We start from the raw sequence: 65,000 nt of genomic DNA on the forward strand, positions 1-65,000 counted from the left end.
GTTAAAGAGTGAAGGGGCACAGTGAGAAAGATAAGATCACACTTTAATCCATGGACCAAAGACACACCAACATTAGCATAGTGTGTGTGTGTGCGTGCGTGCGTGCGTGCGTGCGTGCGTGCGTGCGTGCGTGCGTGCGTGCGTGCGTGCGTGTGTGTTGGAATTTGTCAAATATGTCTTGTCTTCCTGTCTCTTTCGTGTGGCACAGATAGATCACAAACATGTCTGCTACAATCTTCTCTTCCACCTCCAACTCTTGTTTCTACATGAACTCTCTCTCCTTCCCTCTTCTCCACCCTCTCCTACAGACTTGACCTTTGACCCCTGCCTGGAGCCCATGTCAGAAGGGGAGTGTTCAGAGTACGTCTTGCTGTGGTACTACCATCCTCACTCCGGGGAGTGTAGACCGTTTGTGTACGGGGGCTGCGGGGGCAACCGCAACCGCTTCGCAACCAAACACAAGTGCCAGAGGTGGTGTGGGAGGGAGAGGAGAGGTAAGGAACCAATCGAAGAGGCTAAATTAGGTTAGAGAGGGAGAGGAAAGGAACCAATCTGAAAGATTATAGAACGTTAGGGAAGTAGGGAAGATGTAGGGAATCAGAATGATCAGATGTTTGACCTCACTGAGATAGTGGTCCCAAAGTGGTCCCACTGAGATATCACTCCCCATCATGGAATGAATTGGTGTAAGGAGCACGGTGGAAACTCCTGTTAGTACAAGGTAACATTAATTCATGCTGGCGGTGAATGAGTGCACACTTGGGGGACAAGGGTAGAGAATGGGAACATAGCCCCAATAAAAAAGAATGTCAAGCAAAACAAAGTGAATTGTGGGAGAAAAATATGTTATATCTTTACAGTTCTGGAGCTCAGAAGGTGAGACAGCAACTACCAATCAAGACAATTCTTTTTGTAAATGAAACACTGTAATATGTTTGCATTTTTCGTGTTGCTCTGTTTTTTTGTATTTAAAGTAAACTAGTTGTTACCAGCAAGTGTGGGTAAAGCTTAATACTGTATTGAATGGACTATTAGAAGTATTTTTGAACTCACCTTTTGAATGTTATGAATATGTTTTTCATATTGTATTTTCAAATTAAAACATTCTACAAAAGTGTTATCTATGCAGACCTGGGTTCAAATGAATTAAATAATTCCAAATACGCTCAAAATATTTCAAAGGATTTCAAATACTATTTGACCCAGGTCTGATTCGATGGTGATACATGTTGTACTTATTGGGATATAGATACTTACAAGTCCTTGTACTACTGAAAAATAAACCAATAATGTGTTACTTTGCTCCTGAGGATAGTCAAAAGTAAGGTTCTAATGTATTGAAACATGATTATACACCAATGGCACTGTGTATGTGAATCGATGTTAATGAGTTTATTGACTTTTTTTTTTAATGTAAGCCAGTAAATCACATAACAAGTGTCTCTGTGCCTTTTTGAGTCAGTAGATACAGATATTTGAATGGCCTTGAGAGTGTGTGTGGGTGTGGGTGTGGGTGTGGGTGCGCTTGCGCGTGTCTGTGCATGCGTGCGTGTGTGTGATGGCAAGTAAATGTGTGTGGGTGCGCATCGTGACCTCTTTTGCACTCGTGTTTGGACGGCTACTATGAAGCTTGGCATCTTCAGCAGTCTAAATGTTGCTACATTGGCTTCCTCTCAATACTTATTTTATCACTCTGACAGAATGTCCTGCACACTGGAGGCCACTGAATCTCTCATTAAGCTTCTCTCTCTCTCCCTCTCTCTCCCCTTTTTGTAAATCTCTCTCCCACCTTTTCTCAATCTTGCCTTTTCTCTCCCCATACGTCTTAGGCGTAAAAAAAAGCCCTCGGTGGCTGATAGCCTGCCGTCGCCTCTCCCCAGTACATATGTCCTGGCAGCAGGGGGCGCCGTGATGCAGGCTGAGAGCCAGATGAGGGCCCAGCGAGAGCTCACAGGGCCGTGTCAGGGGACATACCGCCAGACAGACGCTGGGTAGCAGGGGATTCCTGATTGAGGTCGGATGTGCGGGTGGGATGGGCTTGGTGAAGGAAAAAATGACACTCTTCTGGCTCTGCAGCCTCTCTCTCTCTCGTACACACACACACACACACACACACACACACACACACACACACACGTAATACAATGTGACACAAGGGCAAGCAGGCTTGAAGGCATGTGCAATACCTGATGATTATGCAGAAGTTAAGCATTTTGGACTGTAGACCTATATTGTCTCCAAACCAAAGACAAAGCAAGGTTCAGTCACCCAGCATATTATGTGAAGCACATCCAGTACCCCTCCATGTATGTGCAATTTAGAGACTCCTTGCTTATACATCCACCCATGTCACGACTCTTAGTATCCCACATGCCACCTAAAGAAGGACATTGTTGTGTGTGTGTGTGTGTGTGTGTGTGTGTGTGTGTGTGTGTGTGTGTGTGTGTGTGTGTGTGTGTGTGTGTGTGTGTGTGTGTGTGTGTGTGTGTGTGTGTGTGTGTGTGTGAGAGAGAGAGAGAGAGTACGAGTGAGGGTAGACTGAAGCACAATTAATTTTTCCAACAATTTCTGGAAGCAATTACGGGGAAGGGGGAAGACAGTGTATCCATGGGGAGAGGAAGTGTCACGGTAAGTGATTACTCCTACTGTGTGTCAACATCATTAACTGTTGTTATCTATGATTATCTGTTTTATATAGTGTCCACTCAGGAAGTAGTCCCACTTTGACAAATAGTTCATTTTCTTTTTCCCTAATTTCTCCCTGATTCCTACTTGGCCTTATTAGTGCAGGTAGTTGCCCTTGCTGCAAAAGTCCCTAAATACATGATTTGGTTTCCCTGCCCCATGTATTTCTAAGTGCTCTATTCTACCCACTTAAAGCACAATATGTACCCATCGGAGCCCCCATCAAGCTTTGTGCGCATAGAACTGTCCATGGTGCTGAAGTTATAGCGTCAAAGTACAGTATTACAATGAATTATTTTGTCACCAGCGACATGCTCTTAAAATAAAGACACAATATCACTTTGGAGGACATAAGTTAAAACTTTAAAGCAACTAATACAATAATTGTAGACTTTATTAATTAAATCGGGGGTAAAATATAGTCAGAAGGGGTGGTGAAATCCCCTCCGCTCGCACACCCAATCAACGTATTATCACTGCCAATGTGATCTCTGAGAGGAGACCAAAAATGTCAACCTTGTGACGTTAGTTCTGGCGCACGATTGCGGTTTGGTGGACTCCTACTAAATGAATTCCGAGGGAACTGGAAAGCTAGCCAAACTCGTGATCAGGCGTTGCGCGCAAGCACACAGAAAACTAGGTGGCAGAGTAGAGAGAGAGAACACTTAAAACGCAGGGATTACCGATATTTCAGAAAAAAAATTGTTATCTAGGTTGTTGTTTTTTCTTTTTCTTTTTGTCTGATTTTCCAAAGCAAAAGGTCTTCTCTGGAAGTGCACGGAACTTGGTAAGTTTATGATTTGCTCTATGCCATATGCACCTCAAGCATCTAAATATTCCTCTAAAATCGAGGAATAAATGCCTTTTATAGATCATCAACCATGTTTAAACTTTTGGCAATAATTTAAAAAGGCCATTTGGACACTCAATGGGGTGTTTTTCTAACCCTGGAACCAGACACATTTCCCCCATGTTGCAAAATTCTCTCTAGTACCAAGCTATGTGTCACGAATTTCATGACTTTATAAGTTATTGACAACAGAACTAACCATTCTTTCGTTGGCTACCTAGAAGCATGGTGTCGTTCCTGAGAACCTTGCTCATGCTCGCCGTCCTGTGCGCGCCAACCTCCAGCCTATGCCTCAGACTATACCAAACCGACTCCAACCTCCTCTGCGACAACGAGATACTTGACGGGGTCCAGAGGAACGACGCTCCGAGCGACTCCATGTCGGATAGTTGGGGCTCTCTCCTCAACCCCGCGGATACTCTCTCCGCGGAATCGCGGGAGAAAAGGACTTACCCCGCCGGCTCAAACTACAGGTTCCTCAGCCAGACGCAACTTAGGAGTAAGATGTTCCAAAATAGCGCAAAGAGTGACCGGCGGAGCAAGTTCACCCTGTCTCTAGATGTCCCTACTAACATCATGAACATTCTCTTTGACATCGCCAAGTCCAAGAACCTGCGCGCCAAGGCGGCCGATAACGCGCGCCTTATGGCGCAGATTGGACGAAAGAAGTGAAGCCGTTACACCTTGATTATCAATGCCATTTTTTGTTGACATATAGATTTTCACTTTGTCAACTTGACGAATAAAGTTTGCTGGAAGTTTTATTTTTCTGTACAATGACCCTTCATATTCAGTATTGTATGATCATTTGGTGTGTGTCTTTAACGCACGGGTTTGCCTTCTCGTAGAGAATGACAAGCCAACATAAATCTAAAACACTTGGGAACATCATGGAGATGGCTAGACATTTCTAAATTACTATTGAATTAGTTCTAAGCACGAATACATTTTTAGAATTCCCTTAATGTTGTTCAAATGATAAAAGGTCTCCGATGTTTTGAATTACGCATCGATTTGTGACTCTCTTTACACGCCAAAATGTGCTACCAAAAGTGTTCAATTGGGAATAACTTAAATATTTTCGAATTAGTTTATTCACTGCAAGAAATGAAATAAAATAGCCTATTCATTTTGATATTATGACATGTTACGCATGGAGTGCGTCTTTGAAATTGAATATTTAATAGATATTGTAACCCTAAAAGCTAATTGAGCATGGAGGATAGCTCAAGGAAATTAGCTAGTCATTTAAAAACTGTTTTATTTGCTCATCATTTTGCCCATGTTGCATTGGTAACCCAAGACATTGCTGCAGGAAAGATAATTTCGCACGCATGATGCGGAGTAAACTATGTTGCTATATCAAACAAAGATTGAAGCTGTTGCCTAACTGTGAATATACAATAGAATGATAGCCTAGGCTATGCCTGCTTATGGTTATTTCAAGGTAAATGCATGGTAAATGTCTGATCGTGAAATGTATGTTATTTTTATACTCAAAGGGACTATTTTTTTCCTGAAATAAATAAAAGCAGATGGATAACATGTTGTCTTCAATAAAATAGCAATATAAAAAATAGAAAACCCCATCACTCTACCATATATATGTAGTTATATACAGTAGGTTACAACAAGTCCACAGCTATAGCTCTCTCTCTCTCTCTCTCTCTCTCTCTCTCTCTCTCTCTCACACACACACACACACACACACACACACACACACACACACACACACACACACACACACACACACACACAATGAGAATGTGATCTTTGATCTTACTTTTAAATGATATATTTTAGCAAAGATTCTTTCAGAACATTTTTGGTCAGAATTGTTCATGTTTTATGTTTGTGATCTGATTACATACATCTGAGTACAACCAGGCTACAGACGCCCATCCAGTGTGTGCCGTGTGTAGCTTCCTCCCTCTACTGGTGAGTCGTGTCTACTGCAGTTCCTGGGCTGACGTGATTTCCGTGGACGTGGCCACGCAGAGAGGAAGGTACATTTTGACGTTTTGGCGACGTGGAAGTGGTTTTCAGCTTCGTATGTTTGAGGTTGAACACCGCGCACAAAATCAGCACTGAAAACATTCCTCAACAATGATAAAGAAATTTGATAAGAAGGACGAAGAGTCTGGTAATATATGCTTCGTATCAATATGTTATTACTTTTATACCAATATGAAAAATAAAGCATTGATAACGTCGTTGAGTGCTGATGCTAGCTGGCTAGCTAGCTCGGGTTGATAACACATGCTAATTGATGATTGCTTTGCTAGGGAGCTTGCTAACTAAATGTTACTTTTACATGCAGATACATTGATGACAACTAAGCGAAATTGTGCATATCATTTCTTTTGTAAAATATTGCAAGTTACTATAGCTAGTTGGACCAATCATGAATTCGTGTTTGATGTTATCAGTTAGTTTTGTATGCTAACTAGCTGTGTGTGCTAACTAGCTGTGTCAGCTAACTAATACATTGTTTTCCCGAATGGCTGTATGATGTCGTGAGTACATTTGAATTGCAGGGTGATACTAGCTAGCTAGCTAGGTTATACAGCTAGCTGCAGGGTTTACATCATTGCACCTTTTTGTTTGTGGCATAAATAGGTTGGGTCAGTGTCCTTCAAATGTTTTGCAATGTCCTGTATGGAAACACAGGTGCATGATAATCTAGCTTTGCGGATAAATCCACAATGACATATCATTAAAAGCTGCTTAATAGTGTTTATTTTCTCCTCTACAATATACAGGGAGTGGATCAAACCCTTTCCAGCATCTTGAGAAGAGTGCAGTGTTGCAGGAGGTACAATGTCTAGACTACATCATGCTTGTTGCGTCTGTACAATGTGGAATAGTCAGTGTGTCCATGGACCACGGTCTCCTTTGATGGCTTTTATGCATATGTCTACTTTTGAGGACTTTTTGGGACTAAATAGCTTTACTTTATATAACCCACACTTTGTTTGATCAGCAATTAAAATAAAATGTTTTAGATTGGGGTTGGAAATAGTTTCATCTTGCTATGCGTCAATAAGTTAAGTCTTTCTTTTTTCTTTTTTTTTCTTTTTTACTAAACTAGGCTCGCATCTTCAACGAGACTCCAATCAACCCCAGAAGATGTCTCCACATCCTCACCAAGATCATCTACCTGCTCAACCAGGTAAGAGGCACCTCAAAGCTCTCAAACAAACCGGTTCACATCCTCTTGCTGTATGTAAACAAATGTTTTGTGTTCTACCCAGGGGGAGCACTTTGGAACCACAGAGGCGACGGAGGCCTTCTTCGCCATGACCAGGCTCTTCCAGTCCAACGATGTGAGGCTCATCAATGGCCCGTCTAGTTCTACCTGTCATATTTGGACAAGTGTTGTCTAAAGACTTTTTTTTTTTTTTTTATCGTGTTGATTTGCTTTTGATCTTGTCTCTGTATTCCCCTTCAGCAAACCCTCAGAAGGATGTGCTACCTGACCATCAAGGAGATGGCCAACATCTCTGAGGATGTCATCATTGTCACCAGCAGGTCAGGATTCTGATGTTTACTGTCTGTCAGAGTGCAGACCTTAGATCTCCATAAAGTTAAGACAATGTACTTTAGTACAATATAAAGTGTGTTATATTGGGATTAATTACTAATGTGAGCACAGCTACTTTGAAACCAGTTTGAAACCAGTTTTTTTCCCTTGTTCATCATGCTTGTATTACCTACCATCACACTTCCTTGGTCCCAGATGTATTGTAATGTACACCATATGAAGGTTTCTAAGGCACTGTATGTGTGTATTCTAGCCTGACCAAGGACATGACAGGCAAGGAGGATGTGTACAGAGGACCCGCCATCAGAGCTCTCTGCAGGATCACTGATGTAAATCTCTCTCTCTTCCAACTCCTCCAGATAACCTAGACTTGACTTTTCATTAGGCTGTGTTTTCTCTGTTCATTCAAAGAAATGTCTATACCTTCCCACTGTCCTGTTTCCATTGTATGACCGTCATTGAACTGAGGTAATGCTTTCTGGTGACTGACGCTGTATGTCTGAACTCTTTCCTCCAGACCACCATGCTGCAGGCTATTGAGAGATACATGAAGCAGGCCATCGTTGACAAAGTGCCCAGTGTGTCCAGCTCAGCACTCGTCTCCTCACTGGTAAGACTTGAGTCAAGCTTGTTTACATGGTTCTCCTATGAATAGACGATGAATGAATGCAGTGTTTGGTGTGCATTGTGGGTAATGTAGTCCCCTGTCATCCGCAGCACATGGTGAAGATGAGCTACGACGTGGTAAAGCGCTGGGTGAACGAGGCTCAGGAAGCAGTTTCCAGCGATAACATCATGGTCCAGGTGGGGAGAGGACACACACACACACACACACACTTTCCTCCACTTACTGCTTGAAAATAACATTGTTCTCTCTGTCTCTCTCCCTCTCTCTCCCTCCCTCTCTCCCTCTCTGCCCCACCAGTACCACGCCCTTGGCCTGCTCTACCACCTGAGGAAGAATGACCGCCTGGCCGTTTCCAAGATGCTCAACAAGTTCACCAAGTCTGGTCTCAAGTCCCCCTTCGCCTACTGCATGCTGATCCGCATCGCCAGCAAGCTGCTGGAAGAGACGGAGGGAGGGTGGGTGGAACCATCAGCTTGTGGTTTGAGTTCAACTCAATTGTGTTGTGTGGAGTTGATTTCCCTGGGGACATGTGTCACAAGTTTAAGACATTCAAAACATGGGGATGACAGACCACATAGCATGTTACATTTCTTACACTACATGTATACATACAAATCCTGGTGTTGGTCTTTTTCCCTTTAGTGTCCATTTGTTTATTTATTTCTCCATTTTGTGTGTGTGTTTGCAGTCACGACAGCCCTCTGTTTGACTTCATCGAGAGCTGCCTGAGGAACAAGAATGAGATGGTGGTGTACGAGGCTGCTTCTGCTATCGTCCACATGCCCAACTGTACTGCTAGAGAGCTGGCCCCCGCTGTCTCAGGTCTGTCTGTATGTCTGTATGTTTGTGTCTCTCTCTGTCTTTCTTTCTCTTTCTGTCTCTCTGTCTCTTTCACTCATGCTCTGTCTCTTTCAAGCTTTCTCTGTCTGGTAATATATATTCATTCTTCTCTAAATGTAGGTGTAAACGTAAAGCTGTATCAGTCTACCTGAGGAGACTGTGTGTATGAATAGTGTGTTTATGTGTCGCTGTACTGAATGTGTGTGTGTTTCTCTCTAGTTCTCCAACTCTTCTGCAGCTCCCCCAAGGCAGCGTTGAGATACGCAGCAGTCAGGACCCTCAACAAGGTACACCCAGTCAACCACTTCTGTTATTATTTAACCCCTGTATATTCTGAATTACTACTGACATGTCATACTACTTCTCTCTCTCTCTCTCTCTCTCTCTCTCTCTCTCTCTCTCTCTCTCTCTATATATATATATATATATATATATATATATATATATATATACATACATACATACATACATACATACATACATACACACACACCAGCATATAAAAAAAAATGTAGTTTTTTTTTGTGTTGTGGCATGTTATTGAACTTCAGCAATCACCTCAACAGACTAATACAGTCGTAATACACATCAATACAGATTATGAATCTTTTCTAGGTTATCTTATAAATTGTGATTATTTTAGATGAAAATGTTCCTCTGTGTGTCCACCAGGTGGCGATGAAGCACCCGTCGGCCGTGACAGCGTGCAACCTGGACCTGGAGAACCTGATCACAGACTCCAACCGCAGCATCGCCACGCTGGCCATCACCACGCTGCTGAAGACAGGCAGCGAGAGCAGCGTGGACCGCCTCATGAAGCAGATCTCCTCCTTCGTCTCCGAGATCTCAGACGAGTTCAAGGTAGACGATGACTCCCTCAGCTCGCCCACGCCTGGCCTTGTCCTCCTCGTCAAGGCCTTCTCTAATTGAGAGATGTTTGCTTTTTCCCCCTGTGGCAATGAGATAACATTATGTAATTGATAGCCTCAATGATACTCTCCTCTCAGAAAAAAACTAAACATTTGAGTGTACACTAAAGCAGGCAAGGATACACAAGAATACATGTCCCTTATTCTGTGAAATTTAATAAGTGATCAAACCAAATTAGTTTGTAAACTCAAATAGCTAGTAATGATAATCTATGAAGTTTGTGTCTTTCAGACCATATTTTCATTGTCATATTAGGCTTAAATAGCTGACGTGTGTGTGTGTGTGTTCCAGGTGGTAGTGGTGCAGGCCATCAGTGCCCTGTGTCAGAAGTATCCCAGAAAGCACAGTGTCATGATGAACTTCCTGTCCAACATGCTCAGAGATGACGTGAGTTACTTCTAACATTGATGTGTATAATTATGTCTGTGTGCTTATGTTATGTATATATGCACTCACACACACACTGTCCTTCCCCTCAGGGTGGCTTTGAGTACAAGCGGGCCATCGTGGATTGCATCATCAGCATCATCGAGGAGAACCCTGAGAGCAAGGAGACGGGCCTGGCCCACCTGTGTGAGTTCATCGAGGACTGTGAACACACAGTGCTGGCCACCAAGATCCTGCACCTGCTGGGCAAGGAGGGCCCGCGGACCCCCTCCCCCTCCAAATACATCCGCTTCATCTTCAACCGCGTGGTGCTGGAGAGTGAGGCCGTACGAGCCGGTGAGGAAACTACCAAAGTGTGTGTGTGTGTGTGTGTGTTTTGAGATCAGGTGGGTGTGTATGTGTTTGTATATGAATCATTGTTATGCCTTCTCACTGCTAATCCTCAATGGTTTGTTAACCCGTATACTCCCCTCTCTTCCTCCCTCCTTCCCCATCTCCCTCCTTCCCCATCTCCCTCCTTCCCTCCCTAGCTGCGGTCAGTGCCCTGGCCAAATTCGGAGCCCAGAATGACGATCTTTTGCCAAGCGTGCTGGTCCTGATGCAGAGGTAGGCTTCCATTCCCTGGCTCCCAGTCAAACAGTGTCACAGTCCTGGTACTGTAAAGGGTGCCTTGTACTGTATCTGACCTGTGTGTCTGTTTGTTTGTTCGTGTTCTTCCAGGTGTATGATGGACAGTGATGATGAGGTGCGGGACAGAGCCACCTTCTACATGAACGTTCTGCAGCAGAAGCAGAAAGCCCTCAACGCTGCTTACATCTTCAATGGTGAGCTGAACACACACACACACACAATCTTATTCTGAACACTAGCAAAATACATTGACTGATCTGATACACAATTCAGAATGCATAGTCACCATTTCCGAAGCCAGGAATTGTTCCTGATCATGTGACACGACCAGGTTGTGATTCCGTCATGTGACCAGAAAAAAAATAATGATGTCCAATGATGAATGATTTCACCTATAGTGGTAATTTTTTACTTTGTTCAACATATTTCTGTTGTGTGTGTGTTATACCCTCAGGTCTGTCCGTGTCGGTTCCTGGTCTGGAGAAGTCTCTTCACCAGTACACCCTGGAGCCCACAGAGAAAGCCTTCGACATGAAGTCCGTTCCCCTTGCTACCGCTCCCATCACAGAGCAGAAGTCAGGTATGGACACAACTGCTCATCTGTCTGTCTTTCTTTTACAGCTTACTACCCTATTCATTCATACTACTCTACTATAGATTTGCAGTCAACTTGTGTTCGTATCCCTTCTGAAGTATGAACTGGACTATAATAACTAATTGACTGATTGATTAATTGATAACATTCCAACCCTTTTTTCCCTCTCCACGTTTCTTTCAGAAATGGCCCCGATTGCTACCAGCAAGCTTCCAGACAAACTCGCCCCATCGCGCCAAGACATTTACCAGGGTATGTTCACTGTACTGGACCACCACTGTACTCCTGAGGAGCTTAAACATCCCAGTGAATTGTGTTGGCGTTGTTCGTGTGATATGGGAGCAAACAGAAACAGTAGCCATGCCAATCACTCAAAGACCCTGCACCCCTCCTCTCCCTCCACAACAGAACAACTGGCGGCTATCCCAGAGTTCCAGAGCCTGGGCCCGCTCTTCAAGTCGTCGGAGCAGGTGCAGCTGACGGAGGCGGAGACGGAGTACGTGGTGCGCTGCGTCAAGCACACCTTCTCCCGCCACATGGTGTTCCAGTTCGACTGCACCAACACGCTCAACGACCAGCTCCTCCAGAAGGTAGGCCACAGCGACACCACCCACCTCCTGGGCTGGCTGGCTGGCTGTGTCGCTCTGGTACAAAATGGCTTCACCTTGCATCACCCTGGTCTAGCTAATCATTGATCATGAAAAATAACAATCTGTCTCTGTATCAGTGGGTGGGGGGCAACTTCTGTCTCCTCCATGCTACACGTTAGGGTTTTACGTGCTACAGGGTCGAGCCTGCTGGCTCAGATACATTTTCTAATGTTGAGAGCTTTGAGCTCCTTGTAGAAGCACTAATATAAATGGTCTCCTCTCCTCCTCCTCAGGTGATGGTGCAGATGGAGCCGTCGGAGTCGTACGAGGTGCTGCACTACGTTCCTGCAGCTAACCTCGCCTACAGCCAGCCTGGCTCCTGCTACAGCCTGGTCAGACTGCCCGAAGACGACCCCACAGCCGGTGAGCAGGGGTCAGGGTGGGGGTGAGGGAGGAGGTTTTAAGTTGGGGGTAGATAGTTGTGAGTGGGTGCATTATGGTAAGATCTGTCAATGTAAAGTTGAAAATATTCTCTAATGTTCTATTTTACCCTGCTCCTTCTCAGTGTCCTGTACGTTCAGCTGTACGATGAAATACCTCGTGCGGGACTGCGACCCCAACACAGGCGAGCCTGACGACGACGGTTACGATGACGAATACGTGGTACGTGGCCAAACTATGCACTGACCATCGGTCGCTAGAACACGCTTATTTAAAGAATATACTCCAGTCTACTTTTACCGTTCTCCTAAATGCTCTTCTTGACGGACCTCTGCCTCGCTCCTCCTCATTTCTCTCCTCCTCCTCCCTTCCTCTCCTCTCTATCCATCCCAGCTGGAGGACCTAGAGGTGACAGTAGCAGACCACATCCAGAAGGTTCTGAAGCCCAACTTTGCGGCGGCGTGGGATGAGGTGGGAGACGAGTTTGAGAAGGAGGAGACGTTTGCGCTGGCTTCCGTCAGAACCCTAGACGGTAATGTCCATTATGATCTTCAAAGCCATAACCCATGTTAGCTGTATATATCGTAGATATGCTTTTTGATTAATTTTGTTAAAACCAACCCAAATTCAGAGTATTCTCGTGACACACCAGTTAAATAAAACCATTTGTGGTAAGAAAAATGTATACTGTGAGAATTAGGCAAACTGTCTTCTTTGAGTGTTTGTGGATAAAATGTCAGTGTCTGCATTGTATGTATAACATGTGTCTCTCCTGTATTTGTCCCATACAGAGGCCGTAGGAAACATCATCAGTTTCCTGGGCATGCAGCCTTGTGAGCGCTCAGACAAGGTCCCTGAAAACAAGAACTCCCACATCCTGTTCCTCGCTGGTGGGTACATGGTCTAAACCCCTGTCATTGGTTATGTGGAGGAAGTGTCTTCTACTTGTGTGTCTGTCTCTCTCTGCTCACACCAGTAAGACTGACAGGTGCTATGCCCCTCCAGGTGTGTTCCGGGGAGGTCATGACGTGCTGGTGCGCTCCCGCCTGGCCCTGGCGGATGGCGTCACCATGCAGGTGACAGTGCGGAGCAGTGACGAGACGGCCGTAGACATCATCCTGGCCTCCGTGGGCTAGAGGGTCCCACCACAGAGGCACGTGCCAATCTAACCACACACATCAACAACGACACTCAAGACAAATTCTGATTTAATTGTTTTCTCATTGTTCCTCATACAATGCTCTTTCCCTGCTTTTATTATTTGTATGTAGAGTCATGTTTTGCTGGTGTTATCCATTTCAGCTGTGCTACCAACATGTCGTGGTGAGACACATTGGCTGTACTTGGCACCCTTCAACACATGCTCACTGCATTTCCTATCTGAACCTGTGCCTATGTATCTGCCTATGATTACCCCACTCCTACCTGGTCTTTATCTACCCGTGATTGGTCTATCAGATTTATCGATTAAAATAAATATTGACCAATGAAGTACACAAGGATGGAGTCTTTTAATTATGGTCTACGTCATTAAATGATACGACTCGGGTGAAGACGTTTTTATAAAACTAGTTTTATTTGAAAAGGTTTGTCAGTGCTGTATGTTCTTCATACACAGAATGTAGAAATATCAAAATACTTAAGATGTAATCTTGTACAAATCCAACTGTTTCTTCACTTTAGGAATTTGATAACATTAGGCATCTGTCATGTCACTGAGTTTTTCTAATTTAGTATTGTAACTTGTAAAAACAGAATCTGCTATGCAAGGCAGCATTCATTAATTGTTTTCATAATCAGTCTTGTACAGCTGAGGTGGTCAAACTTGGCGATATCAATACCAAGAATGAACAAGGTTTTATACGTGATCAAATCAACACCATTCATATAGAAGTTTTACAGAAAATCTAGGTTGTTCACAACGGACAGATAGGCAGTGGGGACAATTCTCTCAAAATCTGCACATACCTTGGGACTTTTGCATAAATATTGCTTTGATATCAATAGAAGACCAGATCAGTGAGAACATTCCATGGCCCACAGAGGTGCTGGGACTGCTCAGAATGAGTGGATGAAGCTGAAGTATGCATTGAGGAAGCCGGTGGGGTCCTCCAGCTGGGGGTAGTGACTGATGTGCTCATCCAGAACCGAAACCGTGGACCTCTGGACCAGTTTGCTGCAAGTGGATGGACAACAGGTTTAGGGGTACAGGAGAGGAACTAAATCATATTCATCATGGGGAAAGTCAGGCTGATAACACCACTCTGTTTGAGCATGCAGGGTGGTAAGGGAAGTGAAGGTACTCACTGGTAAAGACGGATGAACTGGGGGTGAGGGTTGACGGGGTCCAACGGTCCGTAGATCATGTGCACTGAAAGACAAGGAGGGAGAGTGGGGTGTAGAGTGGTTAGAGGGGGGCGGGGGGGGGAGGGAGTAGATTTAAGGAGGTCCAGATCATTCCACTGGACTACGAGACACAGATGGGCTAATAGGCTCCTGGAGGTATTAGCTTAGCTAGCGCTAAGCAGCTTAGCCTCAGTGACAGTCACCCCGTCTCTGGGGAGGCTAGGAGGAAGATTTTTTTTACCATTTACAAGTCACTCATTGTGCATGCACAGTTTAGACATTTTTAAGAGATGAGAATATTGTTATGGGCCAAAACACATCAAGTAATTTACACGAGATACACACAAAGATCTGATTTGTATTTATGTATTAATAAGGGTAATATCTTTGCCTAGTCTCATGGATGATACATTAAAACATCAATATTGTGTGACATTACTTACATGGGATGAAGGTGGAGGTGAGGGCTCCCACCCATCTCTCTCTGTGTTTCAGCCTTTGGTTGATGTACTGCAGGATACTGTGGAGAGGGAGGATGCATCATCACCACCACATCAGTTACAGATCAATCAGTGATCCACTTTCTCTCCATGAACCCCAACCTTAATTAAAGCAGACTTCCACAGTCGTCAATTGGCCAGCCAGTAGCGAGGTAATGGTAAGGTTTGAGGTTACAGCAGCACACAGACAAATCAGCACCACATGCTGTTTACACCCCTCCTCCCGGACAAAGGAGATGCATTGTGCACTCGGGTATATACGCTGCTGTCTCCCAATAAACCCCAACTTTTCAGGGTTGTCGCGTTGATAAACTGTCTGCCTGGTTACTTTTTACTAAGCGCATTGTCACGTTGTTTACCCGGAATGTTGGGCCAGCCAATTCCCGACTTAAGGAGAGCATCTCGGGATGCCCACATCACCCCCACTGCTGAACAAGACACAGATGGGCTTATAGGCTCCTGGGGGTATTAGCCTCTCCAGCTCTAAGGTCAGAGTCTATGCACGGTTTCACTAAACTACCAAACAAATGACACCCCTGGATCAAATCAGCTGTGTCAGCAGTGAATCAATCAGAGCTCTGTATATTCCATATTTCTGGGTGTTTGATTAGTGAGGTCTGACAACCCAGCGAGCGTACCTGTCCATGACCAGGTTGCCATCGTTGACACGGATCCCCGTCCACATGTCCCAGTATTCGGCGTCTGTGGGCTGGGTGTATGGTCCAAACACATCACCGATCCTGCCACACACACACACACAACCATGGGGTAAACACACAAGTAATACAATACATTTCTTTATTGCTTTTATATAAATTCTAATTCATACAAAATTCCCCTTGTCTTCCTTGAATATTTTTCCATACGTTGACCGTGTGCATTTAGTGAATTGAAATTCGAACCCAACACACACACAAATATATAGTCCTTGTGTGTCCTGAGAGATGCTTTTAGGCACTGACCCCTTTGAGAAGAGCATGTAGTTGGTGAGCCGGGTCAGAAGAGGAGACAGGAAGCTAGAGTCCTTGAGTAGCTGTGTGGGAGACACCATATATGTTACTCAACACACGTCATGATGACAGCCCCTTCATTCTTACCAGAGGGCAGATTCAGAATAAACAAGTACAATTGTTTGCTATACAATCAAAAGTGATTGCATAGCTTTACAGTATAAGAACAACAACAACATGGAATTGAACCTAGTCAGATAAAAGGAGACAAGAAAATGTTGACTGACCATCTGAAGGAATCTAGGATGGTGCGTTTCAGGGAAGATTCCTGTTGATACAGGGAAAAATACACATACTAGACATAAAGACATCTGAGCAAAACGCTGCAAGAATATTGTTTCTTAAGGCGTCACCTTTTTTACTTTACCACTTTTTGTTTATATTGTAAACTATTGTGGTGATGATTCAGATTATAAGAATCTATAAATCACTGAACCCCCTGCACCCCACCCTGTGTTAATTAACCAATCATGAGAGGAGATGGTGCTGTACCTCCATTGGACAGACAAAGGCTGTTGATAGTGAGGTGACCTGTTCTGTTGTGGTCACTCCTGTGGGAGATACAAAGGGTGTCAGTGATGAAGTCATCACAAATAAATAGACCATAGACTGTAAACAGCTTGTCTCAGCAATGAGAAAATGACCAATAAGCCTGGCGAAAGCACATTTGTTCAGACCTTACATTGAACATTGAATCCTCTAATCTGTTCCATAAAATGATAAGCAATGTGTCCACTCTGTCACACTCTCGCTCACACACCTGTAGAGCAGTTCCAGAGCCACAGTGTCTCCATAGTCGTGGGAGAGCAGGTTGACCCTCTGTTCTGTCAGTCCCAGGTGGGACATCAAGGCCTCCACAACACTGGCCTGCTCGAAAATGGAGTACCTGTGGGGCCTCTGGCAGGGGGAATGGGATCATTATATTAGCAAATAGCATTATAGGTTGTTATCAATAACGTCATAACTGGCTAGAGCAACATTACAGCACTACTGTATTCTAGTATAGAATATGATATGATGTATATGATAGAGAGAAAGGAATTAAAGCATTATCATTCAGTTCTGCTGAGATGAACAGAAAAGGCCTTACAGGTTTATCACTGAAGCCAAAGCCAAGGAAGTCCAGTGCTATGACTTTGTTAAAGCGCTGATTCAGGGGCTCCCATATCTACAGGACACAGAACACAAACAACATCTGTTGGACATGCCCCTATCGAACAATACCTGCTCAAACCTTCTGCCAGAAAATGTATACAATTATGAATACTTTCGTTGTGCTAAACTATGTAAACATATTGGTAGTCAATTGTTTTCAAAGAGAGCTTGCCATTGCCCACAAAACCACAACAGGATAAGCTTCACTCTAACTTAGTTTCCTCTGTGGACTTGAACAACGGTGTGTGTGGTGTGTGTGTGGTGTGTGTATCAGCTTACCTTGTACCAGTCGTAGCTGGAGGTGGGGAAACCATGGAGGAGAATGACAACATCAGAGCTCCCCAATGCACCGCGGGACACTGAGGAGTTCATAGTGGGAGAAAGTAGCATCAGTTGTGTCAGATATGACCTTCATATAATGACAGTATGGTATGGATGAGGACACAACATCCTAATGGAAAGTGGCACGTCATGGTTTTTTTTTCTTAATTGTTTTACTTTTATCACACTGATCTAAAAGAACTGGACAGGTGAAAGCAACGGTCCAGGTAAGCTTCCCCCATATTGCTCTCACCTATCTTGTCTTTTTAGATCAGTGCAGATGAAGAGGGGGGGGAAAATAGGGAGAGTTCCACTTCAAGTTCCATTTCAAGGTATGACTAGTGCAAGTTTTGGTTGACAAAAGACTGAATAAAACACATGACAGGACCTCAACACTGAACTCAAGTGTCCTAGGCCTATAGCCATCATCATTTGTGTTGAACTTACCTTTGTAGAAGATGTTGCTCCCCCTAAAAGTGAAAAATGAGCCGGCAATGCGCCAGCTCTGGAGGGCCGGGGACAGCTGAGGGGGAGGGATGTGCAGGTACACCGCTATCAGAGGTATGCACAGCAAACCCACGTGAAGCCACCATTCCCTCATCTTGCTCTCGCTACAGGGGGAGTCGCATACCGAACTCTAGAATATGCGGAAGAAAACAGTTCGGTTAAATGAAAAGATAAGTTGGGCTACATACCAAATGCCAAGACAGAATAAGGCATTAACAAAAAGACTGGACTGTCGAATGGATCACTGAACTGTCGGTACATAAACTGCGGTCGCGTATTCAAATTAGACGGCAGAAACGCAAGATGGACTTTAGAATTATGTCAAAAGATATTCATTGACCTTTGTCTTGTGTGCGATAAAACAACAAGTAACCTCTGCGAAAAGGGCAAAGACAATTCCGCCCACAGTTGCAACATGCGTGCACTATATACTTGGGACGTAGCTACGTTGTCTGTCCTTCATTCTAGCACACTGTACCTATTCAAGAGTTGTAGCGTTTCGTTCCTGGGCGCACTGTGCGCCCCGATCACCTGGGTACGTTCGGAACCGTCCCTGGAGCGTTTTGTCGCATGGAGAGCGTCGGGTTGCCAGGGACTCGGGCGTTGAGAGTCGGATAGAAATCTTGAAGAGCCATCTGTCGGCGCGGAGGTCCAGAAAGAATCAGGGTTGATAACAGCTTACCTATTTCATAAGCGTCCTGCAGGGCCGTAGCCAGGGTCCATTTTTACTTGATTTGACTGAGGTCATGTACAACGCCAACCCGTACGGTTCTAGATTAAACCTTCCCCTGGAGATTTTTTCTTTCTAGCTCAACAGCTAAAACTGCATTTTCTTTCACTCCGAACAACATACAAAAGTATGTGTGAATAGATATTTGAAAAACACTGTATTTTCCACTTATGTATCCGTCTCCATGCACATGCAACTCTCTGGCACATCAAGCGACCCTGTTCCAAATGTTTGGCCCAGATCTAGCAGACAAAGACTGTTAATTCATTGATATTCTTCAGCTGGCAGAGAGAAGTTCCGCCTGCCCCTCGCTGACTTAGTGCAATTACTTGATATTTCCACACCAGCCACTAGAGGGCAGTATACGACAACTTAACTTGACATACCAACAGAATACCCAGACTGAATATACCTCCCACACACAACAATTTGGCAGTAATAGACAGGAGTGATAATTAATGTGGCAATCTGGGATTCAAACAACAATTAAGCGGTCACCCCAACCATTCTCAAATTAATAGATGGAGCTATGGATGCAAAGACTGAACATCTATTGAATCAAAAATGATTGTTATAACGATAGAGAAAGAACAGCTATGGTTATAACCATGTTTTCAAAGCTATACAGTGTTTGTTTTTTTTACAATTACATTGTTGACAAGCAAGAGTAAAACAAGTTCATAAAATCATAACCAGAGGCTGAACCAAGCTCAAGAGGCATTAAGAAGTTATATTCTTCAAGAATCAATGACTATACATATATATAATTTATTTAAAAGTCCAAAAATGTATGTACCAATCCCAGACTGCCCCTTTAACGAACAGTGTTCACATGATAAATGAAAAGCACGTCCCTGTATTTAGGCTAAATATTCATTTTTTATTTTTAAAAACCATACACATTACTCGACAAGTTTCAAATGTAAATCCAATCACGATAACCATTTAAATTGCTCAAGATAAACAGACATGAAGTACTTTTTATTTCCAAATGTTAAGATAAAAAAATAATAATCCATAAAACAGATGGATAAACATTCATTCCCATTACAGGAAGAAGCTACAGAACAAACTTCTTATGGATTCTTTTTTCTTCCCATTTCTCTTTCATGCAATCTCAAGCTGCTTTTTTATTTGTAAAACACAAGGAAAACAACTTATTCCCAAAGTATCTTTGTGATTGAGCTGACTACTGAACATATCCCTTTCCTCCCGGTCTGCTCCACTGGCCCCTACACCGCACTTAAGTTTTGGGCTAGAGGGCCAAATGGGTAAGGACTTAACAGTCAGATTTTGCACCCTGCTGCCTGAACAAAAGCAACCCAACATGGTTGACAAGCTACTTCACAACATTGAAAAAATGTGTTAGTATTTTGACAACAGGCCTATATATGAGCCTGCTCTCCTCTCATACCGTTTGCCACCCTGAGAAAAATATTCCTATCAGAACCAATCACAAACCCTTTTTATTGAGTGCCCAAACCCCACCTCGAATATTACATGTAATTTGTGTCAAACCCCCAAAACTCAGTAGGTTTTTGTAGGTTGAAAGTTATCGTCTGCTTTTCCATAAAAATACAAAGGTACAATTTGTATGGTTGTCTGTATCAAAATTTTCTCAAGGGAGGTGTTATGAAATAAAGTACCCTGTGCAGAGATACCAGTGTATGCCTAGTCTTTTTATTCTTTAAAAATGTGTCAATCCTTTATTGTTTCCAGTATATCAGGTGTCAAAAATATTCTACAAACAAATCAAATGCAGCAACATTTCATGAAAGGAATCTTATGGACAAAGATGAAGAAAAAATAAAGTATTTTTTTTTGGTTTTTGATTTTTGAAATGTCAACAAACCCGAACTCTTGAGGGGAAATTTAAGTTTTCCTAAAAAGAAATCTTAAAAGAATTGAAAATAATATGAAAATAATCCACTCGCTGTTTTTTTGACCAAGACAACATTTGACTACCTAAAGACAAAAAAATGTGAAGTTAAAATGTTCTCTAAATTTAATAGAATCCTTTTCAATTCACTCCTCGTCTATGCCTGAGTAAACAAATGTCAATATTGTACATTGGCAGGGACTGAAATTTCGCTGAGTGAAAATAAAGGAGGAAAAAAAACAACTGATTCTCAATGTGATGACCAACTGTCTTCCAAACTCCCTTTGTGAATAAACTCTTCAACACGTGGAAATCCTAGGATTTTTATACCCCCACCCCCCCACTAAAACCCTCTGAATGAATGAAATGAGAAACAGAAACTCCTTGAGTTTCCTTTTGAACATGAAAAACGGAACTTTGAAACTGCTAAAGCAATGAACGGAGTAAATATTTATAGAAATGTGAATGGACAGAGGTCCTGTTCTCCTCGCCCGTCCCCTCTCTGGTTTAAACTCCTCCCAGCAGTGGACCTCTCTTTGCTATACAAGCCTTAGTGTTTTATCTGTTTGGCTAGAAGGTTCTATTTATCTACAAATATATAACAAATAAAACTTGCAGGCAAAAATAGTTAAGTTTCAATAGAAACACCCTTTTTTCCTGAAAATACAGCAGTATCTGAAATAGTCCTCTCATTCAAATTTCTGTCCCCATTTTTCTGCATCATACGTCAGGAAGCTCTTCGCCTACAAACAGAAAAAAAGTATCTACAAACTTTGTAAACAGACCTGCTTTTTTCCAAAAACATAAATAATTCAAAATATTAACAGCCAATGGAGCAGAAATAAGTTTTTGAATGAGCGAGGGCCAAAGAGATAAATATACAACACCATTCAGATAAAGAGAAGCTAAAGGTTCTTTCATTTCTTACAGCTGATCTTCAAGCCTCGAGGAGGAACCTCCCCCTCATTATAATAATAATAATAATAATAATAATAATAAAAAAACAGGTCACTTTCAATCTGAGTTTATAGTCACCCCTTTTTCACCAAGAAAAACAAATGTTATCAAGGAGGGAGGGGTGGAGACAAAGAGCCCTCATGTTGCAGAGGGGTATTTTAAGAAGAACCAAAAAAAAAGAAAAAAAAGAAAGAAAATAAAAAATAAAAACATCACAACCAAACCCTACATTCTCGTGAATGTTTGCTCTTGTTTCAGTCCAGCACAAGCTAAGCTCACAGAAGACTCTTCACTCTCCTCCTCTACTACACCCCTCCGTCTCTCCTCTCCTCTCCTCTGCCGCGCATCGTCTGAGGCGAGCTCCTTGTCGTGGGTAGAAAAGTGGCCGTGGTGTGGTGTAGCAGGGAAGGGGGAGCGGGGCTCAGAGGGAGGTCTCCAGGCTGTGTAGGGGACTCCCCGGGGCCGAGGGGGTCCCCAACTTGCTGCCCTCCGGGAAGAGATGGTTGCTGCTCTCCACTGCGTTATTGTTCTGGTTGGGCGAGGGTGTGGGCGAGGGCGGGGGAGGTGGGGTGGGTGTTGCGTTGCGGGGGGAGGCAGAGTTGCGCTTGGTAGGGGCGTCGTCCTCAGCGTCGGTGTCGTCGATGAGGGGGATGTGTGGCTCGGAGTCCTCTATCCGAAACTCTGGGTGGGTCATGAAGTTGTGGATTGAGCTTCGTGACTCAGGCTTCTCCAGCCCCTCATAGGGGGACAGGGAGCTGCGGAATGCATTCACCACCCGGATCTGTGGGTAGGGGCAAGGGGGGACAGACACACAGTCAGTCTCACTGCACAACACTGTCGGGCACACACATACATACGCTTTTAATCTGAAATAGTGATTAAAAACCATGGACAAATGGGGCTTGGTTTTAAATGGGTCAATTGCAGTGAGTTTGGGGGGGACACCAAAAAACCATTGCGTGATTTGGGGGCAAAAACTCTCAAAAAGACGTGCAGGTATGCAGTGAGGACTAGTACTTCCAGAGAGGCTACGGTGTGAGTCAACCCTGATGCTTTTGTTAAAGGTCTTCCCCGGACTGAGACTCAATGCTAGAGAATCCAGTGAGTGGAGCGGAGTGTGACGCCAGCGACGCCTCTTACCGTTGACTCTCAGACTTCAAACTCCGTCGACAAACCATTGAAAAAACAATGCAACTGTTTAAGGAGTAGTAAAAATGTCACAAAAAAAAACTCTGGGACTGTCCTAGTATTCAAAATGCAAAAAGAGACCGGGACAGATGTTCCAGACGAGAACAGACCCATAGAGGACAGAAGCTTGGACACAGAAGGTTACTTGTTGGACATGCTCAGGTGGGGGAGGAGAGGGAGGGTCAGTCACTTGATTATGTTGTGGAGAAACAAAAACTGCGGCAGCCAAGCAGGTCTAAAGCTTTATAGGTACAGCACAAGAAAGTCACAAACGAGACTAGAGACTTGAACCCATGCAGAGCGGCGCTACCTGTGTGTTCAATAGTAGTAAACCTTTGAGTATAGCCCATGACACATTTCACAGAATCTAAAGGAGGAATATGTTGGAGTCAGTGTCATAAGATTTGTCGCTTTTCGGGTGCATTTTTGGCAACTATGGACAAACTCTGGCTACAAAAGAGGAATATCAAAATAAAACGATGTTTTCATACAAGACAGAATGAATCTTTTAATCCTAAATTAAAATGTTTTCTTTTCTAAACGAAGCACCTGGGAAGAGAGGGTTCACAGTTTAGCAGGAAGACATAGTTGATACCTGAGAGGTTCAGGTAGTGCAACCTAGAAGGGGACAAATGTTAAGTTAAAACACAGTAAAATTGCTTCCTTATTGACTTCCCAGTCTTGTGAATAATTTACTGCAAATTGCAATAATAATCCAAATCAAATCTAGAGCAGATGGACGAGTGTTTGACTAACTTAAAAAGCACATTTTATGTTTTACAATTATATTCAAGTGTCCAGTCATCCAACCCAACCCAGCCTCGTAGTCTATAAAACATCAGATAATCAGTAATAAAGCCCATGTCCAAAGCAGGTCAGTCAGCCAGTCTGCCTGTCAGCCACGCCCTGCAAGTGAGACCAGTTTATTTCATAGTCATACGCTCCCCTGCAAGGGAACAGTTAATACACTGAACACGTCAAGAAGCCCTTTAGTCTGGTGGGAAAGGAGGGTAGTCAAAGGAGAGAAAATTAATTTGAGGGTGGGGACAGCCTTCGTTATTTCTTGTATGCAGACTTCCATTCCGGAGAGGACACAGGACATTCCTGGGTGCTGCACAGCAGCCAGAAACCATGTTCAATTTGCTGCCACTGATTGTCAATTACTGGGAGCTAATGCAGGAGGGCTTCGTGGCTGGGCATACGCAGACCGCTCTGTACATCACCCTGGAAAACCCTGGAGACTGTCTCTGAACAGGCCAGACTAGACTGGGACCAAGGTTGTTACTGCAGGGGTTTAAATACCGTTGACCATGAAAGTCCACTGACATTTGGGGGAGAAACTTGAGGTTAAGCTCAGACTGATTTAGCCGCTCCCCCGTCATAGTTTAGTCTTTTACCGTGACCATGGGCATATACTCAAAACATTTACCCAGCTAAGGACTAGAACTGCCACAACAACGCGCCATGAGCACGAGGAAACAGGGACCAGCGGCAGCTGCAGACGGACCAGATAACAATGTCAATCCAAGTTTACACAGCCCCCCACTACCTCCTTTATCAGACCAAGCAAAAGCAAAACAGAAAACAAGATGACACAAAAAAACCTTGGACTAGTGACCTTGTTACAAGAACATAGATATACAGCAGTTATGTTTAGAAGCAATATGGAAGATGTTTGTTTTGTCTTTTTTTTTTTTTTTTTTTTTAAAGAAGAAAAAAGGGGACATTAGGAAAAGAATGAGAGAAAACGTTAGGCGGAAGTGGAATAAGGAAGATGTTAGATCTCATGCACTAAAGAAACACGCACTCACACCCCACAGTGGCAGAAGCGGTGTTGGCGGCAGTAGATAAGGCTACATGTGAAGGGCTAGAAACATTGGTTACATCGTGCTGTTGGCTGGTGCTGGAGGGCTGCCGCCTCAGAGCCCCCTGAAAGGAAGATCCGCTCTGGAATGCACTCACTACATCCATCTGCAAGGAATCAGAGAGGTTGACAGGATAGACCCAGAAACAACAACAAGCAAAGAGGAGAGATAGAAATAAAAAAAAAAGGCGCCAATATAATAGAAATGCCAGTCGAGAGTGGGGCCAGATATAGCAGTACAGAGGAGAGAAAGGGGGAGAAAGGCACTGATCTGAATGAGCTTCACCCCGACGTGTACTGACTCTTATCTTTTTTTTCCCCCCTCACAAGGCCGATATACGGACATGCTGAGGTCTTAATGTTTACTCGTCCTGTAACGGTGGACTGTTAAAAACCTCACACTAAAAAGGGGGGCGTTTTCCTCGTCGGCCACTAAGTTGTTGTTCCAACTGAGCTTTGTTAGCGGAGTAGACTGTAGCTTTCATGTCAGAAATAGGCAAAGGACCTGCTTTAGCTTTTGAAGCAAACAGAAAGTCAGAGAACGTCAGCTTTTTTGGGCACATGCCGTTCATAAAGAGTGCTGAGAGACAAGAGGGGGGGAGGGGGGGAAGGGGGGAAGGGGGTTTGGTTGAAAGGGGCAAGAGTAAACCGTAAACGGTGTATGGCTTATGATTCCCCTTGCTGGTGGACACGGTACGGTGGTAGCTCGGAGGGCAGTCAGGGAGGACTTTACCTGAGTCTGGATGCGGTTGAGGCCTCTGAACCAGAGGATCTGGCCACGGCGCAGCTCCCTCTCGGCGTGGTCGATATCTTCCATGTCCTCCATGTCATCCAGCTCCTCGTCGGGGATGTCTTCCTGCTGGGTGCCGTGGCCGGCCGATTTCAGGAACTTCAGGCTGCCGGTGGGGATGGATGAGATGAGCTGGGGGGGGAGACACATGGGGACATGAGACTTTCTTCCTGATGCCCATATGATGCATTTCATCACACTTGTAGTCTGTTGGTAATTTATTTGTAATGAGCAGATAAATGAATAAGACAGATGTGCACAGGGCTGATTAATGTTACATACAGACCAGACACCTACAGCACAGGCTCTATGAGAGGAAGCTACCCTATACAACGACACGTAGGACCGCAACAGGTGCCCTCATCAGCTAACTACACCTGTCCAACAATGTTGACCAAACCAGGGGTTTCCACAGACTTAGCTTGGAAATGTACCATAAACAAAGCAATAGCTTTGGAAGTTGTTTCTTGTCATGATATTATCTGGTTCTTTGTTTGCCAAGGCGTCAGACAATGCATAAACTGTATGATCAATAAAACAGATTACTTTCTACCCATGACGTACTATCTACTTAAATTATAAGATACAGATATAAGAAAGAATATTCCAGATTTTGTAAGGGGATAAGAAATCTGGAATAATTTATTTCTTAGGAAAAAATAAGCTCCAACTCCTTCAACAAAGAATGGCAATTGAGCTGCATGATTGGCCACACAGGGGCAGTGTTGCATCACGGTTGGATATCACTGTGTCGGAAAGTTACAGGTGATGCACTTGCAATGTATCTCCTCTTACCTGACCCCAGAGAAGACAGCCGAAACCCAGGAAGACGCACCACAACCACTGGTCAATGGTGAGGCCCACGCAGCTGAACGGTTTCCCTCCAAACTGCACAATCACAATCTAATGACACGGCATAAAGAAGAGAGGAACTAATTACAGGTCAAATCAATTTAATTTAATGTCTTAAGCCTCCTGGGTTACTGTAGCTTGAGTTCAGTATGAAAAATATTCATGTTAATGTTGTTCAAAGATTTATTCATATTGTGGAGCGGTTCATCCTTGAGACCCCAAAGAGATGAATGCCATTTCATTATTTACAACCGCAAGATGTATCAAATTTCATATTGAAAAGAGCATAAATATTCATGGCAATTTTAAGTTTGTTTCTGCTGACGAGATTCAGCAGTTTCCATGTGACACAGATGCTGAAAGGTCACTCGATGACTCATTTGGGCAGTACCACCATTCCTCTCTATGGGAGGAGCCCTGCTGTATAGTCTACCTGGATGATGAAGGTCCCAAAGACAATGGAGCAGAAGATGAGGTTGTTGAAGATGCCCTCAAAGACGTTCCTCTCGCCGTGGATCTTGCGGGCGTTGATCTCATTGAAGAGCTGCATCATGACGAAGGTGTTGAAGACGATGGTGTAGTGCTCGGAGGGCGGGGCGTTGAGGGGCGCGTACCTGCCGCTGTCAATGTCAAATATCTGCTCACCTGTAGAGGAAGGGCGACACATCGAGGAGTTTTTAGTGAGTAATGACATCCAATCATCTGGTAACCAGGACTGTCAAATTAACAGAAGTTCAATCTGAGGTGGAAAGGAAAAGAAAGGACATTCCCAGCACCTGAAGGCTGGTTCTCTCTCTGTCTCTCTGTCTCTCTCACTCTCACTCTCACTCTCTCTCTCTCTCTCTCTCTCTCTCTCACTCTCTCTCTCTCTCTCTCTCTCTCTCTCTCTCTCTCTCACTCTCTCTCTCACTCTCTCTCTCTCTCTCTCTCTCACTCTCTCTCTCTCTCTCTCTCTCTCACTCTCTCTCTCACTCTCTCTCTCTCTCTCTCTCTCACTCTCTCTCTCTCTCTCACTCACCAGCGAACAGCAGGGTGAATATGATGGTTAGCTGGTAGACGCCGTGGCCCAGGATGTTCTTCATCATAGTGCGGGAGACAAGGGGTTTGTTCCGGCCGTAGGGCCTCCTCAGCAACAGGGCCTCGGTGGGCGGCTCGGTGGCCAGGGCCAGAGAGGCAAAGGTGTCCATGATCAGGTTCACCCACAGCATCTGGACAGCTTTCAGGGGAGAGTCCTGCAGAAGAAGAGAGAAACGGAGGAAAGGAAGGAGGGAGGGGAGAGAGAGAAAGAAATAGAAAAGAGAAAGAAAGAGGCCAAGAGAGAAAGAGGCCAAGAGAGGAGACAGAAAAAGAGAGCATTACTCATTCAGTCACCGTTACGTAACATGTACAATATCCCAATGTCAGACTGCTGACACACACAGCACAAATCCGTTGCATGAAATGCCCCAACAGTGTACCCCATATACGAAGCACAGACACATGTATTATTGAGAGGGGAGACTCTCCAGTAGCCCACACACTGCTCAAAAATGACACAGAGCGGGACAGCACGCCCACTTACAGTATAGCTGCTGACTCATTATAGCGTTGTTCTTCAGGTCGACAGAGGCAATTCAAACTGATCAGGCTACCAGAGGAGTTACAGTACACAGGCCCAGGCCTGTACATTATCTGGAAATGCTATCTGGGGTCCTTGGGAAGGGCCAGACTCTGACGATTAAAGTACAGGTTTAAACAGTTGTGGCAAGGGTTATGTTAAGGTAAGGGTTATGGTTAAGGGTTGGGGTTGTCACAAGGATCCCATTTAGCATCTACCATGCATTAGCCACAGTGGGAGAGTCTCTCCTGATATATGATGACCTTACTGCTCCAGCTCCTGTACCAGCCACTCATTATGCCAAAAGGACAGCGCTGTTCACACCACACAGACTAAGCATTAAATAGCTGTTTGTGCCTATTCTGTGCAGCCCCATTTGCAATTGTTTCTTGCCTGGATGAACACCAAATCGGTGGTGCTGGCTGTCACTGTGACCGCGGGTCAAATTGGGGTGGATGACTGCTACCTCTAGACGGGGAGAGCCCGAACAGGGCTGCATGAAACCGTCCAGGCAATCAATTGATAAAAAAAAAAAAGCAGTATTTCCCTAGGTTGCTTACAAATGCCGTAATGCCCTATTCTTACCCACTGCATTGCCTCATCATAGCCAAACTAACACATACAAATGAGCACACCGATTCAATTCAGGGTTCTCCCCAAGATTTTAGAACAGCGTGGCGCTGGATTGCATTATAAAAACCCGACGTGTCAAAATGCGCAAAAAATACTGGTGAACATCACAACGCTTTCACCTTCTCTTTCATTTTTTAACAACGATGTTGTTGGCGATCAAAGATAGTTACTCTATCATTACTAAATATATAGTTTAATTTGCCTTTTTACACAGTGGCGCCGCCAAGTTCACAGCGTGGACTCTTACATTCTTTGAGGAGAACGCTGCAATTGTAGAAAAAGTCCTGCCGGCCATTCTAACTCTGACGAGACCCTAGTTAGCACATCTCGGCCCAGAGCCACAGCCAGCCCATGTCACCCTCCGTAGGAGTGCACAGCCAGCCCATGTCACCCTCCGTAGGGGTCCACAGCCAGCCTATGTCACCCTCCGTAGGAGTACACAGCCAGCCCATGTCACCCTCCGTAGGAGTGCACAGCCAGCCCATGTCACCCTCCGTAGGAGTCGAGAACATCAAGTCTGAAGAGGCATTCGTACCTGTGTGATGCAGGCTCCGGTAAAGGCCACGATGACGGCCACCACGTTGACGGTGAGCTGGAACTGCAGGAACTTGGAGATGCTGTCGTAGACGTTGCGCCCCCACATCACAGCCTTGACGATGCTGCTGAAGTTGTCGTCCGTCAGGATGATGTCCGAGGCCTCCTTGGCCACGTCCGTACCGGCGATACCCTGTGGGAGCGAACAAAACACGGTAAATAAACTCTTCTATAAACCTTTTTTTACGGTGTCCTTCCTCACCTACACGTCACTTTTTAACCTGTATCATATTAATTTATGTCACTTGTCTTTGTGTAAATGAATGAATAAATTAATATTTGACAACATTTGTCACGAGTAACAAGTAATTCAAAGCTCCTCCTCAGTCACCCCCACAGTCCTGACAGTTCCAGTGTTCCTTTCGTGCATGCAGTGACACACAACCCCTAACATTATAGATAGACTGGGGGCGCAAATTAATTTAAAACAGGTTTGGAATTCTACAGATAGCAATGTTCACATCAAATCTGCATACATTTTCTCCATGTTCTAGTGGGCATCACGTCCCGCATAGGCTTCTAAACATTCATAGAGCCTTATGAACTGACTGACACTTCAACTCAGCACTACTACTACTGACAATATAAATACTGTTTACCAAGATAAATCGTACATGTTCAATTACTGCAATTTGAAGCCAGCAGGGATATGCCGGAGAGCTTACCATGGCGAATCCGACGTCGGCTTTCTTTAAGGCAGGGCCGTCGTTGGTCCCGTCTCCTGTCACTGCTACTACTTGCCTTAGTTCTAGAACGGTGCTGTCCATAATGCCTGTGTGGAGAAGAGACACCATTATGTCAAGACATCCAACGAGCCATTTGAAGACTGCAACACATATGACATTTGCGATTTCGTCACCGGAAAGAGCAAAATTAAGTACCTTTGACTAATGTGTGCTTGTCGGTGGGGGAGGATCTCGCGAGGACTCGGAGTTTGGGCCAGATCTTATCAATGCGCTCTTGTTCAATCTAAAAAAATCAAATAAAAACAGAAGAGATGAGTCACGTTGTGATCCCATTACCTTATCTAACGGCGATGTGTAACAGTTGGGTTTTGGCGCTGCGGCGTGCTGCTACCCCACCTCTCCCTTCTCGTTGCGTATCCGTCGGTTGAACTCCTTGCCCTCTATGCACAGGAAGTCGTCGCCGGGGAGCAGAATGCCGCACTTGGTAGCAATGGCACGGGCTGTGTTGATGTTGTCCCCGGTGACCATGCGTACGGTGATGCCGGCACGCTGACACCTCCTTATGGCGTCTGGGACCTGAGGGAGGGGCAGGGACATGAGATCTAATAGCCCTTGCGTAAACCCTTTCAATAGCTAGCCTCTTCTGGGCTTACATTGTGATCACAAGGATTACATTGTGGCCAATAGTTTTTCCTGACCATGTGGAAAGACTCAAACTTGAAACTCTTAACTACGTAATGATTATGACTAATACTAGAATTCTAATTGTTGCCCATCTATTCTGACCATGAGCTTAGGAGTATGGTGTGCGCTTCTGCTTGGGTGATCCATCTTTTCACAGCAGCAATGAGCCCAACAAGTGTTGGCAAGCGAGACTAGAGGCCCATACTGACCTCCGGTCTGACTGGGTCCTCGATGCCCACCACGCACACGCAGGTGAGGCCGCTGAGGATGTCGTTCTCGTTGTCCCAGTCGGGCTCGCCCTCTGAGATGGGGAAGTCCCTGTAGGCTAGACAGATGGTCCGCAGGCCCTCCGAGGCCATGGGCTCTATCACCTTCTTCACCATGTCATCTCTGTCCCGGGGCCGGAACACCTTGGTCTCACCGGTCACCGTTAGGATGTTATAGCACCTGACAGGATGGGAGGATGAAGAGGGAGAGACGAGGGCAGAAAGGGAGAGATAGTGGGATGGAAAACAGAGGGGGAGGGGTGCAGAGGAAGAAAAAGAGGGGATGGAAGGAGGGAGATGGAGAGAGGGACGGGGCAGAAAGAGAGAAACAGAGAGAAAGAGCAACTGGTGAGACAGCAGCAGGAGGCCATGGGGACTGTTTCTCTGTGGGTTAAAAGGAGGTCTTGTTAAGAGGCTAAATATTAAGAGGCTAAACATTGCCACCAGCTCACATCTCTCAGCCTATTTTTAAGACGCAAAGTTAAGAGGCTTGATGGGATGCATTCGAACTACTTAGCTCCTTAGCTGCTACAGTCACACACACACAATTCTTTGCAAAACTGGCCACCAAGCAAGAACCCATTTAAAGCTTTAAAAGTGAGAAGCGCTTAGTAGTCCTTTCCAAATTGCATGCAATTCCAGTGCTAATGTGTCCTTATGCACCCCTAATTATTCACATTCAAATGCGTCAACAGCTGTGCAGTAATACAACAAAGAAATGGTTGGAGAGCAGGTTGAAACCGGTTTCAAGCGGAGCTGAAAAATCAAACCTACTTCTTGAGGAGAATCTCGGAGGCTCCTTTGCTGAACATCCGGTAGCTTCCGTCAGCGTTCTTCAGCACTGTGCTCATGGATTTCCTGACAGAGTTGAACGTGTACACCTTGTAGAGCTTCTCCTCTGGGATCTCGTTACGAATCGCCTGGTAGTCTCTTTTCAAGTCGGTGGCAAACCCCAGCAAGGCACATTCAGTTTTGTTCCCCACCTGACGTGGCAGCCCGCCCTCCTTCTCGGGAGACTGGATGGAGAAAGACACACAAACTTCAGTTAAGCCACTGTCTGGGGCAGCCATTTCACTGTGGAATCCTCTCATACCAGTTATATCTTTCTTTTCAATTAATTATTTAGAAGCAAAACAATTTATTTTATTTTGAACTGTTTATTTAAAAAGATCAACAATTTCACATACAAATACATGTACAACCTAAGTGCATAAATCCCCCCGGACAACATGACCCTGATTCTGCCTTGGCAACAAACTAAGTGTAAAATAAAAGTTCAATAGGAAGGTACAGGTTCAGGGTTCAAAAGTAGTCAAGGTAAGGAAAGAAAGAAAATACCCACTGTTGAATGTGCCACCCCCCCCCCCACCCCCCACCCCCATGTAGTCTATTGCAATGTTTCAACCAAGTAGGTCCTCGCCAGGTAATATGAACACACACATTGTAAAGCCACACTTGTAACCACTTACCATGATCTTAGTAGTGTAGGCGCAGTTGACCCCGATGCCCACGATGAGGACGTCCATGACCCTGGCGGGAATGAGCTCCGGTTCTGGGACTTTCCTGTAGTGTTTGTCTGCGAGGAAGGCTTGCACCACCGTCATCCGGTTCATAGTAAGAGTTCCGGTCTTGTCAGAGCAGATGGCCGTGGCGTTGCCCATGGTCTCGCAGGCGTCCAGATGACGAACCAGGTTATTGTCCTTCATCATTTTCTGTGGAAGAGTGTGTGTGGTGGGGGGGAGGAGATACAGAACATCATGAAAGGTCACTGAATTAGTATGAGCAAAGGGAAATGCCTAAAAATAGAACAGGATGATTTAACCATTATATCTACCATTGCAATGAGAACCGTTCCCTTCAAGCGTCTTGTACTTAAAGGGGAATTCATTTCCATATGTATTTATAGTCAATCCATAACGCATACCGTCTCAAACTATCATTTTGCGTGCAGCTGCATCATAGCTATCGAAACGCGAGGTCTGTGTTTACTTCCTAAAAAAGTCAGAGGTTGTTTTAAAACATGTTTTTTTGTGAATGTGTCTACTATTGAATAATGAAAACAACAAATCCATTGGATTACCGGGTAAACAAATGAACTCACAAGATGTGGGAAGACTGGGTCTACTAATTTGATAGGCTTGTGTCTTGGCCAACAACTCAAGTAGAGGGATCACGGCCTGGCTTTAGGGTATCATGTAAGGTTAGCGTAGGCTTGGTCTAGCTTTAAGAGGCTGAGGGGCTAGCTGGAAGCTGTAAGCAGGTTGGCAATGATGGAGGTTGGACCTACTTTGACGGAGTAAGCCAAGGAGATGGTGACGGCCAGGGGGAGACCTTCGGGCACGGCCACCACCAGCACGGTGACACCAATGATGAAGAACTTGACGAAGAACTGGACGTAGATGGGAGTGCAGTCCTTGACCCAGGGCAGGCCCTGGACCCAGAAGGTGTCCACCACGAAGAGGACCACCAGGATGATGACTGTGATAGCTGACATCACCAGCCCTGGAAACAAACAGACATAGAATCATTAACAACCAGACATGATTGACACAATGTAGACAAGAGAAACATTTGAAAAATAGTATTCCACTCCACGATTCAATATAAGAACACATTTCTCTCTCTCTCTGATAAGGAATTATAAGTGCTGCTAGCAACTTCACTGACCTGCTTTGCCAATCTGGACCGCTAGTTTGGTTAGCTTCCCCTGAAGAACGGACTTCTCTTTCTTTGGCAAGTTGGATTTCTTCTTCTCTTCGGCTCCTTCGTCACTGTTGAGCGGCTGCATCTCCATTGCGGCGCCATCTTGGGCTTTAGCTGGAGGGAGAGGAGAGGAGACATTAAACTAACATACACACATACTCACGACATGCACTGCTGAGTTGGGTTTATCCCTTCCTGCACTTTTTTTGATAAAAGATAGTCGTTGCAACTGCAAGCAAACATAAGCTATAGACAATACAGAGACGCTTTGCAGGGTCTTTCCCTAGTCTCATCCGTTTAAATTCATTAAGAAGCGGTATTCAAGGAGTCCTGAGAGGGTACAATATTTTTAGCAGACCTTTTTATGTCTGTCTGGATTCAGCAAAGAGCGCTTTAGCGGGGGACTTGGGGAAAATGTCAGTGTAATTACGGCTCTGTTCTGACTCAGGTCCAAAATGTAATTAGGTAAGGTGGGAATCTAATTACTGTATTCCCACTCAGTGGGTTAGCAGCCATAGGAGCTGTGGTATCTTGCTTTTTTACAGTAACAGGGCAGACACCATTTAAATTCCTATAAAGCTCCCCTCCCTCAATCCATCCATCCATCCATCCATCCTCCACTCTCCTCTCCTCTCCTCTCCCCCGGGCTTGACAACAGTCACATTGACTCATCTGACCAAGTAACCTAGGAGACGCAAAGCCCCTGACGGCAGGCCAGCCAGTGGTGCTGATCTCTAACCCATCACTCCCCGATGATAAAATCATTATCTCTGGCCTGCCAGGGATGCTGCTGCAGTGAAGCCCACGCCCTCTCCTTCTCCCTCTCCTCTGCTTGTGTGAGCACACTACTCTTTCTCTCATGGGGGAACAGACTACTCATCCCTCTCGGTGGTGTCTCTGTTTTGTTTACTACGATATACAGAGCATAGGATCGGGGAGGACCAACAGAGTGTGTGTGTGTGTGTGTGTGTGTGTGTGTGTGTGTGTGTGTGCGTGTGTGTCTGTAGTAGGGTCGGGTGTGGGCGTTGCTATGCCGCTGTGCCTGCCGTGCCGTGTTCTGCACTTACACGGCCTGTAATCCCAGTCTGAGGGATTACTGCTCATTCCTGGCAGAGAGAGAATCTGTGCACCAGGGACTCCCGCCAGGATCTCAATCACCACCAGGCCCACGCTCGCTTGCTCCGCCGGGGCGGGCAGACAGAACACATGGCCACCGCCGCCACTGCGAGTGTAGGATCTAGAGGCTGGATGTCAGTGAACAGCCTCGTAATGTCTGGGCCGAGGATTGCGTGCGTGCGTGTGTGTGTGTGTGTGTGTGTGTATCGTGCGTAGCTCAGATGGTAAGTCATGAGAACAGAACAGGGGGGTGGGGTGGGGGAGTAAGAGAGAGAGAGAGAGAGAGGGGGGGGGGGGGGGGGGGGGGGGGGGGGGGAAGCAGATGCTCTTCCCCCAGGATTGTTACAGGGCTTTAATCTCCCTCATCACTAATCGTCATAACTGGATTCAGCAGCACCTGCCGCTGCGGCGCTGGATGTGCCAGGGGAGAGGATAGGAACGGAACATGCTGGCCCAGACGGCACAATGGATGGGCATAGGCCATCGGCACGCACTGGCAGACACAGATGGGGAGGGAAGCGTGGTGTGGCATAGGGACACGCATGGCCGCTATGTGAGACAACAGCAGCCCCGGGCTACTAGCTAACAACCAGAGCGGTGGATCTGTGACTGGCTTTAACCAAGATCCCATACTGTTAAACGGGTTAAGGAGATGCCATTAATCTGAGCATAAACAGATCAAAGTAGCCAGGCCGGCGCTAAGCCAAAAGGCAATTAAAATGCACAACTCCCCATCACTCACCTTTCTTGCGGTTTTCAACGGATCCATCTTGCTTTTTGTCTGTAGAGAGAGCAACATTGGGGAAGAGGAATATGGTCAGTGACTAGAACTTATTGGTCTGCAAATTGGCAGCGGCTACAGCCCTCACCACTGCCATAACATATTCCCAATTATGTAAATTTCCTCTTTGATTTGATAAAGTGAGAGAGCCAGCGCTGCTCGATGACATGAAAATGTACTCTTGCCAAACAGGTTTATAGGCACACTGTAGCCCCCTCCCCCCCCCCCCACCCACACACACACCCACCCAATCATGCAGTCGAGTCTAAAGCCATAAACTACATCTTATATTCACTCACTCCCTCATTCCCCCCCACCCACCCAAACCTTTGGTATTAATAAACAGAACTCTGTTGTCTAGCATAGACAGCCATGACCCACATTCCTACCACCCATCCCGGTGAGCACTGCAACATTAGCAACTGGGCTCAATATTAGCATAAAACACCTACACTTCAGTAGTGAGTGGTGGAGTGTGAGATTACAATTTGCTGAATGCCACACCACAGCACTAACCAGTGCAATGAACGCGCACACACACAAAAAAAACTCTTCACATTGACTGAGTACTCTTCCATGTACAAAAATAACTTCAAAAATAACTGACCTGCGCTCAGACTCTCTTTCCTAGCTTAGCTCTCTAATCAAACCTCTCTCCTTGGTGCTGGTATGACTGCGCTTGCTGCTGCTGCTGTGGTATATAGCCAAGACACCACTGATTCTCTACCTGTCTGCTCCTTCTCATCTTTCTTCACATCTACTGCATCTACAAACACAAAGACTGTTGAGTGAACTCAGCGTTCTTCTATGACACACTGGGAGGCAGACAACACACAGGAGCGCCCGCCGAAAAGGTGTAGATTGCGCTCGCCCTGTGAATCACTGCCAGCGGAAAATGCCAACATACTTTTCTTTTCCTTCTTCTTCTCCTTCTCCTTCTTCTTCTCCTCCTTGTCCTCCTCGTCGTCCTCCTCCTCGCTCGCCCCCAGTAAAGTGAAGATTATTCCAGTTTGAGAGTTGACTCCCACGGCAGTGACCAGCATTTTCCCAGAGCCCTCCATGACGTGGGTGCCTGCAGACAGAAGACGATGAGTGGATGAGGTAGGGCTACAGACGTCTGGGATAATGCTAACAGTATATATGCCAGGTGTTTCCCTTTCAATTACTTAGCTAATGCTATGTATGCCAATGTTTCCCTTCCAATAACTTGGGCCGTGTGGCCGACCCCGCCCAGTTCAGTTGCTCCCCACTAAATATCTGCCTCAAGTTGGTTGTGATATAGAACATTGGTGTTTGCAGCGCTGGATGCTAATCCAAGAGCCTATGCTCCCACCCAAAGAACTAGACTTTAGGCACTGTATGCTCCACTAATAACTAAATAAGTGCATGGAGAAGGCTCTGACATTTGTAATGAATATGAAAAAGTCTTTGCGAGTCATAAGAGACAAATACTGGCCTTGGATAACACCACAAACACATTCACCAAGCCCTTTAATCAAAAGCCAATTGTGCGCCTCAGTGAATTATTGAAACATGAGAGGGCCACAACAGGCTTTCTCAACAGCTAAATTGCCCACCACTTTCTCAAAATGAGAATGCAGCTGAGAGACATTGTTGAGAGAGAGAGAGAGAGAGAGAGACAGACAGAGGAGTGGAGAGGGGAGACAGAGAGAGCTGAGAGGAAAAGAGAAAGTGAATAAAGAGAGAGTACGTGCATTAAGAGCTCCCCCCCCCACGCCTGTGTTAATTAGAGACTGCTCCTCTCCCTCTTGCTTCTTGAAGGACTAAATGAGAACAGAGGAGCTAGTCTGAGCTGAGCTGGGAAGAGGATACAGCTATGGTGGTGGCAGACAGACACCAGGCTCTCTCTCTCTCTTGGAGGTGTGCCCACAGAAAGGCTGGGAGAGGCAAACAAGCGTTTTAAATCCCCACTCTCCTCGGAGATCGGACTTGAGGAGAGCCATTTTATCAAAGGATCAACCTGCTTTCATAAAACGGGATTAGAAACAAAACAAGCAGTCCCCCTCCTCTGATAGCAAAACATAGGCTGAGTCAGAAGAGTTGAGGACTGCGTGGTGCACTGCTCAGTCGTAAAAGTAATTCTGAATCAAGTCGTAGATATACAGAGTAAACTATTCGCTGAAGGTACTGCTGGACTGACAAAGCCTGTCCACGTGGCCGGGTGATGACATTTCAGTCATTCACTGAAATATCGCTTTCCAAAATACATGAAAAATGTTTGTATTTCATTATCAAGTGTACATACTATTTTTTTATGCTGGGAATCTGAATCGTGGGAGCGTGACCGTGCGAGTGTATGCACTGAGACAGACAAAGATGACTACTGCAATTACCTGACAACAGCATAGGATCTTTTACTAGTGTCTTCTTCACATGGTCGGACTCCCCAGTGAGAGAGCTCTCATCGATTTTGAGATCATTCCCTTGAATGAGAACACCGTCTGCGGGCAGGAGATCACCTGGAAGCACACAGAAACAACTCCTTGATGAATTCAGATGTGGTGGGTGAGTGCACAATAAACCCAAAAAAAACATAATGAAACGCTCCGGGCGATTCTGAAGGCGGACAAACCAAGTCTGCACTCCTTCTTTCAATCCCTGCACCCAAGCATCTGTGGTTTATTAGTGTTTTATGTTGGTTCACACCTTGGGCTACGTTCCTGAATTGAGTGTGACTCTGTAACTGATAACAGTTCTGTTTGGTTCAACCTCACAACTCTTGATTTGAACACTAACAGTGTATGTGTGGGTATAGACATCAAGTCAGATTTTTAATATTAAAAGATGTTTTGTTATTAACCATACAGATCCAAAACGTCTGTCACCCCTTCTTATCGTAACTGCCCACCTATGAGGCTCTACAGTTCACCTGCAGCTACAGAACTGTGGCTCCGTACCGTATTTTATTTGTGCAATGTCCCCGACGACAATTTCAGCTACGGGGATCTGGATGACCTGGCCGCCTCGGACGACGCTAAACTTCTGCTCTTGTTCGATTCGGCTTTGTAAGCCGCGGAATTGCTTCTCTTTGCTCCAGTCGTTGAACGCCGTCACTAGCACCACACAGGCGACAGACAGGAGGATCGCTGCGCCCTCGATCCAGCCTGCGTCCGACTCCCCCTCGTCCTCCACTCCTCCAGCTGCCTTGCCACAGTCTGAAGGCCAAACACACCACAGGAGATTTTCAACAGGGACATACTGTACTGCTGGGTGGCGAACAGACTTAATAAGCCCTCAATCACCATACTAATGCAGCATCCAATTTCGCTACCTTTTTATGGAAGTATGCACATCCACTTCCCAGCATGGATTCAAATGGGAACAGTGTAGGAGAGCCCATGCTTAAAAAAATCAGATGCTGTTAGGTCCCACAAGTGGAAGTGCATACTTCAGGAGAAGGGTGGAGAAATGGGAATATCTCATGGAGAAATGGGAATATCTCTTCCAAGGATATGAGAATACACATTATCAAATGTTGATGTTAATGTCGCTCATCACGTAACATTTCATGTTAATAAACAATCACAGATGAAGGGCAGACTCAGTACAAAAAAAATATGAGAGCGAGCTAACAAACTCTTACCAATCATGTCACCTACAATATGCTGTACATGGGACAAGTTACTCACTGATAGGTAGGTCAACTAACTAACAAGGAATTAAAGGAAGGAATTAAATATAAGCAACAAAGGCCAACTCAGACATTCTTTATAACTTACACTTTGATCATAGATGACAATCAATCAATCATAAAACAATTATCTACATCAGTTTGTTAATCTCTGAGGTTTCTCGTCTCCCATTGTAGCTCCTCTATGACGTGGCCAAAGAAATGGATCAATAATCAATTGGTAAATACTAATAATAATCTCTATATGAATCAGATGAGGTCAATAGAAGTACTTACGCTCTCTTTCGGCATCTGGAGGTCTATAAAAAGAAAGGCCTAATGAAACTATGGCTGCCACTTCTAGAATAATCAGCGTTACATCTTGTAATGCTTCCCAAACTAATTGAAGAAATGTTTTTGGCTTTTTTGGAGGTATTAAGTTCTGCCCGAACGTTGCTTTTCTTTTTTCAATGTCTGTGGGCTGTCCACTTAGACCTGAGAGAGAGAGAGAGAGAGAGAGAGAGAGAGAGGGAGAGAATAGGTTTAAGACCATACATGAATCGTTTAACATTAGCTCCACATTTAAATTCATCATTGAAAACAACGCCACCCATTGACACCAAGTGCATAACAGAAGTTTCATCTAATGCCTCATGATGGACAAAGAGAGTGACAGTTGCATGCAGACATATTGGTGAGGAAATATGGTCTGAAAAGCCCAAAATACTTCTGAATACTGAATACAACCAAAAAGGTCAGAGAGCTGTATTCTGTCACTGGTCTCCCAAAAACAAGGACCCGAAGGGCATCAGCATTTCTGACAGGCTACGTTACAGAAATGTACTACGAGGCAACAATGCCACCCACAACAATACACATTCTACCTCTGCAAATAACAAGTCAAGCCAGAGCCTCACTGTCAGTGACTCAGTGTCCATGTTGAATTTGAGGGACTGAAGAATTACATTTTTCAAGAAGAAAAAACATGTCACGTTAGTTCAACAGAGGCGATGCAATAGAGAAATGTCAAACTGCAGATTCAACCATTTCAGATTCAGTCAGCCAGTGAGTCACATTATTGTTTCATCTTATTCACACATTACTAGTCCGACTGCTCTGCCGACCCATTCATCCATGTGCACAGAGAGCATTCCGCTGCGGCTCATTCAAATGCCTGCTCTCCGCATTCAGAGGAAGGGTCATATTCAAAAGACTTAATGCATTTGATGCACAGCAGCTTTTCAACCCTATTCATGGTGGTGGGTGGGTGACTGCGTGGACTACAGGCAGAGCCAGAGGCAGCCAGTCAAGAGCAGGAACAGGGGGGGCTTCGGTTTAGAGAGTGACTGTGTGAAAGTGCTGCTGACAGGCTGGCTGGCTGGCTGGCTGGCCGGCCCTGTAGAGGCTGGCTGCAGAGAGAGACTAATGAAGAGTAGGGCTGGGGGAGGCTGGCTGTAGGGAGCCTGGGGCTGCTGAGGCTTACAGCCTAATGGAGACGGAGCAGCAGGGCCATGGCTCACACAGAGTCCAGAGGCAGTGAGAGATGACATCACACAGGGGTAATTAGTCAGCATTGCAGAGAGGCTGGGGTGAGGCGAGGCTAGGCAGAACTGTTCACCTGCTGGGAGATGATTCTACGCTTCCGTCTGGGCCCGGGAGGCAACTTTTGAATGTGCAACTGCGACATGAAAACTGTAATGTTGGGAGTGCATGAGGGAAGAGAACCTTGCTCATGTCATGTCAAAACCTAACCACGTAGCCAGGTGTTGCACAAAGCTCAAAGTTTATGGAATTGACAGGACTGAATTAATCTCACAGCATAACCAAACAACGCCGTCAACGACAGCTGGTATTACAATCAAAGATTGTATTTTAAGCTCTCGAGAGTACATTACTCCACAATCTCACAATATTTGTTATTTTACCAACCATTTAGAATTGGATTATTATTTATTTTTACTTACATGTACTGTAGGTTTTACCTTGCAAGCTGGTGTATACTAGGGCTGGGCAAATACAGTGTCTGTAGTCTAACCCCCATGTGGGGATGATGAGGTGCTGATGACTCACCACTTACAGCTTGATCAAAGAGCTAAGGTTTACCCTGCGCTGCTGTCCCTCACTGTCTGCTTTGATTTACAACGCCTCTAATGAAAACATGCTGGCAGCTAATACCCATTCAATTTTCCGGCACATTTTCCCTTTGCATTAGCGAAATAAACATTAGTTACAGAGGCCGATTAACTCCTGCTGTATGACAAACAAAAGGTTGGCTGAGCCTCAAATCATTTTAGCATCACGCGTCCCACAAGTCATGCAGCGGCTAATCATTAACTCTATAATTTGTTTACTTGTCCCCGGTTGACCCCTCAAAGTACTGTAATTTCTGCCTACACCGGGGTTTAAGATAAGCCCTCTGGACTCGGATTCTTGGTGGTGGTAAATGACTGAACAAAACAGGCTCATCTCCAAAGACCCCTCTCTGCAGATCGAGGGAGCAACGACATCCAGGGTAAGCTATAGCTCCCCTTAGCAGGCTTACAGCTTCACTACAAACCTGCAATAGACAGTACCTGGTGCAGGACGTGTGGTCTGACCCTTTTTACTGAAACGCTGCTGCTTCACATGGATGTGCAAGCACAAATGTGGATGCAAGTAAAAGATCCTTTCTTCTAGACAGTAACTAATTGTGGAAGTGTTCATCATGACAGCCTCAAATATAAATACATCGCTAACAGTATTCCAAATTCAACGGAATTGTGTCTTTTTGTTCTGTTTACTCTACAGGAAACCTTTGGAGCTAGCTAGCCCTTGGCACATAATAAGGTGGGATAGGAAAACTGACACTGGCTCAAGGACATGGTTCAGGAAGCAGGGTCACACAATGTCACAAATTCAACAATAACAGGAGATAAATCCCAAAGTGAGCAACCACCGGCCCTGCTTGGGGGTTTAGACCAAGAGATTACAACAGGTAAAACCAAATCTACATCACCCAGTCTACCACCTGTAGTTCTCCACGAGCCAAGGCCCGACCATCTGCTGCCTCCAGGCTGTTCACTCTGACAACCTGCAGCAGAGCCTCTACTGTTCCCCAAAATTCAAACATCAAATTCAGTTTGCAGCCAGGTGGGTATGCAAATTGTAGTCAATTTTGCAGTGAAAGGCAGCAGCACTTCATTGATTGATCGATCTCAATACGCTGGCAGCTAAATTATTTGTGTACTCCAAAATATCAATCCATTCTAACAGAGTGAGAGGGCCATCTGAGAAAATGGTCAATAATATTGACGCTAAGTGGCCGAGTGCATCTTAGAATGCACTGATTATGCAGAAGAATGGAGCTAATGGAAAGAACATCGTCTGTTTACGTCTGGTATAATAATGGGATTAAACAATACAAGGGAATTATGTTACTGTTACTCATAGAAGACTGTTATTTAGTACTGTGGTCTAGCATAAATAAATGGACATAGAATGGTCCACTTAATGTAATGTCGGATAGGCCTACATAGACTGGAATTCAATGCTGTGCCATCAAACACTCCTCTGAATAATGCTCAGAAATGGTTAAAAGATTAGCTAAGGATTGGCATTAGAATTGAAAATAGCCTACTTACTAATTAGAAATCCCTTTTCAATTGTCAAGCTCCTGTAATCTTAAATGACGGCTTAATTTCCTGGGCCAATACTGAATGAGCCGATTGAAATACAAGTGTCAAAACTCGGTGGCACGGTGCCAAGTGGAACTGCACATACTGCGGAAACAACGTGGACCTACTCTAGCTTATCAGTTGCACTGCACTGCTTGAGGCTAAATGGGGCACTACTGTAAATAATTATTCATTCATCAGAACGACCGGCTTCTAAATTAGGATCGTTTTTCCTGGAATAATTAGGCTTCTTTTTATGATTCCTACTTATTCAAGTATTGCCTAAAAATGTGAATTGAAATAATCTAAATAAAAGCAAATAGGCCCCCTGTTTCAGACCATCATGCACGTGACAACACTGTTTTCAAACGTTAGTTACAGATAGATAAACTTTATCATCTTCATGTACCAGATAAAACACTGCTGCCTAGAAAAGGCCTAGCATACGCTGTCTAGCATAGGCCTGGTTACCCAACCAACCAATCATACATGATGAGATAGGAGCACCTCCCTTTACAGATCCAATTCTGTCATTACATCAGTTTATTTTACTGTAAATTACCTACAAAACTTACAATTCAGCTAAAATACCCAAATATAATGTTCTCAGCATGTTTACTCTGGCACAACTCAATTCCAGTAGGCTGTGAACATACTGTATTGTATGCCACAAATATTACTGTTATACTGAAGAAGCAGGTCTATTTCTAATAGTCACAAATGACTGAGTTATCAATGGGTAAGATTTTTTTTTTTTTAAATGAAGCATAATTAGTGAATTTATATTTAATCCATTGAAATAAGCATTCACATAGTGCATACAGTGTGGTACTGCATGTGGCTTACAACCCTCAGACATACAAAAGGATGTGGCCCAGGCATTCCACCAGCAATGACATTGCAGAGAGCTGCAGTGGTTATGTGGTGCCGTTTTAATCTGGGATCAAAGTGAAAATCCCCTCCCCCAAGAGTTCAATCACAGTCACGCCGGCGATTAGGCAGAATGTCTATGTGGAGAGAGGTAGTAAACGAATGTAGTATGAGCTCTCCCCAGACAACACACTGTCGTGTGAAGTGACCCTGCACTTTTTTTTCACACACTTGGCATGGGCCAATCTGTGTGGAGTGTAGAGGATGAGGACACAGGAAGGAACTAACAGAGAGCTACAGGGGATTCTCCCTGGAGAATGGTACAGTGGCACTGTGCCACCTTATAAAACATAGAATGTCATGCATTGTGCAGTAGCAGGCTAACTAATGATCTGGAGTGAGATGAGCTGCCTCAACCAAGTGAAACACCTCTGGGGAGAACCCCTGAGACGTGTGCAGCAGTGATATTGAGACTCTTATAATGAGGTATGTTGGACCTCGTCTTCGGGGCTTTGTTACAAGGGGACGGAAGTATACCATGCTGCTGGAGAGAGCAGAGCAGAGCTTTTCAAGGTATGAGCTCATGTCTTGCCCACAATGTTAAACTCGTTACTAGCTGTGCACCATCCTGTCCTGTCCCCACATGTGGAACATTGACCTGCAGAGGTTGGTTCGGTGCCCAGGCAGACAGCTGGTCTGTCTGAACTCTCCACACACAGAGGTGAAACCAGAGAGAGAGAGAAGAGGGACAGATACTCAGGCATAGAGTACAAGGCCACCCTTGCCACCTGTCTGGCATATAAGCTTTCCAAGGAAGTAATGTCAAGATAGAATGGATGGCAAGGCCTATGAAATGCTCACAAAACTGGGTTTGGGGACAGAACTATGGGACAAACCAAACATTACTGGCTACCAGCATTCAAAACATCATATGATCCAATGAAGAGAGGTGAGGGTGAATAAACAGTGGTGATATTGAGTCAGGTGGTATCTACCCTCTATAGGTGATGATTTCAATCTGGAGCAGAGTCCTTGAACATCCCCGTAATTTTCCTGGATTTTGTTTATTCCCTCTGCCCCCCGCAGTTCCATGAGAGCCCGCAAGTCTTTGAGCGAGCAGCCAAAGTCTCCATCGTGGTTGGCTTCTGCCATGGAGTTCTTCACTCCGCTGTACGAGTTGTTCGCCATGTCCCCCCCCTTGGTTACGCACCGCTTCAGCTACGGTGGAAAATGGCGTCCCAAAGGGAAAGCTAAATCCTCAGAGAGCAAGCCTAGTAGTTCCCATAAACAGCTCAAGTCCTTCAGATGTGGATGATGAAGCCAGACTTCAGGTAGCAGGACTTGGACAGATCAAAAGCCATTTCCCTCAGACCGCGGCATGCCTATTCTTTCATGTTGACTGAGGGCCATCCACGGACACAGCTTACGGATCTGGAAGAGAACAAAACAGAATAATTGTAATATTCAACTGATATTACAAGACATATTTGATTAACACACATATTTAAAAGAGAGATTGTTAAAGGGTCAAAAGTTAACACTGATATAATGCAGCAAAAGATCATCAGGTAAGCAAAATTACACCGTTAAAGACAAACTATACCAATGCCGCCACTGCACGGTAATGTCTCCGTACCGTGAGCTAGAACTCAGGCGATCTTTGACATGCTAGATCGCATGCAAAGCACAGCTCGCTTGAAGCAGCGTAGTTTTACGCTTCAACTCTATTGTCAGAGGCGTAGATGCAGAGAGTGTTGCAGAGGCGTAGATGCAGAGAAATAAGCACATACACTCAAATATAAATTCACAAATAATCTCAATCATCCTAAAACTGAGTAGGAAAATTGCAAAAATGACCCTGCACACATGGTATTCTTTTTTTTTTTTTGAGTGTTGATGCAATTGTTGATGTCAAGCAGGAATAGGCTACTTCAAACAGAGATTATGCAGATTAGTTGTTGAGATATCAAGAATATAGCCTCCTGTTATGAAACGTAGCTGAAATGATTTTCAGATAACTTCTCTTTATGAAATATAGCAGATTCTGTCTTCAAATCGATCTGATCGGTCTCGCTCTTGGCGCAGCACGCTGAAAACTGTGTTAACGTAATCATGGTGGTGCGCTCTCGTTTTGGTGTTGGTGTAGTTCCAGCATTAGTCTGTTACAGCGCTCCTCTCTGAAAATAGCATGTAGGAACCCCAGGTCACTGGCAAAGGCTCAATATGATATGCTACCCTTCTGAAGAGAACATATCTCCCTTATTTGAGCAGTAGTGTGGGAAACGGTCTTCCATTTAAACTCAGGGACAGACATTGGTTGAGATACTCGTCAACTCCACTTAAAACACAGCGAAAGTATCCTGCCCTTACTGCCTAATAATTCAACTTCTTTGCTGTAAATCTCTACTTATGATTGCGTTAATTATTCTATATGTGGCCATAAAGGAAGATTCTGGGGTTAGACTGCACAGGGATCATTGAGAGAAAATAAACAAATTCCTTCGAATCCTCACAAATCGAGGGAGCCCTATGTGTTACATGCTTCTGCTTTTGTACCACATCGGTAAAAGGAAACAAAGAACCCAGAGGAGCTTATTTTTAAAAACAGAACTTTGCAGTGTGCTTGGGAATACACATGTAGGCTAAGCATTTCATCTGGTGGAATTGGAATAACTACGATAGTACTGTTATGAATTTCCTCCCACACATAGCTATTCGTGCTAAGTCGCGGTACTGGGAGTATCGGCTAATACCTTTATCCTACCTCCAGAGGCAAATCCATATCCACTGAGTCTCATCATCAAAATGTCACTGCTATAGGCCTACTGCCCTGATGTCGTACAAACAAAGCAGTTCTGCAATTAAAAACATTCGACCTTCAGCGCACACACTTTCACAACTAGAGTAGATTCATTGGAAGATAGGGCTCACTGAATGATTATCTCAGAAAAGCCTCCTGTTTAATCTAATTAGACAATCTGTGGCATCAGGGAGATCCAGCCTCTCTGCTCTGCTGGTGGAGGAAGACTTTGTTAATGTCAGTCCATTCTAATGACCAACCACCGTCCATTCAACTTTAGCCTCCCTGCGCTAAACAGTGATTCATTCTAAAATGCAGTGTGAAGCACAGCAGCTGTCATCCTGTTTTAAGGTTTTCATTGGATGAATTTCCTAGAATCATCACGAGGGAACACACCGTGTTCAAGCTAATCAGAGGGGTGAACTGGAACAGGGCAATAGAAATCAACGTCAGTAAAGACTGTGACATCTCAAATGTAGCTTGTATAGGACAAATAAGTAAAATTCCCTGTGATGACATGGACTGCAATCCTGATAGGGGGTGCACAGCGGGTGAAATAGGACAATGAATGACCGGTGCATCCCAAGAGGAATGTACCACTGCAGGTGGGGGCGAGCACTTCCTACTCTGATAAAGTGCTCGAGACTCTCTGAAAGAGGCCACCAGCTGAGCAGTCAGTTGTATTCACTGTCTGCATTAGGGTCTGGGGCGGAACATGGAATGAACCAACTATAACGGCAAGACAAAAATCACTACATATTTACAGGCACACAAAAAGGGCGCTTTAACAAGGGAGCAGATACAGTACATTTACTCAAGTGAAAATGTAATTCACTGACTAAGTGGACAAATGAGAGCAAGGAACCCATTTCATTCAGACTCTTGGAAACTATTCTGTCACATGCTTAAATTCTATTTGGAGCCATCTGCCATGGAAAAAGGACAGGATTTATTATTCATTACACTACGTAATTGCAGGGTTGGGTGCATTTCTGAGGTGACATAAAACCTCATTTGAGAGGGAAATACCCCTTGTGCTGGCCACAAGTTTGGGGTGAGGTCTAAACGTACGCAGAGGTCTCCACCAAAATATTTCCCGTGGTGATTTTTTATAGTTATCAGATGTGTGAAAACACAAAGTGAAACTTTTACTGTTGCCTGAGTGGAACTAGTACTCTACTTTTAGATTTGCCCATAAGACAGGAGGGGCTGCAGTGGTTCCATGTTGAAACCCTCTGACTCTCCTGTGCCTAGCAATAACTGAATCTTTCCATAACAACAAAATTCAGACAAGTGAATAACCATTTGCACCCAGATGATATGTTGCACTTTGTGGTGTGACTCACTAACTCAATAGGTTTTTTCCTAAATGGCCCTCTAAAAATGGTTGGCATATTTGAGTTGCCCTCAGCACACAGCTAACACACATGTTCAACCTCAAAGTAATGGAGGCCGCCCGGCTCCATTTCCCTGTCCTCACGTCTTGCGCTCGGAGCTCTCCCCCCAGCAAGCGGCAGCGACGCCAAGATGAAGGAAGTGCCAACATTTGCTACGCGGTGACAGTTTCGGGTTGCGGAACAGGTCACATGTCACAACAGTGGAAAATCATTGTGATTGGATCTCCAAGCTAACAGCTGGCATGGTATGGTTGAACAACGACAGGGGCTAGGTTAACCCCTTGCACACCCCAACGGCAATATACCCTTACTCAATAAGAAAACCTCAGAACGCTGCAGGGCTTAGGCTACTTTGCAACCACACAAGAACAGGAATTATAAGCTTAGTAGCATCTTCTTCCCAAGCAAAAGGCACAAAATGCAACAGCACTATGGCCAAAAAAAACTCCTCCAAAAAAACATAAAACTAACAGTGGAGGACTTCTTAGCAATGCCCCAATCTAAGGAAACCCTCTTGGTCATGGTTGGCAGTTCATACCCTGTCTAAGTGCCAACTAACTCGATGCAAGTCAAGGACAGCAATTCCAGGGATCCCTCTGCAATGGAGCTGCCGATGGATGGGGTATTTTTAGAGTCCCCCAGACTGCCCCATCCCCATCCCCATCCCCCAACTCTGGCCACTGCTGAAGTGGGTCAGGGCGTGTTAATGTGAAGGGTACAAAGCAGAGGCACCCAGCCTTACTCATGCAGCATGGCTCCGAGCTCTCAGAGGGCTACTTCACACCAGAGACTCACTGGGCTCTTCAACTACTTCACTCTCAAACACAGCAAAGCCTGCCAATTCACAACACCACGCAGAGATGTCGCCTATCATCACACATCCCCTTTTCCAGTTCTCCTCAGCTAATTTCAGAGAGACTAGCGATTGTCTCTGGGGGGGAAAAAAAAATCGATATCTTCCATTTTCATTTCAACTTTCCTTTTTGTACAGCAAATGAGAGAACCTTGGCCTCTTCCGTTTCGAAAAAGGGAAGGAGTAAGATTTATGGAAGCGAAGGTTCTATTTAACTTTTATGTCCTTCTTGTTCATACTGTGGAAAATATTCAAGAATAGACCATCTTTGATCGAGGCAGACTTTGAAGATGAGAGCCTTTGGGATGCTTTGTTATGTGTGACTCTCCACCGAACGGGAATATGGCCTGAGGTCCTGCTGCCCTGCCATTTGCTGCCACAGTATGACCCTGCTGCCCCCACTATTTTAGACTCATCATCGTGGGGTGTTTCTATAGGCCATATGTCAAATGGGAAGCCGTTTTGTACAACACTTCATAGCTACATACACTGGTTGTAAATCATGATTTGTGTCGGCCGATATTTCAACCACGACCAAACAGCTTAAATGTATGCCACATGAAATTCCCCACTGGTCAGCCTGTACAGAAACAGGCATGGTGGACTACTTGTGACAATGACAGACTTAGGCCATCTAGAAAATGTAGGCTACACCAAAAATGTAAACCGTATAAGAGGTTAGTTTAAACATTAAGAAACTATCCTTTAGCCCATACCCAACAATTTGATTAGACTTGAAGGGCATATGCGCTTTCTACTCTCTTTGGCTGCAATAAGCCCAATTAGGCAGTTCTGAGTCAGACAACACTTGCCCTTTAAACCCTAGGGTGGAATATCCTTGTCCTTACAAACCAAGGAGGAGAATGATACATAACACTACATAGCGAGTAAATAGCAACATCATTACAATGTACTTAATAGAACAGCAGAAGACTACATGTAGCTTTCCATGATAGCCTACCTGGGGTTGAATGTCACCTCAGATTAATGTGACACAAAGGCTCCATTGCCTCTTACATAAACAATACTGCTTGTGCTGTAAAAAGGCTCAGTTACTAAGTTTCCATATTAGGGCTTTGAGAGGGATTACAAGTCATTTCTTGGATTTGATTGTTTTCTTATGAGACGAAGCTATGTTAGACAATGTTGAATGTAGCCTAAGAAATATGGTTTAGCAGATGCCGGGATCCATAAGGTTGCATTAGGGATCCGGATCCACCGATATCTACCCATCTCTTCAGGCTACATCTTAACAGTCCCTCCTAAAGACCGCTTCCCCCTCACTACCCCCCCTATACTAACCCTAACCCCAACCCCAAACCTAGAGACCTCTTCACCCCCGCTACCCCCCCTGTACAAGTTCTCTCTTGCTAATAAAATACATTTTAAAAAATAGCCTACTGGTATTACAACTGCCTATGGCCCCTGGTGTGAGCATTGGTTACGTTGTCTTATGATGACTGTTGGATAGATGATTCACTTACTTAAACAAATGTATTGTTGTAAGTCGCTTTGGATAAAGGCGTCTGCTAAATGCCATAAATGTAAATGCATCGAGGGGCCATCACTGCCTGGAAGAGATTGAGTTGCATGCTGTCAATTACTTGCACATGCAAGTGACTCCATATTGCCTAATATCTTACATATATGTAACATACCTCAAGACCTATTGCCCTTCTTCAACTGTACATATCATATTGATATTCATCTCATGTATATTCATTTATTTATACTCACTGTAATACCTTGCACTGTCTACAATATCATACAATATCGTCTTTTTTGCACTATCTGGTTCGATGCCAAACTGCATTTCGTTGTCTCAATACTTGTACTCTGTGCAATGACAAAGTTGAATCTAATCTAATCTATTTAAATTAAAATCTCAAATCATTTGTTAGGATATACTTTGACACCTTGTAAATAAATACTGTTTCATTTGCCAAGAAATGTGACACAAGAGGGTTGACATATGTTGTGGTGCTGTTGTTCCAACAGTTGAATTAGGTCAAACCTATTTGACTGAACCACAACTGTTCTCTTTAAAAAATGCTTTCCAAACCAACACAATATTAGAAAAACCAGACTAATATGTATTCATTCTACTAGTCACAAGTGAATGCGAGTGCCAATCACTACATTTCCAGGGCAGTAAGCATTATTGGATAGTATTTGATCACCACAGATATCAAAAGGAAATTATATGCAATAGGATACATAGAAAACTTAACAATAAAGTCACATGGACAAAAGATATGCAATACCATTAATGTACGTGAGGTGGTTACTCAAGTCTAAACTATCCCTGGTCCATTCCTGAGTGACAGCAACAGTTTGGGTTCAAAAGCCTCAGACATGCATCCAAAGGTCAGGCCTACTTATTTGGATGGGTATGGTGAATCATTAAACAAAAAGTCTGAATTTCCTAAGAGTAAATGTCTAGATATCCCAGATGAAATGTCACTCTTATTAAATGTCATGAGTGTTTTCAGAATGTTTTCTTTTTGAGAAATCTACAGTTAAAGAGAGAATCATGAGTCTGAAAAATTCAAACTGAGCATTTTCTTTTTTTTTTTCTTTTTTTTTTTTAATCACCATGAAAATTCTATTTCTACATTGCCCACACACAACATTTCAGAACTGAGAACATCTTGGCCAAACAAGGTAACCTAATTATTGTATACACATCATAATACTTCACTTGGAGATTTGAGCATTGCAAATTGGCACGATAATAGCATATTCAAACACCATGTTCGCATTCCGTTTGCAGTGGTAAAACATTGGTAATGACTGATACGACAAATATGTCCAATGTCTGCTAATTGACGATGCTGACACACAGAACGAGAAGTAAGACACATGGTCTAGTGACAGCGTTCATTCGAAGATCAGCAGTCAGCATGCAGAGACTGGGATACATTACTGGCAACTGCAGCAAGCTGGGTCTCATTTAATAGGATAACGACTGATCCCTTTTCCGAGACACCAAAACGTGATCGGCGACTATCACACTCGAACCAGCACAGAAGCTCTGCAGTTAGGGAACACCAAATTGAGAAAACTGCCTTTTAGACTATACTCAAGGTCAACCCAATGGTTGTGTTGCCTATTAGACACACATTGAACAAATTATCAGAACAGCGGTTAGTGCAATATGGAACGAAACAGCATAAGGGACCCGCTAGCAAGCTAGATCAAATTGATCACGCCTCTATAAGATGACCCTTGAAGCACTGCAACGGTATAAGAGCTAGCTAATAACTGGTCGAGTGGCGATATCTCAGAGGGCGTTTTTCAGCAAGTTTATCTGCCTGACATGTTCTTCCGACAAGTTCAGACAGAGCAGAGGAACACTGGAAGACATATTGCAACTCCTGAACGAGACGAACTTGTGCACATCAACTAACTGGCTACTATGGCTAACGTCACCCTTAGAAACTCATATGTTGCGTTTTGAAGTTACTATCGTTAGCCAATTGGTCGATAACTGTAGGTACCAATTGCAATGTGATGTTATAGCTATGTACCAATTGCAATGTAATGTTATAGCTAATTGTTCGCTAGATGGCTTGCTAGTTAACTTAATTTCTGCAATGTTAGCAGTCATGACTTTCTAAATTACAAGGCAACCACTGTGGAACTAGACTAGTTTGTAAAAGAGCGAGCTGCTAGAGAGAGCAAATTGGAGTCCTATCAATTCCACTGCCTGAACGTCGGGGTATGATGACCAGCTACCACCTTAGCAAGGCTTACTGAATTGGTCGGCGTCTCGCAAATATCGTTGTCGCAAGAATACAATAACCTGACGTTAGCTAAAGTTACAGAATATAGCTGCTCTCAGAGATCTAGCTAGCAGCTTGCTATTGCTAGTAAACGTCAGGCTGAGTGGATTTCTAGTTCCAGCTAGCAAGAGAGAAACCAGCCTTCTTCTGAATGAATTAGGAGTCCAGCACTCGAACAGTAACCAGCTATATCTGAACTGAAATAGTTAGCTAGCTAACAAACTCACACAGAATTAGACAGGACATTAAAGAGACTAGATTATTTCAAGACAGCCAAATCCACGACCTCTGCGTCAGGTTGTCTCGTAGTACAGGAGGGCTTCGGTGTAGTCAACCTCCTATCCTGTCCACGAGCTCCACCAAAACTGCAGCGCGTGCCGTCGAACACATTTGCAAATCCAACAAAGCCAACTGACTTACTTTATAGCACCAAACCAAACTTCTATTCACTAATGTTGGCTAGCCGTTGACAATTCGTTCACTAATGTTGGCCAGCCGTTGACAATTCAATTAACTTAGCAGCACTCAATGTATTCTACCGAATAACGGTTTACGTCCGAGGCTCGTTAGCTACAGTATAGAACGAGAACCCCAATGATGTTCTCTCTTCCTACAAGATGAGGCTTGCTAGCAATGCACGAGCAGCGGTACCGCAATTATTAACGGAGGCTAGCTAGCTAGCGTTAACCGCTGAGGTAAAAATGTGATGGAATAAAACCGGCCGGGCACAACGAACTTTTGCAGTACTTGCTTGTCGAAGTACACATTTAATGTTAAATAAAATATCATATTACCTTAACTCACTCCGTTTTCCAAATAATACCTCAGATCCCTTTCTGCCTTTCGCTCTCCCTCAGTCTCACCACAGACTCCTCTCTCTCGAGCTGTGGTAAAATCCCGCCCACTACACTGTCACAACATCGCAAGGGACATGTGATTCACGTCAGGAGGATGGGCACGGACTGCAAGGTAGATCCCCATTGGCTAAACCAACATATCAGTCGCCTGTGGAAACGGTTACGTCATGAATTTCACTCCCGGATGGAGATCCTCGCGCACTCCCTCTTTGCCCTGTCTTACCTTATAAAAGGCTTTATAAAAAATATATATAAGTGTTATCTTCAAATGATATTGGCGGCATTACATGTGAACTGAATTATCAGTTTATTTGTCAGTGCATTATCATGGCTCTGTATGTACTGCTAACTCCACCCACAGTCTGGAATAAGACTTCCCCGGCGGCTAATCAAACCTGACGTCATTCTTTCCATGACGTAGCGATTTTTCTCTTGATTCAATGCTTCTGTTTGATTCTTACAGTAGTCCAATAGGGTAAGGGAGGCACACAGTCACTTGCAAAGTAGTACTACAGATAGAAGATGTCTATTCAACTGTAGTGAAATTACTGTTAACAAAATCTAGATTGAATCATGACATTCGCTCGCTCGCGCACGCACACACGCGTGCGCGCGCACACGCACAGAGAGAGAGAGCGAGAGAGAGGGACAGGGAGAGAGAGAGATATGATTTGCACAGATAGCTATCACTATCACACAAAATTATTCTCTACAACAGTGGAACCTCCCCTTCTAACACCTGGCTGACGGACATACTCATAGATTATGCATACGGTTGTTATTTCAATAGAGCAGTACAGTTACAGCATACATATCATTATGCACACACACAACTATGCTTACTCCACCCTGTGTCTTGTGGATTTCCAAGGTTTGAATAATCTGAGTTTAACAATTAAACTGCACATTACCTGTGTGTTAACCCCATAGATAATAATGAACTCCTGATAGAGGGTTGTTCCCGGAATGAGGGTCTGAGACCAGGTTTTGAGCTGGTAGGTTAGGGTTAGGGTCTCGCTTTATCATTTTGAAACAGCAATTAACAGTGCTAAAACTGAAATTGATGCATGGATTTTTGTAGCAGACTATATTTTGCCAATGATTCACATGAAAACGAATCGACACAACCAAAGATTCTTTGCTCTGTCTGTACTGCTATACTTTGGCCCATGTAATAACCCTAATACTTGTATTAGTTATTACTGTGTACAGGGGTAGGCCTACATTTTGCACATAAAGTCTGAACTATCACCTTTGTGTTTTTTATTGGCCTATAAACAGCATGAGGTGCAATACTCTAACAATTAAGAAATGCAATGAATCAGAATGATGAAATAGCATAACACCTTTCATTTGTTCATAATGGCCCTGTATTAATTTATATTCAAAGTTGAACTGTGTACATGACTGTGGACTAAGTCAGTTGTTTCACACAAAGGTTGCGGCATCTTCAGTTTTATGAATAAACAGTGGACCTTGGGGCAGGGGGAGGGAATAAGTTAATTGATGATAAAGCGAAAACACCTTCTCTTCATGGACAACCACAGGGCAATACTAGTTCTCCTCACGTAATGGGTTTTATCATTAACACAATTAGACATTGCTGCACAGGAACGGAGCATGTCTTCAACTCAACCACTCTGGGTTTATAAACAAGGGAAAAGGAGGTCAGCGTGTTTAAGCTTGTGTAATTTGGACATAAATGTGGTAATGTTCAATCTGGAGCTCTGAGTCAGACCTATGTCTGGAAGAAACAGTGAAGTGGCCCTGTCCAGAAACACCCCTAAGCTCCTACACCCTGTAGACCCTTGACTAGATTTGTAAAAAGGTAGGATAGGTACAACCAATGTCCACCTTGCCCTCTGGCTACGTGTGAATTGTCATAATCTTCTCTTATATCAATCGAATCCTTTCAGATCTACATAAGTGTCTGGGAGGTAGGAATTTGTTTTTTTTCCTTAGACAGGGGCCAAGTCTCCTCTCTTTTCCTCATCCATCCTACAAATGTGTGGGTGTCACTCGTCACTCTTGAAGTTCAAACCAGAACCATTTCGCCTCAGGACTTTGCAGCTGATCGTTTTGCTTTAAATCTAAAAGTGATATATAGGCCTCAGCCACATGAGGCTGACAAACAAGTTTCCTCTCAGGCCTCCAAACCCCCCGGTGCTGATTGAGCACGTATCCTATTTTTATTTGTGCCATTTTCCAGTTCAGAGTCTTTCATTTGGAGACCCTCCCATTGGAGGCCTGCAGCGCTGTGCCCGGCCCCGGAGCAGATGTCCCTCTCTCGAACACAGAGAGCGAGCGACACTGACGCCTTCTCTTCCCTTCACGATAGGGCCCGTTCTACCGCACCATGGCTGCAACCAATGGCAGGTTGATGGGATGTTGCTGCTATGCAACAGGGATGCACTTGTGGTGAGCTAGAGTGCACAATCTGCATGCACACGCACGCACGCGCGCGCGCGCACACACACACACACACACACACACACACACACACACACACACACACACACACACAGTGTCTTGGGACTACTGTATGAGAAAGTCATTAGGGTTGTTCATTAAAAGTTGGATAGGTAAATCAAATAAGAGCCTAATTCATTGCAGTTATGGATACCATACACTGTGTGTCTTTCCATAACAAGATTTCCCCTCTCATTACTAGCAAGGAAAGTAATGTTTGTAGACCCTATTGTTTATCTTAGTATGACAACCAATGAATTTGAATTATGCTCTCTGCTAACAGACGGCATGTTTGTTCAGTTGAGCTTACTTAATCAGCGGTTAAATCCATTTAAAGACCTTGGGAACAGTCTTGATGGGCAGAAATGAACAAACCTCATTTCAAATTAAAGTAGTGCAACAAGCAATAAAGCTTGTTGGCTTTTCTGAGTAGGGAGTTCTGAAAGAATCCAGACAGTCTGTTCATTAGACCAGTGGATGAGGATGATGAGTTCTTTACTTAATGAAGGGACACGTTTTGCTAAGGCCTTTCCTCTTGGATAACCTGTCTATTTTCCAATACCTCCTCTTCACTGCTTTACAATACAAAACATATTAATTATCTCAAATATAACTGAAACCCTAAGCCAAGGTTGCCATTTCTAGGGTTTTCTTTCTCTAGACTGAGTTGAACTCTGAGAAACCAAACATTTCCCCAAAGCTGTTGTTGTCTCGACCAGGTTGACTCAGCCCTCTGTGGAAATATGCCATATGCTCTTCTGCATCACATGAAAAACTCAAAATGTCAAGTGTCATTAGACACTGTGCATGCTAATGTGATTATGCACCGTGGCTAAAGATAGTGACAAACCACACCAAAAACCTAAAAAGTGGAGGTTATTGTCAGTCATTTGACAAAGTAAAGTTTCACAGACAGTGAAATACATTCGAGAAATACATTTCGTCTCAGCTTAGTTTTTGAGCTGCTAAAACCTTATGGTGGGTCCCCAAATCAATGTTGGAGAGGCAAAACCAAGAAAACAAGATGTCCACCCTGGGTACAGCTCAACATAGACCTCTAATTATAGGGAACCACAGACACATTGAAACGCGATAGCTTGATGAGTAATTACAGGTTAAAAAGAACAACGTTGAGCAAGAGGCATTGTGTGAATTTGGCTGCAGCCAAACGGAGAGAGCCAACTTGGGAGCCGTCCCGACATCTCATCACAACTTGAGATAATGCTGTGGGTTGATTGGGAGATCTACATATAGGCAGAAACGCACTTGGGGAAACACACTTATTTAATAACATATGAGGACACGAAAACAGAAAAACTAAAGTAGACCACCACCACAAAAAAAAAGACATGTGAACATCATATTTGCTGTGCGAAGCATAATTTTGCAGAAACATGTGTATGTAACGCTCTGTCTGGAGTCATGTGACCCTTGTTCAGTGTTGACTAAGCGGAAAGTGCGAACGTGGAAATTGCTCATTAGCCGACTTACACAAGAGGGACCAGGGTCCCTATCAGTCAGGACATGCTGTATTATTGCTTCCTTCAGTCACCAATCTTTCTCCGTTGACTTTGTTTCTTGAACAGGCCTATTTTTTCCACTGGCTCAGCACATTGGCAGGGGAACTTCCTTCTTTTAGGACGGCTGTGGAGGGAGGGGAGTCGATGTGAGGACAGAAGGAGGTTTCTCTAAACTGGAACTGACAGACACAAAAACATGCACATGTAGATATATATAGATAAGCATACGTAGATGGTCCAAGTTGATATGTTCAGTTGCTTCAAGACTTTAAGTCATGTTTGACAATATACTACATTAGCATACCTCCCAATACACTGCATGTCCTATACCAAAGGGAGATAGAGTATTGATATAAGATGTACAGTATACAAATATATGTATGTATGAGTGTATGACACATTATTGAAAGACTCCACTGACCTGATCAGTTAAACTGTGAGACAGTATCAGACAAGGTTTCTATCAGGGCAGGGCCAAGAGATCTTAATGAAAAACACTCATTCCACCAAACATGTCATCAGTCTGCAGTAATTACCGTAATCACTTTTTCCTGAAATTCGAGACAGGGCAAACATGGGTTAGTGTGGTGCAAGACACCCCAATTAACTACAATAAACACTCATAGTGTGCTGACAGGGCAAAAGAGTACTAGCTCGACAGCCCCCATCTTTTTCCAAGAGCAGTGACGAACAACACACACACACACGCACACACACACACACACACACACACACACACACACACACACACATACACATACACACACACACAGACACACACACACACACACACACACACACACAGACACACACACACACAGAAGGGTGACCTTGTCCTGCGAGACTCACACACACAAAGACCCCTCAGAGCTGTGTGAGGGAGTAGTACTAACAGTAGGGTGGGCAGAGATGGGAGGGAGGAAAGCAGGGTGGTTAGGTGGGACAAAAGTGAAAGAGAAGAGGGAGGGAGAGAGAGAGAGAGAGAGAGAGAGAGATGGAGGGAGGGAGAGAGAGAGAGAGAGAGAGAGAGAGAAAGTGTGTGTGGGGGGGGTCTCTCTCATGGCTGTGCTGCCCGCCTTGGGCCAGGGCATGTTTGTGTTTCCAACTACTCCTGGAATTTACAGCAGGCGCTAGCCAGGGCAGCAGTGGAGAGGTGAACGGCCCAGCGAATAAAAGGCCAGAGCTGTAGTGAGACAGACAACTAGAGAGAGAAAGAGAGAGAGGGAGAGAGAGAGAGAGAGAGAGAGAGAGAGAGAGAGAGCAGAAAGAAAGAGAGACAGTGGTCTTACTCAGCCCTGAGCCAGCACTGACGGAGATTATCTGGCCAAGTTTCCACTCACAAACAATAATTCACCTCAAGTGCCCACTCTGACTGCTGCGTAAGGACGCTAGTGGCCCAACCCTGACCACTATGGAGCGGAGTGGGGGGTAGTATGTGTGTGTGTGTGTGTGTGTGTGTGTGTGTGTGTGGGGTGGGGTGGGGGGCTGTCGAAGGGGGGACCAAAATGGGTGGAGACCGCCCTCTATGAAACAGTTTTCCGTGGTCTGTTTTCCGTTGATATCTTCAGTGTTTACATTTTGCTCTGCCCGTGGTGGAGCTGGAAAGTGTATTTCATCCAGGTCAGTGAACATTAACATGTCATAAAATAACATGTCATAAGATCCCAAAATAAGACGACATGGAATTATTATTTGAAACCCTGACAACAATCATCATTCCAGAAACACACTAGCAGACATTGTATAGTAAGTGTATTGTCAATACTCAAGAGCTTGGATACTGTGATTACACTAGCTGATGTGGTACATACTTACTCAAAGATATGACTGTGTGTACTTGTTAGAAGGGAGCGAGCTGAGGGCTGTTGGGCTTGCTGGCAGAGGTGACTTTGGTAAATTGGCAGTAAAGGGGTGTAATTACGGATCGTTTTCACCGTGTTCAGTTGTTCATTTAGGCGTGGAAGCTCGGCCCAATAAACCTGGCCCCCCCACCGCCTCCCCTACTCAGCCTCCCAGCACAGCACACGGGCAAGGGCCGTGAAAAATAATTAATGACAAATTAATTATATTGCCAAAATGAAAATCGGATGTGTGCTTAACACACAGCATGAGCAGAGCGGGCACCGTCGCCACGGACATGAAAAAACCCAAAGTTTATTAAATAACAGTTGGATCTGGCTGTAGTGCCCATTGCCTGCATCAGGGGCACGAAGGGGGCATAGAGGAGGGAATCCAGTGGGAACTAGGTGCCCTTTTACCCCCATCTTTTCCCTTTCACACGGGGTGGGCATCCCCTGGGAGGGTAGGGGGGCACGGAGAGGAAGAGAAACAAGCTAATACACAGGGCCTGTGTTTCCTGGCCGGAGGTCCCCTGATACACACACCTCGCCCTCCAACAGGTAATAGCCTTGACCTGGCCTTATCAAAGCATGGGGGCGTGGAGATACAGCACTGCATTAACATCAGTATGGGGTAGAGAGGGAGTAAGAGTGAGAAGAAGTGGGAGAATGAGTTGATCAGGAGGGGGGTTAATGATTTAATGAAACCATCAGTGATTCTTTAACAGTTAAAACAACCCCCCCCCCCCCCCTCTCCCCACCAAGTAACAGTAAATGCAGATTAATCACTGGTGCTTGTAATAGTAAGCAATTCAATCTCACACCACTCTACCAGAATCGGATTTGAGAGATTGAGGCAATGACACACACACACACACACACACACACACACACATATGCACACACGCACCAGACACACACGCACCAGACACACACACACTCACACACACACACACACACTCACGCACACGCACACGCACACGCACATGCACACGCAGATACAGTATGCACGATCCATAACAGATGGATATCTCAGATATGCTCAGGGAGGCAGGCAGGCTTGTTCAAATGCTTAGTGGTAAAGTAATGACTCCTGTGTGAGTCTCACCCCCTCTCCTCCAATTATCCCAAGTCTGTCTAGAGAGAGGAGAGAGAGCCACGCTTCTATAATAGACAAACAGCGCTCATGCATTCCCCTTATAATAGGGCTGCATGGTCAAGAATGAGGGGGCATCACAAGAGGAAGGAAATCCAAGATCTTAGAAGTGGCACTGCTGAATTTGAAGTTGGATAAAAATGATTCTACCTGACCCCTGGTTACCCTTTGTCAATTCTGATAACAATATGGTCCTACGCCCCTGAGTCAATATACTCCACAGTCATTCGGACTGCGCCTGGCTCAGGAGTATCACTCCTGGGTTTATGAAACTAATCAAATATACTTTCAGCTTTGACCTCCTCTCTATCTACTGTTCTTTTGTTTGCAATAATCTTAGTGGAGATGAGAGGTGGATATGAGCATATCAAGTGTCACTTTATATGAGGCAATAATACAGACATACTGTATATTCCCTGAATGAAATACGTATGAAACAATTTTCCTGTGGACCTTTCTTCCCCTTTGGTTATTCAATTGTGAAACCCTGCAAATGGTAAGTTCCAGTGTGTTGTCAAAGGAAGGCCCATAATCGTCAAAATGCCACTTCCTGCTGACCTTCAGTGAACTCTGGTCGAGGAATTAACAGGTTGTTGAAAACAATACTGTTTTTATTTGAGAGGGATCTGGGGAAGAAGTTGCTCTGTTTTTACCAATTACGTAGTGAATGAAATAGTCACGTAAACAAATATGTGAATCACTGATAAAATTAAAGGGAAATCAGATCATGTTTATTCTTGGTACGAGGAAATGGCAAACTATGATATAAAGAATACAAAAACAAGATAGGGAGCTAAAACGTTGGCTCACCCCTCTAAAGCAGTCACACTAGATGACTAATATCCTTGATGACCAACCTGTTACTATTTTGGAAACCTTGCACATGCTGTCTAACATTTTGCTGTGATTCTAAATGGCATATATATATATATATTTATATATATGTATATATATATTGATTCTACATTGATTCTGACCCACGTCTAACATTTTGTTGTAATTGGGATCCATGTAAACTATAGTGCATGGATTATACAGATAATAGGATGACCTTCTCAGTAGCAGTAACCAACAACCCTGTGGCAATCTGGGCTAAGCCAGGAAGGGTTTTTTCATTGATCCAGACCGGCGTACATTGGTTATTTGGGGTAGGAGAACAGATACAAGGCCTTGGTGTGTCTTTCATCCTGTCAGATACAGTTTCCTGGCTCTGGGCTTTCCAGTGCTGGCACCCCTCTCTCTTTCTCTCTCTCTCAATTCAATTTATTTTTGCTTAATTGGCATGAAATACAAATTCTCTCTCTCTCTCTCTCTCTCTCTCTCTCTCTCTCTCTGTCTCATGGAGTAAGCCTCTCTCTCTGTCTCTCTCTGGGAGAGGTGCTGCCATCTTCAGTGGTGTGTCCAACGGTTAATGGAAACTTTCCTCTCCCTCTCAGCATGTCATATGAAGGGCAGAGCAGGAGTTTTCCAACCCTCCGCCAGGACAGTCAGACAGGAGCCTGAGAAAGGAGGGTATGTTTGTCAACGCCTCTTTGGTGGGTTTCCTGTTTTGAACTGTTGAACTTCTTTAAAGCCATCAGTGATGTCATCACCAAGCAGGCATTTTAGTGTTGAGAAATATGAAATGAGATGGATGATCAACGGAATGATGTAAAAGAGGTCAACATGTACTAATTCCTTTGACTTGTGAGCTACTGAAGCGAGTATTTTAGATCCTAGTCCTACTGCTGTGTTTCGTAAATGCCAACTTGTTTAAGGCAGACTATCCATTAGCCTTGACTATGTAAAATTCCACCCAGATCTCCAGTATGTGTGAAACCATAGAAACAGGCCAGCCTTTGTTTCGTGAGCGGAGGAAAGTGTCCTGCCAGTCGTACCACATGCCCATTAGGAGAAATACAGCACTGTGAAAGCCTGGACCAAGTTACACACAATCGGCATTGAGGGGAAAAATAGGTACAAATTGACACTAATAAAATGTATGATAGTTGTTTGATGTCTTCAGATGATTTTCCACTGGGTTCCGATTCATCAGCCCTGCTCTTTCTTCTGTATTTAATCGACTCTTTGTCTGGGTCACACCATTTAATATAGGTTTTGGGAAGCGAAGTAGAAGTGCTGTGAATAGCCCCTCCAGTGTTTATTAGTGCTCTTCCTGCTATTCATAACAAGGTTGAGCAAACACAATGTGTTGCTAATCACAGTAATCCACACGACAAACACCATTTAGAACAGTAAGAGGACCTACTGTGCATGTAGCCCAGACACAAATACCCATCCCTAAGCCCAAAGTGGTCCAACATCTACATATAGCCCAGTTTAAAGTATCTACATGTCACCCAGTTAGAGAGGTCGACAGTAGATAGTTAAGTATTGAAGTGGACATTTAACCCAGTTAGAACGAGACCTGCTTGTAGCCTAGTTGGAGAGGTCTACACGTATAGCCTAGTTAGAGTTGCCTGGGAGTAGCCTAGTTCCAGCTCCAAGGGCCCAGTTACAGAGAGACACCCAGCACAGTCAGTCCCTCCTCATTGTAGAAACGGGAGAACGTTGTCCAAATAAATAATGGTAACCCTGTGCTAACATTCAGTGTTAACTTAGCGTGCAGATTTCAAGATCTGCCTTGTGATGTGTTGCAGGTTGGAATGTAACATCGGCTCCTTCCAGTTTACTCCCTACTGTCAAACAAGAGACTCTGAGCTGTCAGACACAGTCCAGACGTGACAAAACTACACCCCCCAGAGCTCCAACATCCAGGAACTCTGTTCCTATAAAAGGAATGACTTAGACACAGAGGAGTCGTGGAAGAGCTCTTGGAGTAAGCCTGCAAGTCATCATCATGGCTATTAGCTGGAGCACAATGGCTCTTAATAGTCTGAGCAGACACTGTTCCGGCCAATGCAGTCGGCGCTACTGTGGAATAAATGAAAAATACAATTTATAAACTGTGATAATCATTGTTTCTGGCAATGGGCAGAGGGTTTCTGATATATTATACTTGTGGAATCTGTTCGACCATTTGTTTTGACATGAGCTCTCACAGAATTGTTTTTATCATGGTACAGTAATGGTCACCAATTTCATTACCGCCATCACAGCCATCATCAACTACACCACCACCATCATCATCAACACCACCTTCCTCCTCCTTAGGCCCCTCCTTAGGCGTCTGTCCCTGCTCTGCGTAGGTCACAGCCCAGAGAGAGACAGAGAGCCAGAGAGGCAGAGAGGGGGCAGAGCTGGGGGAGCATGGGTTCCGGAGCAGTGTGCATTGTACCTGCTCATCCATAATGGATGACGTCCAGCAATAATGTATGAGGCCGGTGAGTAACCTGAGGATGAGGTGGGACACAGAGACTAGCTGGCCTAGCCTCCTCTTCCCCCCACCACTCACCCTTTCTGAGAAACCCTGGAACACGACGCCTGCCAGGACAGAGCAGCATAAAAACAAACATGGTGTACACTAATAAATCCATATTAGACGACACAACAGACACATGGCACTGTCCAGTACCTAGTGCCTTCCCCCCTGCTGACGTTTTAAAATCCATAGCAAGCAGAAAGTAATATGCTCATGGGTTTGCATAGTGCAGGTCTTAATTGGATTAGAGCAAAAATGACCAGCTTTGCACACAATGTTTGTTACTAGGTCACTATCTTAATTTATTTTGTGTGGTTTTTTTTCTGTTTCTTTTTTCGTCCTAATTTAGCCGACTTGGATCATGCATCTGTTCCGTTCAAGTTATGTACTCTAATGGCTGGCTGGAGGTAGATCTCAAATCAGTCCACTCAGGTGTGAAAAGTCCTCGTGTGGAATAATAACGGTCAAATATAAATTCATGAATTGAATTTGAATTCATAGTGGACAGAGTGAATTGAAATGGACTGTAATGGATTGCATCTGTGCCTCTGCTGTCAACAATGAGGTCTTGAGCCAGCTGGCTGGACAAAGCCACACTGTAGTCCTATAGTATGTACCCACACAGCTGTTAGGTGAACCATAGCTTCAGTCTGCTGTGACTGTAACTCAAAGCTACGAGCCCTTCTCAACAAACCCGTACAGTAGCACTAGCAATTTTGACAGGCGACATGCACTCTGGTGAGTAGAAGGAGGCTGACAGATGGGAGATGGGAGGAAGTCAAGTAAGTGAAGCCATTTTCTTTCTTGGCCTCCTCTCCCAAGACACAAACACACACACACACACACACACACACACACACACACACACACACACACACACACACACACTACGCATCAGTCACACCTAATGGGGTGGGGGGATCCCCAAAGGACGGGGTATGCTGTCCCCTCTCCTCCTCCTTCCCTTCCAATAAAAACTCCATTTATTTAATTAAAACCTCTGCACATCTAACTGCCCATCGATTTTTGGGGATGCGGAGGCAACGTCATTGCAGAGTGTGAGACGGTCGGGAGCAGATGAGTGGGAGGCAAGGTGGAGTGAAAATAAAAGGATTTCCATCATACTCTGTGTGATTATATAGGAGGGCCTTGGCAGTGAAGGGTGTGAACTTGTCGGTCTTGAAGCAATCAATCAAGAATTGGCCGGATGATAGGACGCATCAGTCACGACTCAGCTTTTGAGGAGAGAGGGGTGGAGAGAGAGAGAGAGAGAGAGAGAAAGATAGAGACAGAGAGAGAGAGAGAGAGAGAGAGAGAGAAAGAGAAAGAGAGCATCAATAAACAAACAAACAAATAGAGGGCTGAACAGATGGAGATACAACAATCCACACACACAGGCCACTCATTCACAAAAGCTTTCAAGGCCTCAGATGTTGATCTTCAAAAGGGAGGAGAGGTGTAAAGGGAGAGAGTGTGTGTGTGTGTGTGTGTGTGTGTGTGTGTGTGTGTGTGTGTGTGTGTGTGTGTGTGT

At 44.5% G+C, this 65,000-nt stretch overlaps 4 protein-coding genes across 6 annotated transcripts in view; 2 read left to right on the forward strand and 2 right to left on the reverse strand.

Moving 5' to 3' along the window:
• col7a1l (collagen type VII alpha 1-like) overlaps positions 1–4,207 on the forward strand; it is a gene marked incomplete at both ends in the record, with an annotated part of 53,430 nt that extends 49,223 nt beyond the window's left edge. Inside the window, 4 exons of the mRNA XM_083691884.1 lie at positions 309–494; positions 861–876; positions 1,830–1,991; positions 3,757–4,207. Coding sequence (XP_083548010.1) covers positions 309–494; positions 861–876; positions 1,830–1,991; positions 3,757–4,207 — 815 coding nt within the window. The remainder of the gene's footprint in view (positions 1–308; positions 495–860; positions 877–1,829; positions 1,992–3,756) is intronic.
• A 1,339-nt stretch (positions 4,208–5,546) lies between these two features.
• On the forward strand, positions 5,547–13,584 carry copg2 (COPI coat complex subunit gamma 2). Its single transcript, XM_083691795.1, has 24 exons — positions 5,547–5,678; positions 6,298–6,350; positions 6,627–6,707; positions 6,790–6,861; positions 6,987–7,066; positions 7,333–7,408; positions 7,597–7,689; positions 7,797–7,883; positions 8,005–8,162; positions 8,396–8,529; positions 8,767–8,834; positions 9,220–9,408; positions 9,769–9,864; positions 9,957–10,200; positions 10,395–10,470; positions 10,585–10,688; positions 10,949–11,074; positions 11,273–11,341; positions 11,498–11,679; positions 11,973–12,102; positions 12,245–12,342; positions 12,514–12,652; positions 12,912–13,010; positions 13,126–13,584. Exons 1-24 carry the CDS (start codon positions 5,642–5,644, stop codon positions 13,254–13,256), a joined length of 2,622 nt encoding a protein of 873 aa, XP_083547921.1. The 5' UTR covers positions 5,547–5,641; the 3' UTR covers positions 13,257–13,584.
• A 110-nt stretch (positions 13,585–13,694) lies between these two features.
• Positions 13,695–18,554, reverse strand: mest (mesoderm specific transcript). Of its 2 annotated transcripts, none has more exons than XM_083691797.1 (12): positions 18,300–18,428; positions 17,900–18,089; positions 17,411–17,490; positions 17,067–17,144; positions 16,737–16,873; positions 16,469–16,527; positions 16,204–16,244; positions 15,929–15,999; positions 15,605–15,706; positions 14,910–14,986; positions 14,428–14,491; positions 13,695–14,296 (listed from the first exon to the last, which is right to left on the reverse strand). In XM_083691797.1, exons 2-12 carry the CDS (start codon positions 18,051–18,053, stop codon positions 14,179–14,181), a joined length of 981 nt encoding a protein of 326 aa, XP_083547923.1. In that variant the 5' UTR covers positions 18,054–18,089; positions 18,300–18,428; the 3' UTR covers positions 13,695–14,178. The 2 variants fall into 2 exon arrangements, with proteins under 2 accessions (XP_083547923.1, XP_083547922.1); XM_083691796.1 differs by lacking the exon at positions 18,300–18,428 and adding an exon at positions 18,438–18,554 and having other exon boundaries at positions 13,696–14,296.
• Positions 18,555–19,554: 1,000 nt separating this feature from the next.
• Positions 19,555–53,150, reverse strand: atp2b1a (ATPase plasma membrane Ca2+ transporting 1a). 2 transcript variants are annotated; one of them, XM_083692336.1, is made up of 22 exons: positions 53,063–53,150; positions 44,429–44,864; positions 39,208–39,405; positions 38,198–38,455; positions 37,634–37,759; positions 36,187–36,351; positions 35,241–35,279; positions 33,347–33,496; positions 32,967–33,181; positions 32,149–32,391; positions 31,454–31,695; positions 30,623–30,860; positions 30,126–30,305; positions 29,925–30,012; positions 29,709–29,815; positions 28,985–29,176; positions 27,238–27,451; positions 26,653–26,864; positions 26,163–26,270; positions 25,311–25,499; positions 24,598–24,684; positions 19,555–22,306 (listed from the first exon to the last, which is right to left on the reverse strand). In XM_083692336.1, the coding sequence occupies exons 2-22, from the start codon at positions 44,619–44,621 to the stop codon at positions 21,947–21,949; spliced, it is 3,804 nt and encodes a 1,267-aa protein (XP_083548462.1). In that variant the 5' UTR covers positions 44,622–44,864; positions 53,063–53,150; the 3' UTR covers positions 19,555–21,946. The 2 variants fall into 2 exon arrangements, with proteins under 2 accessions (XP_083548462.1, XP_083548461.1); XM_083692335.1 differs by lacking the exon at positions 24,598–24,684.
• Between the last annotated feature and the right edge of the window lie 11,850 nt (positions 53,151–65,000).

Source organism: Argentina silus (assembly GCF_951799395.1).
Source record: "Argentina silus genome assembly, chromosome: 20".
Taxonomy (NCBI): domain Eukaryota; kingdom Metazoa; phylum Chordata; class Actinopteri; order Argentiniformes; family Argentinidae; genus Argentina; species Argentina silus.

Excerpts from the sequence above, each read along its gene's own strand:
- atp2b1a (XM_083692336.1), bottom strand. The coding sequence starts at position 44,621 with ATGGCGAACAACTCGTACAGCGGAGTGAAGAACTCCATGGCAGAAGCC. Across the intron at positions 35,280-36,186 it reads GAAGAAGAAGGAAAAGAAAA|ACAAAAAGCAAGATGGATCC; the intron begins GTATGTTGGCAT and ends CTCTCTCTACAG. Across the intron at positions 25,500-26,162 it reads GCTGTCTTCTCTGGGGTCAG|CTCATCTCATCCATCCCCAC; the intron begins GTAAGAGGAGAT and ends CTCCCCCCCCAG.
- copg2 (XM_083691795.1), top strand. The coding sequence starts at position 5,642 with ATGATAAAGAAATTTGATAAGAAGGACGAAGAGTCTG. Across the intron at positions 6,708-6,789 it reads TCATCTACCTGCTCAACCAG|GGGGAGCACTTTGGAACCAC; the intron begins GTAAGAGGCACC and ends TGTTCTACCCAG. Across the intron at positions 8,530-8,766 it reads GCTGGCCCCCGCTGTCTCAG|TTCTCCAACTCTTCTGCAGC; the intron begins GTCTGTCTGTAT and ends GTTTCTCTCTAG.
- mest (XM_083691797.1), bottom strand. The coding sequence starts at position 18,053 with ATGAGGGAATGGTGGCTTCACGTGGGTTTGCTGTGCATACCTCTGATA. Across the intron at positions 17,145-17,410 it reads CCAGCTACGACTGGTACAAG|ATATGGGAGCCCCTGAATCA; the intron begins GTAAGCTGATAC and ends TGTGTCCTGTAG. Across the intron at positions 15,707-15,928 it reads TACATGCTCTTCTCAAAGGG|GATCGGTGATGTGTTTGGAC; the intron begins GTCAGTGCCTAA and ends TGTGTGTGGCAG.